At 43.1% G+C, this 72,089-nt stretch overlaps 2 protein-coding genes across 4 annotated transcripts in view; both read right to left on the bottom strand.

The window, feature by feature from the left end:
* The window catches only part of LOC124031185 (advillin-like), a 25,748-nt gene extending 10,646 nt beyond the window's left edge, over positions 1 to 15,102 (bottom strand). The window contains exons 1-4 of one of the 3 annotated variants that reach the window (XM_046342124.1): positions 14,928 to 15,102; positions 14,429 to 14,561; positions 14,249 to 14,323; positions 206 to 402 (exon numbers count right to left, since the gene is read on the bottom strand). In XM_046342124.1, the coding sequence (XP_046198080.1) occupies positions 206 to 402; positions 14,249 to 14,323; positions 14,429 to 14,488 (332 nt within the window). In that variant the 5' untranslated portion in view covers positions 14,489 to 14,561; positions 14,928 to 15,102. The remainder of the gene's footprint in view (positions 1 to 205; positions 403 to 14,248; positions 14,324 to 14,428; positions 14,562 to 14,927) is intronic. The other 2 variants (XM_046342125.1, XM_046342126.1) reach the window with 2 other exon arrangements.
* A 7,277-nt stretch (positions 15,103 to 22,379) lies between these two features.
* On the bottom strand, positions 22,380 to 54,176 carry LOC124031183 (carboxy-terminal domain RNA polymerase II polypeptide A small phosphatase 2-like). Its single transcript, XM_046342123.1, has 8 exons — positions 53,628 to 54,176; positions 39,743 to 39,894; positions 32,906 to 32,944; positions 31,521 to 31,622; positions 30,831 to 30,887; positions 26,753 to 26,845; positions 26,310 to 26,495; positions 22,380 to 26,055 (listed from the first exon to the last, which is right to left on the bottom strand). Exons 1-8 carry the CDS (start codon positions 53,686 to 53,688, stop codon positions 25,930 to 25,932), a joined length of 816 nt encoding a protein of 271 aa, XP_046198079.1. The 5' UTR covers positions 53,689 to 54,176; the 3' UTR covers positions 22,380 to 25,929.
* Between the last annotated feature and the right edge of the window lie 17,913 nt (positions 54,177 to 72,089).

Genomic DNA, 72,089 nt, shown 5'->3' with positions numbered 1-72,089 from the left:
ACCATCAAGTTCTGTTTTTTTTGTCTTATTTGTCATTTGTTTCACAAAAATAAATATTTTGCATTTTCAAAGTGGTAGGCATGTTGTGTAAGTCAAATGATACAAACCCCCCCAAAAATCTATTTTAATTCCAGGTGGCAAGGCAACAAAATAGGGAAAATTCCAAGGGCGGTGAATACTTTCACAAGCCACTGTATATACTTACATGACCCCTTGTTTAAAGTATCCCCGGAAGGCATCCGACTCATGGTTCTGGGCCTCACGGTGCTGGATGGGCCCTGATCCCAGGAACTCATCCAGCTGGATGGTGTAGACTGCGGCCGCACCCTGTTCATCCTGACTGGACTGGGAGCCGATCCAGTAGTGGATGTCATAGGAGAGAGAGCTACCCACTTTCTGGGTCTGAGATAGACAGGGGGAGATAAAGAGTGAGAGATCAATATGCCCCCCTAGACACAACTACAACAAAACAACCAACATAAACGGGTCACAAGTCCTGCAGCTCCGTTTCACGCTGGGTCTGTACATAGTCAATGATAGGCTTTGAGGGAACTACATCTGTAGGTACACCTATAGCTCATCTCTTGGCAGTAATACTGCAGACCACTTTATCACTGACCTTAACCCAGAGTTTCTCAGAGTGTTCACAGTTAGCCCACTGACACCCCTATCAGATCACAGCAAAATCACAATCTACTTGAAGAGAGCAAAACTCAACCATGAGGCATCGAAGCCGAAAAAAACTGCATGCTATTGAGAAATGCTATCGATGGTAGGAGGGTAGTGTAGATACCTACCAAAAAACAATTGGCCAAAAACAAAGCCAATCACCCCTAGAGAACTTCCTGGACAAAATGTTTCTCTGCAAATAGTGAAGGTGTAAACTTAGAAGTAGGAAGCCTGAACAATATATTTTACCTATCAGCTAACATATCACATTTTAATTCAGGCAGAAAACCTAAGAAAACGAACAGCAATGAGAAATGGTTTAATGAAGAGCTATCTATTCAAAATTGAGATGTATGGATAAACCACTTCTCCAACCTCTTCAGCAATATAACAGTTCTAACATTTCAAAAAAACTGTTTTCACTTTGTCATTATGGGGTATTGTATGTAGATTGATGAGAGACAAATCCAATTTAATCAATTCTAGAATAGGGCAAAGAATAAGAGCGTAAATCAGCTATTAAAGACTACCAGAACCCACTGGATTCTCCAATTACATTGGATGAGCTACAGGACAAATACAAACCCTCCAACCTGAAAAGGCCTGTGTTGTTAATGATATACTAAACAAAATTATAAAATATACAGACCACAAATTCAAATGGGCTATTCTTAAACTCTCCAACATTATTCTTAGATCTGGCGTATTCCCCAATATTTGGAACCAAAGTCTGATTACCACAAGCCACAAAAGTGGAGACAAATTTCACCCCAATAATTACTGTGGAATCTGTGTTAACAGCAATCACAGAAATCCTCTGCAGTATCAACAACAGCAGATACCAACATTTCCTCAGTGAAAACAATGTCCTGAGCAAATGTCAAATTGGCTTCTTACAACAACAAAAAAAACATATGACAGACCACGTACACAGTGCATTCGGAAAGTATTCAGACTCCTTGACTTTTCCACATTTTGTTACCTTGCAAATCTACGTACAATACCCCATAATGACAAAGTGAAAACATTTTTTTTATAAATGTTGAGAAAAAAAAAACAGAAATATCTTATGAACATAAATTCAGACCCTTTACTATGAGACTCGAAATTCAGCTTAGGTACATCCTGTTTCCATTGATCATCTATGAGATGTTTCTACAACTTGATTGGAGTCCACCTGTGGTAAATTCAATTGATTGGAAATTATTTGGAAAGGCACACACCTGTCTATATAAGGTTCCACAGTTGACAGTGCATGTCAGAGCAAAAACCAAGCCATGAGGTCGAAGGAATTGAATTTACCACAGGTGGACTACAATCAAGTTGTAGAAACATCTCAATGATGATCAATGGAAACAGGATGCACCTGAGCTCAATTTCGAGTCTCATAGCAAAGGGTCTGAATACTTACGTTATTTACATAACTGTTGTTTTTGTAAATACATTTGGAAACATTTCTAAAAAAAACGATTTTTCATTTTCATTAGGCGGCATGTGAAAGTTGAGCTCCTGGCCTAAACACATTGTGTAACGGGTGTCGTCGTCGGAAGAGGAGGAATCGGACCAAAGCGCAGCGTAGTGACCAAAGCGCAGCGTAGTGAGTGTTCATTACTTTTATTGAACTGAACACATAAACAGAAATAACAAAGTGAATACACGAAACCGAAACAGTCCTGTCAGGTGAAGACCACTAAACAGAAGAGAAAAAAAACTACGTGAAGACCACTAAACAGAAGAGAAAAAAAACTACCCACAAAACATAGGTGGGAAAAAGCTGCCGAAGTATGTTTCCCAATCAGAGACAATGATAGTCTGCTGTCCCTGATTGAGAACCATACCCGGCCAAAACAAAGAAATACAAAACATAGAAAAAATAACATAGAATGCCCACCCAAATCACAACCTGACCAAACCAAAATAGAGACATAAAAAGCTCTCTAAGGTCAGGGCGTGACACATTGCTTGACTTCGGCCAGAGCAGTACAGAGCGCCATACCGGCACTTCAAAGTTTAGGGGAACTGCGTACCACCTCCTCTATAAAACAAAGTAGTCTATCGCTGGGCCCAGATTCACACACAGGCAAAAAATGGTTGATCGAAATGGAATGAAGGCGAGATCTGCATTGAATAGCAATGGAGAGTGGGCATTCATTTCCTGATTTCGTTTTGTTCAAGTTTATTTGCTGCTAGTCTGTGAATCTGTGCTTAACAGTAAACTGTTTGAAAGTGCGCAGATTGAAAATGTGCCAGCCTGAATGCTGTTCCAAGTTGTCAAATTAGGGATTGTAAGGTCATGAAAAGGCATGGAAATTAGCTGAATAATTTTTGTTATGTAATTCATAAAGGCACATTTTAAAATGGGAATGACCCTTCAGTGCCTGTCTGTGTGTGCTGTTTGTGTGTGCTGTTTGTGTGCCAGTGCGAGTGGGCTGTTGCCTGAGGAAGAGCACGACATTTCAGCAGAAGGTATAAAATAATTACAGACAAGACTAACTAGATAGCCAATTCAAAACATAATTTCTACAAGTTATCTTGCTATAGCTAACTAAGCATTGTGTCGTTGTCACATTTCCACCACCACTGTGGAGCCTAAATAAATCTGCAATGTTGGAAAATTGGGATTCCTGTCATGCAGGTGAAAGAGGACCCAAAAGCGACTTGGCGAAAACAGAGTCTTTAATCCAGTAAAGTAAATACAAACAAAAAACACAACTTTCACTCGAAATGACGAGGACAAACTGGAGACTCGATCTTGAACAGCAGGTGAACAGCAGGTTGCCTCGGGAAGGCACTTGAACCAGACAGACTCAGACACCTGCTCACCACGCAGCATCTGAGGAAAACACGACACGACAGGGCGATACACAAACACAGCACGGTGAATTCTAGACAAGGAACCGACAGGACAGGAACGGAACACAAAGGAAGAAATAGGGACTCTAATCAGGGGAAAGGATCGGGAACAGGTGTGGGAAGACTAAATGATTGATTAGGGGAATAGGAACAGCTGGGAGCAGGAACGGAACGATAGAGAGAAGAGAGAGCGAGAGAGTGAGAGAGGGAGGGGGAGAGAGAGGGATAGAAAGAGGGAAAGAACCTAATAAGACCAGCAGAGGGAAACGAATAGAATGGGAAGCACAGGGACAAGACAAGATAATAAATGACAAAACATGACAGTACCCCCACTCACCGAGCGCCTCCTGGCGCACTCGAGGAGGAATCCTGGCGGCAACGGAGGAAATCATCAATGAGTGAACGGTCCAGCACGTCCCGAGACGGAACCCAACTCCTCTCCTCAGGACCGTAACCCTCCCAATCCACTAAGTATTGGTGACCCCGTCCCCGAGAACGCATGTCCATGATCTTATGTACCTTGTAAATAGGTGCGCTCTCGACAAGGACGGGAGGGGGGAGGGAAGACGAACGGGGTGCGAAGAAAGGGCTTAACACAGGAGACATGGAAGACAGGATGGACGCGACGAAGATGTCGCGGAAGAAGCAGTCGCACAGCGACAGGATTGACGACCTGGGAGACACGGAACGGACCAATGAACCGCGGAGTCAACTTACGAGAAGCTGTCGTAAGAGGAAGGTTGCGAGTGGAAAGCCACACTCTCTGGCCGCAACAATACCTTGGACTCTTAATCCTGCGTTTATTGGCGGCTCTCACAGTCTGTGCCCTGTAACGGCAAAGTGCAGACCTCACCCTCCTCCAGGTGCGCTCACAACGTTGGACAAACGCTTGAGCGGAGGGAACGCTGGACTCGGCAAGCTGGGATGAGAACAGAGGAGGCTGGTAACCCAGACTACTCTGAAACGGAGATAACCCGGTAGCAGACGAAGGAAGCGAATTGTGAGCGTATTCTGCCCAGGGGAGCTGTTCTGCCCAAGACGCAGGGTTTCTGAAAGAAAGGCTGCGTAGTATGCGACCAATCGTCTGATTGGCCCTCTCTGCTTGACCGTTAGACTGGGGATGAAACCCGGAAGAGAGACTGACGGACGCACCAATCAAACGACAGAACTCCCTCCAAAACTGTGACGTGAATTGCGGGCCTCTGTCTGAAACGGCGTCTAACGGGAGGCCATGAATTCTGAATACATTCTCGATAATGATTTGTGCCGTCTCCTTAGCGGAAGGAAGTTTAGCGAGGGGAATGAAATGTGCCGCCTTAGAGAACCTATCGACAACCGTAAGAATCACAGTCTTCCCCGCAGACAAAGGCAGACCGGTAATGAAGTCTAGGGCGATGTGAGACCATGGTCGAGAAGGAATGGGGAGCGGTCTGAGACGACCGGCAGGAGGAGAGTTACCCGACTTAGTCTGCGCGCAGTCCGAACAAGCAGCCACGAAACGGCGCGTGTCACGCTCCTGAGTCGGCCACCAAAAGCGCTGGCGAATAGACGCAAGAGTGCCTCGAACACCGGGATGACCAGCTAACTTGGCAGAGTGAGCCCACTGAAGAACAGCCAGACGAGTGGAAACAGGAACGAAAAGGAGGTTACTAGGACAAGCGCGCGGCGACGCAGTGTGCGTGAGTGCTTGCTTAACCTGTCTTTCAATTCCCCAGACTGTTAACCCGACAACACGCCCATAAGGAAGAATCCCCTCGGGATCAGTAGAAGCCACAGAAGAACTAAACAGACGGGATAAGGCATCAGGCTTGGTGTTCTTGCTACCCGGACGGTAAGAAATCACAAACTCGAAACGAGCGAAAAACAACGCCCAACGAGCTTGACGGGCATTAAGTCGTTTGGCAGAACGGATGTACTCAAGGTTCTTATGGTCTGTCCAAACGACAAAAGGAACGGTCGCCCTCCAACCACTGTCGCCATTCGCCTAGGGCTAAGCGGATGGCGAGCAGTTCACGGTTACCCACATCATAGTTGCGCTCAGATGGCGACAGGCGATGAGAAAAATAAGCGCAAGGATGAACCTTATCGTCAGACTGGAAGCGCTGGGATAGAATGGCTCCCACGCCTACCTCTGAAGCGCCAACCTCGACAATGAATTGTCTAGTGACGTCAGGAGTAACGAGGATAGGAGCGGACGTAAAACGTTCTTTTAGAAGATCAAAAGCTCCCTGGGCGGAACCGGACCACTTAAAACACGTCTTGACAGAAGTAAGAGCTGTGAGAGGGGCAGCAACTTGACCGAAATTACGAATGAAACGCCGATAGAAATTAGCGAAACCTAAAAAGCGCTGCAACTCGACACGTGACCTTGGAACGGGCCAATCACTGACAGCTTGGACCTTAGCGGAATCCATCTGAATGCCTTCAGCGGAAATAACGGAACCGAGAAAAGTAACGGAGGAGACATGAAAAGAGCACTTCTCAGACTTTACGTAGAGACAATTCTCTAAAAGGCGCTGTAGAACACGTCGAACGTGCTGAACATGAATCTCGAGTGACGGAGAAAAAATCAGGATATCGTCAAGATAGACAAAAACAAAGATGTTCAGCATGTCTCTCAGAACATCATTAACTAATGCCTGAAAAACAGCTGGCGCATTGGCGAGACCAAACGGCAGAACCCGGTACTCAAAATGCCCTAACGGAGTGTTAAACGCCGTTTTCCACTCGTCCCCCTCTCTGATGCGCACGAGATGGTAAGCGTTACGAAGGTCCAACTTAGTAAAGCACCTGGCTCCCTGCAGAATCTCGAAGGCTGATGACATAAGGGGAAGCGGATAACGATTCTTAACCGTTATGTCATTCAGCCTCGATAATCCACGCAGGGGCGCAGAGTACCGTCCTTCTTCTTAACAAAAAGAACCCCGCCCCGGCCGGAGAGGAAGAAGGCACTATGGTACCGGCGTCAAGAGACACAGACAAATAATCCTCGAGAGCCTTACGTTCGGGAGCCGACAGAGAGTATAGTCTACCCCGAGGAGGAGTGGTCCCCGGAAGGAGATCAATACTACAATCATACGACCGGTGAGGAGGAAGGGAGTTGGCTCGGGACCGACTGAAGACCGTGCGCAGATCATGATATTCCTCCGGCACTCCTGTCAAATCGCCAGGTTCCTCCTGAGAAGTAGGGACAGAAGAAACGGGAGGGATGGCAGACATTAAACACTTCACATGACAAGAAACGTTCCAGGATAGGATAGAATTACTAGACCAATTAATAGAAGGATTATGACATACTAGCCAGGGATGACCCAAAACAACAGGTGTAAACGGTGAACGAAAAATCTAAAAAGAAATAGTCTCACTGTGGTTACCAGATACTGTGAGGGTTAAAGGTAGTGTCTCAAATCTGATACTGGGAAGATGACTACCATCTAAGGCGAACATGGGCGTAGGCTTCTCTAACTCTCTGAAAGGAATGTCATGTTTCCGAACCCATGCTTCGTCCATGAAACAACCCTCAGCCCCAGAGTCTATCAAGGCACTACATGTAGCACCCGAACCGGTCCAGCGTAGATGGACCGACAAAGTAGTACAGGATCTTGATGGAGAGACTTGAGTAGTTGCGCTCACCTGTAGCCCTCCGCTTACAGATGAGCTCTGGCTTTTACTGGACATGAATTAACAAAATGTCCAGCAACTCCGCAATAGAGGCACAGGCGGTTGGTGATCCTCCGTTCCCTCTCCTTAGTCGAGATGCGAATCCCTCCCAGCTGCATGGGCTCAGACTCTGAGCCAGAGGAGGGAGATGGTTGCGATGCGGAGCAGGGAAACACCGTTGATGCGAGCTCTCTTCCACGAGCCCGGTGACGAAGATCTACCCGTCGTTCTATGCGGATGGCGAGAGCAATCAAAGAGTCCACATCTGAAGGAACCTCCCGGGAGAGAATCTCATCCTTAACCACTGCGTGGAGTCCCTCCAGAAAACGAGCGAGCAGCGCCGGCTCGTTCCACTCACTAGAGGCAGCAAGAGTGCGAAACTCAATAGAATAATCCGTTATGGACCGTTCACCTTGGCATAAGGAAGCCAGGGCCCTAGAAGCCTCCCTACCAAAAACTGAACGGTCAAAAACCCGAATCATCTCCTCTTTAAAGTTCTGGAACTTGTTAGAGCAATCAGCCCTTGCCTCCCAGATAGCTGTGCCCCATTCTCGAGCCCGGCCAGTAAGGAGTGAAATGACGTAAGCAACCCGAGCTCTCTCTCTAGAGTATGTGTTGGGTTGGAGAGAGAACACAATCTCACACTGCGTGAGAAAGGAGCGGCACTCAGTGGGCTGCCCGGAGTAGCAAGGTGGGTTATTAACCCTAGGTTCTGGAGGCTCGGCAGGCCAGGAAGTAACAGGTGGCACGAGACGTAGACTCTGGAACTGTCCAGAGAGGTCGGAAACCTGAGCGGCCAGGTTCTCCACGGCATGGCGAGCAGCAGACAATTCCTGCTCGTGTCTGCCGAGCATGGCTCCTTGGATCTCGACGGCAGTGTAACGAGCGTCTGAAGTCGCTGGGTCCATTCCTTAGTCGGTTCCTTCTGTCATGCAGGTGAAAGAGGACCCAAAAGCGACTTGGCGAAAACAGAGTCTTTAATCCAGTAAAGTAAATACAAACAAAAAACACAACTTTCACTCGAAATGACGAGGACAAACTGGAGACTCGATCTTGAACAGCAGGTGAACAGCAGGTTGCCTCGGGAAGGCACTTGAACCAGACAGACTCAGACACCTGCTCACCACGCAGCATCTGAGGAAAACACGACACGACAGGGCGATACACAAACACAGCACGGTGAATTCTAGACAAGGAACCGACAGGACAGGAACGGAACACAAAGGAAGAAATAGGGACTCTAATCAGGGGAAAGGATCGGGAACAGGTGTGGGAAGACTAAATGATTGATTAGGGGAATAGGAACAGCTGGGAGCAGGAACGGAACGATAGAGAGAAGAGAGAGCGAGAGAGTGAGAGAGGGAGGGGGAGAGAGAGGGATAGAAAGAGGGAAAGAACCTAATAAGACCAGCAGAGGGAAACGAATAGAATGGGAAGCACAGGGACAAGACAAGATAATAAATGACAAAACATGACAATTCCCCTCTACTAGACAGTAGCCATAATTTATGGCTAATGTTGAAACATATTCGAAGAATAGTCTAACAAATAACATGCTGTGCATAGATCTCCCCCAAAACATGAATATTATAGCCTTATATATAAATATGTCTAGTTAGATACCTGGCTTTGAAGTAGCTTACTTTATCCATTTGATCCCTGATTCATTGAATGAGGTAATCATTTTATAAAGACAAAAGCATTTTGTTGTAATGTTGCAATATTTTATATCAAGGGTGGTAACCATCCTCCAGGATAGCTACTGAGTGTGCAGGCTTTTGTTCAAGCCCTGGTCTAACCACATAGTAGTCAAAACAGGAGCTGCTCAACAGTGTAGACTTGGGTGTTTCAGGGCTGGATCAATAGCCAAGCCTCCTCACCCAGGAGCTCTCCAGATTGAGGGTTGACCACATGTTGATAACATGTGACAACTGGAGTTCTACTTAGTTGAAGGTTAAGTGCCTTGATCAAGGGCACAATGGCAGGAGATGGTAAGTCTACATGGGATCAGTCACAGCAGCCTTCCAGTGTCAATAATGCTTACTTTTCATGTACGCTATAATAATAGTCATGAAATCATAGAGAAGTAATGGAAAATTTGTATAAACCATTAACAGTGAATAATCAGGTCTCTGTAGCATAATGTAATTTGTGAATTTCGGTGAACATAGTCTAATGAACCAACTTGGAAAAAGACAGCTCCTGCACTTCTTTCATCCCAAGTCAAGCATTACTTAAACATCAACACCACAGGTAACTTCCACAAGGCTGTGAACAATCTAAGAGACAAGGCAAGAAGGGCTTTCTATGCCATCAAAAGGAACATAAAATTCGACATCCCAATTAGAGTCTGGATAAAAATACTTGAATCAGTTCTAGAACCCATTGTCCTCTGGTTGTGAGGTCTAGGAGTCCACTCACCAACCAAGAATTCACTAAATTTGAAAAAACACCCATTTTAGACGCTGCATGCAGAATTCTGCAAAAATATATTTAGTGTACAACACAAAACTCTGAATAATGCATGCAGAGCAGAATTAGGACTATATCCGGTAGTTATCCAAATCCAGAATAGAGGTGTTATATTGTACAACCACCTAAAACAAACCGATGCCCAAACATTCCACCACAAAGCCCTCACATACAGAGAGATGAACCTAGAGAAGAGTCCCCTCAGCCAGCAGGTTCTGGGGCTCTGTTCACAAACACAAACAGACCCCACGGAACTCCAGGACAGCAACACAATCAGACCCAACCAAATTATGAAAAAGCAAAAAGAGAACTATTTGACAAACTGGAAATTAATTAACCAAAAAACAGCAAATTGGAATGCTATCTGGCCCTAAACAGAGGGTAGACAGTGGCAGAACACGTGACCTCTGTGACTGACCCAAAATTAAAGAACATCCTTGACTATGTACAGGCTCAGTGAGCATAGCGAGAGTCCGCCATAGCTCCATAGCTCTCGAGAGAAGACAGGCTATGTGCACACTGGCCGCAAAATGTGGTGGAAACTGAGCTGAACTTCCTGCCAAATGCATGACCCCATTAGAGATACATATTTCTCACAGATCACACAGACCCACAAAGAATTTGAAATCAAATAATACAATAATAAACTCCCATATTTGTTTGGCAAAATACCACAATGTGCAATCGCAGCAGCAAGATGTGTTGTCCGTTGCCATGAGAAAAGGGCAACCAGTGGAGCAGAAACAACACTGTAAATACCACCAACACTTATCTGTTTATTTATCTTCCCTACTATTCCTACTACAACTATTTGCACATTGCTAAAACACTGTACATAGTTGATAATATTACACTTAAAATGTCTTTATCATTTTGAAACCTTTGTGAGTGCAATGTTTACTGTTAATTTCTAATAATTGTTTGTTGATGTTTTGTGTCTTCTCACTTTTGTTTATTGTTTACTTCCCTTGCTTTGTCAATGTAAACATGTTTCCCATGTAAATAAAGCCCCATTGAATTGAGAGAGCGAGAGAAATAGATCCAGTTCCTTTAGAAAGTATTTACACCACTTGACTTTTTCCACATTTTGTTGTGTTACAACCTGAAACTAAAATGGATTAAATTGAGATTTTGTGTCACTGGCCTACACACAATACCCCATAATGTTAAAGTTTAATTATGTTTTTACTAAAATGTATTCAACCCCTTTGTTATTGCAAGTCACATAATAAGTTGCATGGACTTACTCTATGTGCAATAATGGTGTTTAACATGATTTGTACCCCACACATACAATTATCTGTAAGGTCCCTCAGTCGAGCAGTGAATTTCAAACACAGATTCAACCACAAAGACCAGGGAGGTTTTCCAATGTCTCGCAAAGAAGGGCACCTATTGGTAGATGGATAAAAATACAAAAAAACAGACATTGAATATCCCTTTGAGCATGGCGAAGTTATTAATGACACTTTGGATGGTGTATCAATTTATCTAGTCACTAAAAATATACAGGTGTCCTTCCTAACTTAGTTGCCAGAGAGGAAGGAAACCACTCAGGGATTTCACCACTAGCCAATTGTGACAGTTACAGAGTTTAATGACTGTGATAGGAGAAAACTGAGGATGGATCAACAACATTGTAGTTATTCCACAACACTAACCTAAATGACAGAGTGAAAAGGAGTAGGCCTGTACAGAATAAAAAAATATTCCAAAACATGCATCCTGTTTGCAATAAGGCACGAAAGGCCCCCAAAAATTTGGCAAAGAAATTCACTTTATATCCTGAATACAAAGTGTTATGTTTGGGGCAAATCCAACATATGACTACTAGTACCACTCTTCATATTTTCAAGCATGGTGCTGGCTGCATCATGTTATGGGTATGCTTGTCATCTGCAAGGACTAGGAAGTTTTTTTTAGGATAAAAATAAAGAGAATTTAACTAAGCACAGGCAAAATCCTAGACTAACCCAGAAGGACTCACAGATTCTAACATGTATTGACTCAGGGAGTTTTATGTAGATCATTGACAAAAAAAATGACCATTAAATCCATTTGAATCACACCTTGTAACACAACAACATGTGGAAAAAGTCATGGGGTGTGAATACTTTCTGAAGGCACTGTAGATAGATTAACAGAGCGACAGATAGGGAGAGGGTGGAGATAGAAATAGATTTTTAAAAAGCATGGAGGGAGATTGAAAGAAGAGGACGTAGAGTCGGACAGACAAACAAACAAACCGACAGAGATAGAAAGAGGAAACATCACAAAGAGCATTTTGTGACTCACAGGCCTTCAAACCAGGACCAATGCTATATAGCCGTTAGCAAGCAAATACTGTCACCACTATGATAATCATGCAAAACAGACTACAAAGCAAACACACTGATTCCCTCCAGGGCATTAATTAACATGCAGTGCCTAGTGAAAGTTTACACACCCTATGTACAGTCTTCACATTTTGCTGCCTTAAAATTCAATCTAAATATTGATTAAATGTGTGTGCCGGGGGGTGGGGGTTCCCTACAGATCAACAGAACATTTTCAAAGTTTAAAGGAAGTTATAGAAAATGTAAAAAATAAACAAATATATCTGTATTGCGTATGTTTTCACAACCCAGAGTTAAGAAATCCCATAGGGCGGCGCACAATTGGCCCAGCGTTGTCTGGGTCTGGACTGGGTAGGCCGTCATTGTAAATAAGAATGCGTTCTTAACTGACTTGCCTCGTCAATATGTGGTTAAATAATACAAAATACAAAAAATCTTGGTGGAAGCACCTTTGGCAGCCATTATTACAGCTGTGAATCATTTAGAAAATGATTCTACCAACATATAGGACAACATATCCATTGTTTTTGTCAAAATTGCTCAATCACATTACATTTGATTGTGAATCATTGATGGACTGCAATATTCAAACCTTGTTTCAGATTTTTCAAGCAGATTTAAGTCAGGACTGAGACTGGGCCATTCAGGAACACTCAACACCACTTTGAAAGCCATTCTGGTGTGTCTTTGGCATTAACATTGGTGTAATTGTCTTGCTATAAAATAAAACTCTATCCCAGGGTATTCAGAAGGCTGAGGCTGGTTTTCCTCTAACTTTTTACCTGGGCTTTGTTCTTTTCATATTTAATTTGATCCTGACAAACTCCTCAGTTCCTGCCGATGACAAGCATACATATAACATGATGCTGCCACTACAATACTTGAAAATAGAGAGGGTTTCCCTCTGTAATGTATTGGATTTGACCCAAACCTGTAGTTTTTTATTTAATGTATTCACTGTGTTGTCTTGCAGTATTGCTTAACATCCTTGTTGCAAACAGAATGGATGATTTGGAGTGGATGTTTTACTTTATCACACAGGCTAGTATGGAGTGAATGCAATGTTGTGGATCCCTTTGTATTTTCAAGAATTGTGGTGACAGCATCATGTCATGGGTATGCTTGTCACTGGCAGGGACTGGGGAGTTTGCCAGGGTCAAAATAAATATGAACGGAGCAAATCCCGGGTAAAAAGTTGAGAGAAAAATCTACCGTAGTCTTCTGAAAACCTAACCTTGGGATAGGGTTTTATATTTCCGCAGGACAATTACACAAATGTTTATGTGAAGACATCAGAATATCATACCAAGAGGAGTTGAGTGTTCTTGAATGGTCCAGTCTCAGTCCCGATTTAAATCTATTTAAAAAATCAGAGACAAGGATTAAATATTGCTTTCCATCAATGATTCCCAAGCAAATTTACTGAGCTTGACCAGTTTTGACAAAAATGATGGATATATGTTGCGCTAAGAGTTGTGCAAAGTTGGTAGAATCGTATTGAAAACTATTCACAGCTGTAATGGCTGCCAAAGGTGCTTTCACCAAGTATTAACTCTAGCGTGTGAAGACATGCGCAATCAAGAAATCTTGGGTTTTTTTGTGTTCATTTGGAAATTATTCTATAGCTTTCTTTCACTTTGAAAATGTGGAGTAGGCCTCCCGAATGGCGCAGCGGTCTAAGGCACCGGGCTGTGTTGCAGCCAGCCGTGACCGGGAGACCCATGAGGCAGGGCACAATTGGCCCAGCATTGTCCAGATTAGGGGAGGGTTTGGCCGGCCGGGATGTATTTGTCCCATCTCGCTTTAGCGACTCCTGTGGTGGGCCGGGCACTTGCACGCTGACACGGTTGCCAGTTGTACAGTGTTTTCTCCGACATGTTGTTGCGGCTGGCTTCCGGCTTAAGCGAGCAGTGTGTCAAAAAGCAGGGTGGCTTGGCAGGGTCGTGTTTCGGAGGATGCGTGGCTCTCGACCTTCGCCTCTCCCGAGTTGGGAGTTGAAGTGATGAGACGAGACTGGAACTACCAATTCGATATCACAAAAAAGGGGTAAAAAGTACCACAAAAAAATGTGGAGAAGTTGTGTATATCTGTAGAGGGGAAAAAACTATTGAATCCCTTTTAGATTACATTTGAAGACAGACAAATGTGAAGAGGGGTGTGTAGACTTTCACTAGGCACTGCAAATCATAACTCCCTCATTCAACAAATTAATGTGCTGACATGACATCCCTGATGAGTATCATGGCTCCGAGACTCACAGAGAGTAGGATGTAGCAGTCGCCCTCGTAGAAGTTTCCATGTGATTTTTCAGGGACCTGCACCAGCTCCATTTTCTGTGATGACAAAGAAATGCAGACGTCTGTCTTTTTCACAACTGACTTTGTGAAATCCACACCCTGATCATTTTCAAAGAATACACTGACTGACAGCTGCCTTACCTCGATTCGCCAGATTATAATCCCAGGATTGTGGGATACTGCTCTGAATGTGTACTCCATGTTTCTCAGATACAGGCAATCTCAATCTATGAGGGAAAGATCCTTGGACGAAGAAGGAGTATTTCTGTAACCACTGAACCAAATTGCATTATCTGACACAGGAGGTTATTGAGATGGATATTAAAAATGACTTCAATATCAATTTCAGGATATATGGAGTTTTACTGCAGAACGAATGTATTTGCATCAAAAAATGGGTGTTGTCGGAAGAAGAGGGAGAAGCATTCAAAAGCACTGCGTTGCCATTGATATCCATTACTATACATTAGATTCAGTCAATGTCACAAAGTCCACAACATACTGTACCTTACTGTTCTGATGGTCAAAGCTGTGTACGCCTATATTGATCCAGCCATAAAACATCCTGATTATCTTCTCTCAATACACACCATGAAACTCAGAAATCACAGAGGGCAGATATGATCAAGTCAAACAGTACCTGGAGTTGCTGTTGCAGAGGTAGAAGACAAGGGTGTCCAGCTAGAAAGTTACTTGCTTGATTGTAGGAGTAAGTGTCTCTGTGTGTGTCTGGATGTTTCTTCTGTTGACTCAAGGTTGGACACAGCAGTACATCCCCAGGAGAGCACCAGAGGATTTAGGATTGTCACTGGAGCATCAAAGCATCCTTCTTCTCCTCTTCCTCCTCCTGGCCCTTGGACCCTGGGAGATTTGCCTGAGTTTGCATGTTCCAGGACCTCTCCTATCGCTCCATCCAATCGCTGATTCGAGAAAAGGAAAGATACACAAATCAGCAGGGAAATGAGAGAGCAGACACGACTCATATTCAAAAGACCACGGGCTTCAAGGACACATTAGTGATAGTGGAGATGGGAGGGAAGGGGGGGGAGAGGAGGTGGAGAAAGAAAGGGAGGGAGGGGGAGTAATAAATAACCCTCCCTTTGCCAGGGAAATGCATCTGGCTGTATGAGGAAGGAAGCCACAGAGCTATAGATGTTTTGATAAATGATGCACTGCACAATGGACTATTGATGCTGTAATGCAGCTGCTGCCTATAATGACTAGGCATTAGAAGGTCCTTCCCAGTAGAAGGTATACTGTAGAGAGGTCCTAAGAGTCATACCTAGTAGAGGCCTATACTGTAGAGAGGTCCTAAGAGTCATACCTAGTAGAGGCCTATACTGTAGGAGAGGTCCTAAGAGTCATACCTAGTAGAGGCCTATACTGTAGCAGAGGTCCTAAGAGTCATACCTAGTAGAGGCCTATACTGTAGGAGAGGTCCTAAGAGTCATACCTAGTAGAGGCCTATACTGTAGAGAGGTCCTAAGAGTCATACCTAGTAGAGGCCTATACTGTAGGAGAGGTCCTAAGAGTCATACCTAGTAGAGGCCTATACTGTAGGAGAGGTCCTAAGAGTCATACCTAGTAGAGGCCTATACTGTAGGAGAGGTCCTAAGAGTCATACCTAGTAGAGGCCTATACTGTAGGAGAGGTCCTAAGAACCATCTCCTGTAGAGAACTATACTGTAGGAGAGGTCCTTAGAGCCATCTCCAGTAAAGGCCTATCTGTAGGAGAGGTCCTGAGAGCCATCTCCAGTACTGGCCTATACTGTAGGAGAGGTCCTGAGAGCCATCCCCAGTACTGGCCTATACTGTAGGAGAGGTCCTGAGAGCCATCCCCAGTACTGGCCAATACTGTGGAGAGGTCCTGAGAGCCATCTCCAGTAGAGGCCAATACTGTGGAGAGGTCCTGCGTGCCATCTCCAGTAGAGGCCTATACTGTAGGAGAGGTCCTAAGAGCCATCTCCAGTAGAGGCCTATACTGTAGGAGAGGTCCTGAGAGCCATCCCCAGTACTGGCCTATACTGTAGGAGAGGTCCTGAGAGCCATCCCCAGTACTGGCCTATACTGTAGGAGAGGTCCTGAGAGCCATCTCCTGTAGAGGCCTATACTGTAGGAGAGGTCCTGAGAGCCATCTCCTGTAGAGGCCTATACTGTAGGAGAGGTCCTGAGAGCCATCCCCAGTACTGGCCTATACTGTGGGAGAGGTCCTGAGAGCCATCTCCTGTAGAGGCCTATACTGTAGGAGAGGTCCTAAGAGCCATCTCCAGTAGAGGCCTATACTGTAGGAGAGGTCCTGAGAGCCATCCCCAGTACTGGCCTATACTGTAGGAGAGGTCCTGAGAGCCATCCCCAGTACTGGCCTATACTGTAGGAGAGGTCCTGAGAGCCATCTCCTGTAGAGGCCTATACTGTAGGAGAGGTCCTGAGAGCCATCTCCTGTAGAGGCCTATACTGTAGGAGAGGTCCTGAGAGCCATCCCCAGTACTGGCCTATACTGTGGGAGAGGTCCTGAGAGCCATCTCCAGTAGAGGCCAATACTGTGGAGAGGTCCTGAGAGCCATCTCCAGTAGAGGCCAATACTGTGGAGAGGTCCTGAGAGCCATCTCCAGTAGAGGCCAATACTGTGGAGAGAATCTCACATGATGACACAGAGCTACGTGACACTCACTTTACACTTATTATGTTTCAAATGGCGTTATTGATTTTTAGAATGCTCTCACTGGATTTCCTTAAAGCCACATCTAGCTGCACTCTAGAAGTACAGGTAACTGCCAAAATAAAGGAAAAATCTAAATAATAAAGTGTACACTGAGTGCACAAAACATTAGGAACACCTTAATATTGAGTTGCACCCCCTTTTGCCATCACAACGGACTCGATTCGTCAGGACATGGACTCTACAAGGTGTCAAAAGCGTTTCACTGGGATGCTGGCCCACGTTGACTCCAATGCTTCCCACAGTAATGTCAAGATGGCTGGATGTCCTTTGACCATTCTTGATACACACAACAAACTTTTGTCTTGCCCATTCACCCTCTGAATGGCACATATACACAATCCATGTCTCAGTTGTCTCAAGGCTTAACAAGGCTCCCTTCATCTACACTGATTGAAGTGGATTTAACAAGTGACATAAAGAAGGGATCACAGCTTTCACCTGGAGGCACCTGTTCAGTCTATATCATGGAAAGAACTGTTTTGTACACTCAGGGTTTTTTAATAGGGCGTTGGGGTACCACGAGCCAGAACAGCTTCAATGCACCCTGGTATAGATTCTAGAGGTGTCTGGAACTCTGTCGGAGGGATGATGCACCATTCTTCCATGAGAAATTCCCTAATTTGGTGACTTGTTGATTGTGGTGGAAAACACTCTCAGGCACCACTCCAGAATCTCCCATACGTGTTCAATTGGGTTGAGATCTGGTGACTGAGACGGCCATGGCATATGGTTCACATCGTTTTCATGATCATCAAACCATTCAGTGACCGCTCATGCCCTGTAGTTGGCGCATTGTCATCCTATGGGGGCATAGCCATGGTAGCCAACATAGTGGCCTGTATAGCATTTTTAACCATGACCCTAAGCATGATGAGATGTTAATTGCCTAATTAACTCAGGAACCACACCTGTGTGGAATTCCCTACTTTCAATATACTTTGTATCACTCATTTACTCAAGTGTTTCCATTATTTTGGCAGTTAACTGTAGCTTTCCATGAAATCTGATGGTTCATGCCAGACATACATACCCACTGGGCAAAAACTGGTTGAATAAACGTTGTTTCCACAACATTTCAACAACAACAAAATATATTTTGCTGACATTATTTTATTCACCCAACTTTGAACCTAAATCCAATGACATGGTGAATTTTTTTGTTGATTTCACGTTAGTTGACAACTCAACCAAATGTAAATCAAAAACTAGACGTTTAACTAACGTCTGTGCCCAGTGGGGAGGCAGTCTGGAAGGTTTGTTCAAGAACTCAAAAGTGTATTTCTCGACCTAGTTGGAGACATAATGCAAATACCAGAGAGCCCTTAACAGCCTGAGAAGTTTGACAGGCAAATTACTTGTGTTGAAGTGTTGTGTTTGTGTTTGTGTTTGTGTTAAGGCCATCACAAACATGTAAACTCAGCAAAAAAAGAAACGTCCTCTCACTGTCAACTGGGTTTATTTTCAGCAAACCTAACGTGTAAATATTTGTATTAACATTCAACAACTGAGACATAAACTGAGCAAGTTCCACAGACATGTGACTAACAGAAATGGAATAATGTGTCCCTGAACAAAGGGGGGGGGGGGGGGGGGGGGGGGGGGGTAAAATCAAAGTAACAGTCAGTATCTGGTGTGGCCACCAGCTGTATTAAGTACTGCAGTGCATCTCCTCCTCATGGACTGCACCAGATTTGCCAGTTCTTGCTGTGAGATGTTACCCCACTCTTCCACCAAGGCACCTGCAAGTTCCTGGACATTTCTGGGGGGGGAATAGCCCTAGCCCTCACCCTCCGATCCAACAGGTCCCAGACATGCTCAATGGAATTGAGATCCGGGCTCTTCGCTGGTCATGGCAGACACTGATAATCCTGTCTTGCAGGAAATCACGCACAGAATGAGCCGTATGGCTGGTAGCATTGTCATGCTGGAAGGTCATGTCAGGATGAGCCTGCAGGAAGGGCACCACATGAGGGAGGATGATGTCTTCCCTGTAACGCACAACGTTGAGATTGCCTGCAATGACAACAAGCTCAGTCTGATGATGCTGTGACACACCGCCCCAGACCATGACGGACCCTCCACCCCCAAATCGATCCTGCTCCAGAGTACAGGCCTCGGTGTAACGCTCATTCATTTACATTACATTTAAGTCATTTAGCAGACGCTCTTATCCAGAGCGACTTACAAATTGGTGCATTCACCTTATGACATCCAGTGGAACAGCCACTTTACAATAGTGCATCTAAATATTTTAAGGGGGGTGAGAAGGATTACTTTATCCTATCCTAGGTATTCCTTAAAGAGGTGGGGTTTCAGGTGTCTCCGGAAGGTGGTGATTGACTCCGCTGTCCTGGCGTCGTGAGGAAGTTTGTTCCACCATTGGGGAGCCAGAGCAGCGAACAGTTTTGACTGGGCTGAGCGGGAACTGTACTTCCTCAGTGGTAGGGAGGCGAGCAGGCCAGAGGTGGATGAACGTAGTGCCCTTATTTGGGTGTAGGGCCTGATCAGAGCCTGGAGGTACTGAGGTGCCGTTCCCCTCACAGCTCCGTAGGCAAGCACCATGGTCTTGTAGCGGATGCGAGCTTCAACTGGAAGCCAGTGGAGAGAGCGGAGGAGCGGGGTGACGTGAGAGAACTTGGGAAGGTTGAACACTAGACGGGCTGCGGCGTTATGGATGAGTTGTAGGGGTTTAATGGCACAGGCAGGGAGCCCAGCCAACAGCGAGTTGCAGTAATCCAGACGGGAGATGACAAGTGCCTGGATTAGGACCTGCGCCGCTTCCTGTGTGAGGCAGGGTCGTACTCTGCGGATGTTGTAGAGCATGAACCTACAGGAACGGGCCACCGCCTTGATGTTAGTTGAGAACGACAGGGTGTTGTCCAGGATCACGCCAAGGTTCTTAGCACTCTGGGAGGAGGACACAATGGAGTTGTCAACCGTGATGGCGAGATCATGGAACGGGCAGTCCTTCCCCAGGAGGAAGAGCAGCTCCGTCTTGCCGAAGTTCAGCTTGAGGTGGTGATCCGTCATCCACACTGATATGTCTGCCAGACATGCAGAGATGCGATTCGCCACCTGGTCATCAGAAGGGGGAAAGGAGAAGATTAATTGTGTGTCGTCTGCATAGCAATGATAGGAGAGACCATGTGAGGTTATGACAGAGCCAAGTGACTTGGTGTATAGCGAGAATAGGAGAGGGCCTAGAACAGAGCCCTGGGGGACACCAGTGGTGAGAGCGCGTGGTGAGCATTCCTTCGACAATAAACGCAAATCCATCCATCACCCCTGGTGAGACAAAATCACGACTTGTCAGTGAAGAGCACTTTTTGCCAGTCTTGTCTGGTCCAGCGACGGTGGGTTTGTGACCATAGGCGACATTGTTGCCGGTGATGTCTGGTGAGGACCTGCATTTACAACAGGCCTACAAGCCCTCAGTCCAGCCTCTCTCAGTCTATTGCAGACAGTCTGAGCACTGATGGAGGGATTGTGCATTCCTGGTGTAACTCAGGCAGTTGTTGTTGCAATTCTGTACCTGTCCCGCAGGTGTGATGTTCGGATGTACCGGTCCTGTGCAGGTGTTGTTACACATGGTCTGCCACTGCGAGGACGATCAGCTGTCCGTCCTGTCTCCCTGTAACGCTGTCTTAGGCGTCTCATAGTACGAAAATGGCAATTTATTGCCCTGGCAACATCTGCAGTCCTCATGACTCCTTGCAGCATGCCTAAGGCACATTCTCACAGATGAGCAGGGACCCTGGGCATCCTTCTTTTGGTGTTTTTCAGAGTCAGTAGAAAGGCCTCTTTTAGTGTCCTAAATTTTCATAACTGTGACCTTAATTGCCTACCATCTGTAAACTGTTAGTGTTTTAACGACCGTTCCACAGGTGCATGTTCATTAATTGTTCATGGTTCATTGAACAAGCATGAGAAACAGTGTTTAAACCCTTTACAATGAAGATCTGTGAAGTTATTTGGATTTTTAACTAATTATCTTTGAAAGACAGGGTTGTGTAAAAGGAACGTTTCTGTTTTTGCTGAGTTTATTTTGTACAGAGCTTCATGATGTTGAATCTGGTCACAGTTGTGACTATTATACTACCTCACCCTTGATGAAAACAAATTCAGAGGAACATGGAACAACTACAAGCGATCTGTTCTCAGGGAAACCCCTGCAGAATGGAAATAATGCAAGATTAGTGAAACATAAAAGGATTAGTGAACAACCCAGAGAAGGAGCTACATTTCCTCATGCTGACCTCTGTGATTGGACAATCCTATGTGATCAGAATGACCCAATTTCATTATATAAGCCCCACATCTGCCCTAGCTATTGCCAAAGATTGTTATATTGACAAGATAGTCTAGTGACTGCTCTCTAACAATGGAAATACGTTAATCGCATTTACTTATAAAGCCCTTTATACATCAGCAGTTGTTGCAAATTGCTTAAACAGAAACCAAGCCTAAAACCCCAGAGAGCAAGCAATACATGTCCTCAAAGATGAAGGTAGGCGAGATCAGGTCTGACCATTCTAGCCAATGAGAGGACATATACGTGCTTCAACAACAGGGCATAGAGTTAGACTAGAGAGGACTCATCTTTGTATCTGTGCCATTATAGCGTCTGTGACAGCCTCAATGGCGCTGCCCGTACTATCTTTTTCATTGGCTGATTGACTTCGAAATCTTTGGAATCCCCACCCAGTTGACTACTTTAAAATGGAAAAGTCCATGCTAAATGGGTTATATCATGAGTCCTCTAACTTCATGATAAAGGGCACAACTGCAGAAATGCCACGTACGTCCACTTATATCATTGCATTTGTAACAACCTAACCATTCATTACGAAACTTATATTAAATCAAATAAGCCTCATGTAACAAATTAGCTATTATATTTTTTGTTTACCAAATTTGACATTCATTGCCCTCCATACAAAAATTCCACACTTCGTAGGCTTATTTAAGTGGACAGAGTTTGGGAGGACTAAAACCTCTCGCGTCACCACTCCCTCTGCTATTGCCCAAAATGTGACATGGCCACAGATTCTTAATTAACACAAGTTCATCACATATTATGATGTCATAATGTAATGAATGTCCCTACATGCCTTGGGAGCGTCCCAAATGAAACCCTATTCACTACATAGTGCACTACTTCTGACCACTGCCACTACGGGTCATGGTGCACTATATAGGGAAAACAGTGCAATTTGGGATGCCCACTCTGAATTTGACAAACTATATAGTTTGTGTAATGCAAATCTGTGTGATGAGGAATAATTCCTAATTATGATTAGGAAATCTGTGTGATGAGGAATTTGCTGCTCTCTGGAGATGTGGACACACATGCACTACAGTAGACACATGCACTAATCAATGTTTTTATTCCATCTTTGAAAAACAACTTTCAGAATTGCTAGTTTAACAAAAAAGCCCAACTATAATGCAGGAGTCTTACATTTGTTTGATAAAATAGCTGTAAAAACAGTATTTTGAACTCCAGATGTGCATGAGAGTAATATTTTATACTTTTTGCATTATACTGTATGTATTACTGCATAGTTTCTATGCAAAATTTGAAGTTTGTTCATTGTACACAATCTGACCCAACCCCACAATCAATCCAACAGCATCCAGTTAACAAAAAACTAAAATGGAGAAATTATTTTATCCAAACAGAAATCTCATCCATTAGAAGAATAATAGACTGGTCACCATCACAATCTATCCAATAGATTGATCTATATATACATAAAAACAACGCTGCATCAATCGATTGTACCCTCGGGCTCATGTCTCATTTTGTTCCGATTGTTTGGCATCTAAGAATCCATAGAGAAAGTAAGCCAACTGAACACTGAAAATAGATCTCCATATTTTGTAATGGTCAAAATATTTTAAATTGGAATAATTCATTTCCAAAACAAAAGAACAGCGAAAGCTTTTTAGAACTACATTTCTATCCATTCTTTGCTTTTAATATTTCAAAAATATTGTGACTTTTTATACATATGGCTTTCATATAAAAAAAAAAATAATTACAAAGAATTCTCTTGATAAGTCACCAAAACCTTTTTTTATTTTTACAGATGGACTGTTTAGGACAATCTATTTCAAATACATTTCTCTCCAGTTCTTTACATTCTTTCTTTCCAGGACTTTGAGAAAATAAAAACTGTTGTATGAGTAAGATAAAATAATAGTATGATAATTATCCTAGCATCATTCAGATGCTTAGCGATCATGAAATGATCATGAAATCTTGTATTTCTCAAACAGTAAACTATATTTGAATCAAACACAGGACATGTCTGTCGCTTCAGTTGAGGGCCATAAGCATGCCCTTCATGGGCGTTACATATTAACCCGCAATCAGGGATGAGCGTTTACTCCTTCCGAAACAGTGATCCAAAACATTACTAATTAGGGTTTGACACGTCACCTCTGATGTGAATGTCAATATATTTCATTACATGTAGTCATTTCATGTCAGCAGACATTATGACTGAATATACCAGGTATCATGTGGGCCTCTAACCTAATTACAATTACTGACAATTAAGTGATGCATGTTTAAAGCAACAAGACTGGTTCTTTCGACTAGAAGAAAGGAAAATGAAGCAGAAAACACTAATTGAAATTTGTGAATATTTGGTTCCCCCTTCAACCCACCTCCACAAAATAAGTGTTGAGCTTCCATAAAAATGAATGTCTAACCCCACTTTACCTCTAGTGTTTCAGACAAAACAAGAAGACAGTCAGGTCATGCTCTGTGCACCGTCTAGCACATCCCACCACCAGAAGAGACAACTTAACATCCCATACAGAAATACTAGAGTGCTATTTGGGACACAGCCAGAGATTAAAATGCTTACAAATATCTAAAGAACAGAAACTATAGATTGGGAGACATGGAGTAGGACTAAACAGACATATTCCTCTGACAGTATGGGTGTGGGGTCCACAACATCATAACACACGGCCCCTTCTTTCAATCCAAATGAAACAGCGGAGTAGGATTACTTGGTAAAGAGTTATGGATACTCCATTTCAGCCAAATACGAGAGACAGGGTAACAGTTTGAAAAATGTAAAATAAAAAATGGGGATGAAGACCCTTCGTGCTTTATTCCAAAGCTTCTATTGCAGAAAGAAACCTTAGGCACTTCATAGTGTAATAGTATGAGAAGGCGCTTTATCTTGTGAATAAAACCACAAAACAAATATCTTTGGGATGCAGTGACTAGTCTGGCTTGGGCATGTCTATGTGTGCTAAATTACAACTTGAGCAGTAGAACATTTCTTGCTAAATCCATCCAGTTTATGGCACCACAAAACCGCTGCCACCCCACAATGTGTACAACACCTGAGATATGGCAGTGAGTACCGTAGACCTTCTAGAACAGGCAATAACGCAAAGATCATTTATCAGACATACTTTTAAGTCTCAGTAATGTAGAAACATCTCACCAAAAATATAATACATTTTTAAATAATGACTTGGCAAAGTATGGAGAACGGACTAAAGGCGGGGGGCTAAACTAGTGTGCATTGTGTTCACTCTTAGCAGCTTATACAAGTCCCCCAAGCTAACCAAATAATATGGCACCCAGAAGGCTTGACACAAAATGTGAATCATTTTAAAACAAGGCCTTGGTTTATCCACTATGGCATCCTTTGAAGACTAAATACCAGCATAGAATCACTCCAAATTTGCAACACGAAGTCTCAATCAGTCTGTTCATTTAAATGTTTTTTTTTTAGTGTGCTAAAAGTTGAGGTGAATCAGCTCAAGTATCCTGTACCTGATACAGCTCAGGGTGAATCAGCATAGAGGCAGGGTTTGTTACACCACTGCATTTACACGACGGGTGTGACCCCTTGGATTGTAATGATCCCTATTGGCTGAGGATATCTTCAGCAAATGAGAATGGAGAATTTCATGTAACTACAACATACAGAGGCTGTTAATGTATGGCTGTTCTTCCTCAACATCCCAGACATTACAAAATTCATCATCTGTACTTCTAACCAACATATCCAACATTTAAAAGACATCTTAAAAATGTATAGAAAAGCGTAAAGATTGAAAAAGAACAACCATTTTCTACAAGGAACAAAGCTTTTTTTCCTTCTTTAAAAACACAACAAAAAAGATTTAATTATTTTGTTCTTATACAGAAGGCACAAAGATGGAGATCCCTTGCTCCCCATGTAAGGTCTGGTCAAATGAGGTCATATCATCTTATGTACTGTAATGTCTAGTTCTGTCATGACGGCCTTGGATCAGAAAGACCACCTGTTCAACTTTCAAAATGAATTTCCTGAAGTAATCAATCCATTCAGGAGAGAAAAGTCCTTAAAAACAGCCTTTATAGTGGCAGCTGTACTAAGATATTGAAATTAAATCACGATGTGGATTTAGCAGTTTCCTTGCAATGCTTTAGAGTCCTTCGTCAACGTGCTTCTACTGAGATTATTGTCGAAGCAGAGAGGTGATGTGCAGAGTCCATTGTTTTGTGTCACAATTAGTGCTATAAAATCAAAGTCTTGTTTTGGAGAAACAAAGACCTGGCCAGTCAGTGTGAATGATTGGATTAATAGTATGTGTTGGAGTTCCGATTTTAAAAGGAGAAAAGAGTGAGCCACTTCAAATTGTGTTTGTTGGATTGTTTCCAGAACAGTTTTGCAGCACCAGCTAACATACTGAGGAGGAAGAGGACAGTAGGAGCGGTGGACAGCCGTCCAAACACACAGTTCAGGGGCCAAACAAACACACTGCCGAGTGTGTCTAGGATACTAACACAGCACACAGAGTGCGTGTATGTAAGTAAGGTTTTTTTTTTCTTTCTGTCGGTTGATGGGTGTGGTCTGGCTGAGAGGGGGAGGCTCTGGCTTGTCAGAGGGGGCGTGTTGTGTCAGGGGGCTCGTAGCTGCTGCAGCTTGGCATAGACGTCGTCCGCCTCACTCAGCTCCTCAAAGACGGGTAGGAGGCTCAGCAGCTCAGTGTCCTCTAGGTCGTCAAACCAGGACACCACAGGCACCTGAGGACACACAATCAGAATAAAACATTTACATTTTAGAGGCTATTAATGAAGGAAAGACCCTTTCCTGCCACTCTGCAGTTGGGAAACATTGATTTCCACAGTTTAGACAAAACACACATTCAGAAAATAAAATTGGCATCATCAAATAGCTTAAAACAGGGAGATCACCTTAGTGATTCAACATTGGGACAGGCCAGTAAGTCCTTTGGAGTAAAGCTCAGTGAAAGATTGGGCTAGGCAGCAACACTCACAGCATTCTCAGGATGGAAGATGTAGGAGGCGGGGGAGTTGTCAAGGATAAGGGTCTTGTTGAGCTGGCGGCCCAGGCGGCTCAGGTCCTTGACGTAGCAGCCCTGGTGGAACACACAGGACTCCCGAAAGAGACGTGTCCCGAACACACCACACTGATCCAGCAGGTCTGTCACTGGGTCTGCATACTGCAGGGGAGACAGAGGAAGGAGAGAGAAGAGAAAGAGGACAGGACATAAAGATCGAAACAGAAAGGTAGAGAGGGCCAGGTACAGATGTAAGACAGAGAGTAGCATGTAAGGGGAGAGTGGTATGTTGGGTGGTAGACGACTGAACATAGAAAAAGTAGCAATTCCAGCTAACAGGCATATATCACCACCACCAGGGGGAGCAAATTGAATAAATACCAGTTAATTCTCTAAATCAACAGTAAAAGCAACGTTACCTTTGCAAGACTTGCAGTGAAGAGAACACACTCAAACAGCTCTCCCATCCTCTGGAGGAACTGGTCTACATGTGGCCTCTTCAGGACGTAAACCTGGGACACATCACAGCACGGCTATAAGCATCTGGCTAGGAGAATCAAGTACAGCTATCTAACAGCAACCATCTATGAACACTAGTCTATGTACTAACTGACTGAAGCAACTACACACACACACACACAACTCCAGTCCCTAAGGACCACAGTATCTACTGATCTTCAAATCTGATCAACCTTATTTACTGGCTAGTGATAAGTCTACTCACCTGGCTTAACAAGGCTAATGTTTTGGATAATTGAAAAGGCAACAGTGGGGGGGGGCAGAGGCTGGTGAGCACAAGTGAATCCATCTTTCATCCACTCAACAACTTGGTTCAACATTTCAGAAAATAATAGAATGTGAACATAAAAAACATAACTGAACATGAATGTTAAAATAAGGGTTAGAAATGATGCCTGCCTCCCGGTTTAGTCTGCCTGTTCTTTCCTTCTCATTCAGTCTGTGGGTTAGGGAAAGCGCTCCAGTATGTGTGGTTGTCCCAGAGGGCCATGTTGGAAGAGGTCAGCCGCCTCCTGAAACAAGTACTCGAGAATAGGCCGTGCTGGTGAGAACCAGCCTATCCTGGATTACTTGAACCAGGCTGAGGCCAGGGAGCTGTGGCCAGTGTCCCAGGATGAGGAGGCCGGAGTGGGGAGGGGGAGGCCTCGCTGACCCTTGGCTTAACTGTACTATACAGCTTCAAAATCTACTATATTCATCTTGACCATGGAAGAGAACACATTTATACAACAAATGTTCCATTTACACGACTTTTGATTTTATGCATTTAAAAAAAAATGTTTTTTTAAGTGCTACATTCAAGAAGCGGTAGCGCCACTCCAATGGGCTGCAAAGTATAAAAATAACAACAGTGAGTCCCTTAGCAATGTCCTTGTTTTTGAAAGAAAAGCTATTTTTTTGTCCATTAAAATAACATTAAATTGATTGGAAATACTGTGTAGACATTGTTAATGTTGTAAATGACTATTTTCAAACGGGATTTAAAAAAATGTAATATCTACATAAGCGTACAGAGGCCAATTATCAGCAACCATCACTCCTGTGTTCCAATGGCATGTTGTGTTAACTAATCCAAGTTTATCATTTTAAAAGGCTAATTGATCATTAGAAAACCCTTTTGAAATTATGAAAACTGTTGTGCTGATGAAAGAAAAAATAAAATTGGCCTTCTTTAGACTAGTTGAGAATCTGGAGCATCAGCATTTGTTGGTTCGACTACAGGGTCGAACTTTTCTTCTAAAAATCGTCAGTTTATTCTTGTTCTGAGAAATGAAGGCAATTCCATGCGAGAAACTGCCAAGAAACTGAAGATCCCGTGCAACGCTGGGTACTACTCCCTTCACAGAACAGCGCAAACTGGCCCTAACCAGAATAGAAAGAGGAGTGGGAGGCACCGGTGCACAACAGAGCAAGCGGACAAGTACATTAGAGTGTCTAGTTTGAGAAACAGACACCTCACAAGCCCTCAAATGGCAGCTTCATTAAATAGTAACACCAGTCTCAACGTAAACAGTGAAGAGATGACTCCGGGATGCTGGCCTTCTAGGCAGAGTTCCTCAGTCCAGTGTCTGTGTTATTTTGCCCATCTTTTCTTTTTATTGGCCAGTCTGAGATATGGCTTTTTCTTTGCAACTCTGCCTAGAAGGCCAGCATCCCGGAGTCGACTCTTCATTGTCCTCCATTGGAACACAGGAGTGATGGTTGCTGATAATGGGCCTCTGTATGACTATGCAGATATTCCATTAAAAAAAAGATCTGCCGTTTCCAGCTACAATAGTCATTTACAACATTAACAATGTCTACACTGTATTTCTGATCAATTTGAAGTTATTTTAATGGATAAATGTGCTTTTCTTTCAAAAACAAGGACATTTCTACGTGACCCCAAACTTTTGAACAGTAGTGTGTACACACACACAATGTTTGGACACCTAATCATTTAAGGATTTTTCTTTATTTTCACTATTTTTACTTTGTAGAATAATAGCGAAGACATCAAAACTATAAAATAACATGTAATCATGTAGTAAGCAAAAAAGTGTTAAACAAATTATTCAAAGTAGCCACCGTTTGCCTTGATGACAGCTTTGCACTCTCTTGGCATTCTCTGAACCAGCTTCACGGGGTAGTCACCTGGAATGCATTTCAATTAACAGGAGTGCCTTATTAATTTGTGGAATTTCTATCCTTCTTAATGCGTTTGAGCCAGTTGTGTTGTTACAAGGTAGGGGTGGTATACAGAAGATAGGGCTATTTGGTAAAAGACCAAAGGTCAGTCAACACGGTAAATTTCAAGAACTTTGAAAGTGCAGTCGCAAAAACCATCAAGCGCTATGATGAAACTGGCTCTCATAAGGACCGTCACACGAAAGGAAGACCCAGAGTTACCTCCGCTGCAGAGGATAAGTTCATGAGAGTTACAGTGGGGCAAAAAAGTATTTAGTCAGCCACCAATTGTGCAAGTTCTCCCACTTAAAGATGAGAGAGGCCTGTAATTTTCATCATAGGTACACTTCAACTATGACAGACAAAATGAGATTTTTTTCTCTCCAGAAAATCACATTGTAGGATTTTTAAAGAATTTATTTGCAAATTATGGTGGAAAATAAGCATTTGGTCACCTACAAACAAGCAAGATTTCTGGCTCTCACAGACCTGTAACTTCTTCTTTAAGAGGTGCCTCTGTCCTCCACTCGTTACCTGTATTAATGGCACCTGTTTGAACTTATTATCAGTATAAAAGACACCTGTCCACAACCTCAAAGAGTCACACTCCAAACTCCACTATGGCCAAGACCAAAGAGCTGTCAAAGGACACCAGAAACAAAAATTGTAGACCTGCACCAGGCTGGGAAGACTGAATCTGCAATAGGTAAGCAGCTTGGTTTGAAGAAATCAACTGTGGGAGCAAATATTAGGAAATGGAAGACATACAAGACCACTGATAATCTCACCCCGTGGGGTCAAAATGATCACAAGAACAGTGAGCAAAAAGCCTACCATCAGTAACACACTACACCGCCAGGGACTCAAATCCTGCAGTACCAGACGTGTCCCCCTGCTTAAGCCAGTACATGTCCAGGCCCGTCTGAAGTTTGCTAGAGAGCATTTGGATGATTGGGAGAATGTCATATGGTCAGAAGAAACTAAAATATAACTTCTTGGTAAAAACACAACTCGTCGTGTTTGGAGGACAAAGAATGCTGAGTTGCATCCAAAGAACACCATACCTACTGTGAAGCATAGGGGTGGAAACATCATGCTTTGTGGCTGTTTTTCTGCAAAGGGACCAGGACGACTGATCTGTGTAAAGGAAAGAATGAATGGGGCCATGTATCGTGAGATTTTGAGTGAAAACCTCCTTCCAACAGCAAGGGCTTTGAAGATAAAACGTGGCTGGGTCTTTCAGCATGACAATGATCCCAAACACACCACCCGGGCAAGAAGTGGCTTCGTAAGAAGCATTTCAAGGTCCTGGAGTGGCCTAGCCACTCTCCAGATCTCAACCCCATAGAAAGTCTTTGGAGGGAGTTGAAAGTCCGCGTTTCCCAGCAACAGCCCCAAAACATCACTGCTCTAGAGGAGATCTGCATGGAGGAATGGGCCAAAATACCAGCAACAGTGTGTGAAAACCTAGGGGTGACTTACAGAAACGTTTCACATATGTCATTGCCAACAAAGGGTATATAACAAAGTAGTGAGAAACTTTTGTTATTGACCAAATACTTATTTTCCACCATAATTTGCAAATTCATTTTAAAAAATCCTACAATGTGATTTTCTGGATTTTTCCCCTCATTTTGTCTGTCATAGTTGAAGTGCACCTATGATGAAAATGACAGGCCTCTCATCTTTTTAAGTGGGAGAACTTGCACAATTGGTGGCTGACTAAATAATTTTTTTGCCCCACTGTACGTACATACATACATACATACATCTATACACACGTGTGTTGATCTAAATGCCATTGTCAGTTACCTGGTGTGTTGTTCCTTCAATCTCCACAGGTACAATGAAGTCAGCATTACTGATGGGCTACAGCATTAGAGGAGAAGACAACCGTTTATCATCAGTTTTCAGAAAATATAATCAGTTGCAGTGACACACGCAAAAGACAAATGTATAGATTAACAAAAAAAGTTAGATATTATGATTAAGAGATGCATCTAAAAGCATTGCAAAGTTTTAAATGAGGAAAAAACTAACCCTCCCACCCTCTCAACTAACCCTCCCACCCTCTCAACTAACCCTCCCACAATCCAAATCATGCCTTGTTATGAGAAACATGGACAGCACTGATTTGTCTGCCAGTGACCATTGATTTGTTGATTGAATGTGTTAACAGCATCAGCAGCTCCCATTTCACAGCCAGTGTAAAGAGCTACCTGATCCAGCTAACAGCTGTCCATTAACACTTACAGTCTAATAGTGGGATATAGAAGTCAGACGGGACACAAACAAAGAGGACTAGCCGATCAAACAATTACAGCTTGCTGTTGCAAATGAGTAAAGTAAGAGCTATGGATCATGCTATTATATATAATCAACTGCCCTGGCCTGCATAGGATCAAAACAAGATGTCTTCGAATTCTTGATATGTGGTAAGATAATAGGTCAAACTATGTTTTCCAATAGCCCTGTTTCTTATTAACAGTGTATATATATTACCTTGAAGGAGCTGTGCACCAATGTCTCATCCAGGTCAATGACCACACAAATCTTGCCCTCATCCTGAGGGGTTACCTCAGGCAGTAGACTTGTCCCTGGAACCTGAGAGGAGCGGAACAGGGGAAGGGTAGGAAGAGAGTAGAGGATAAAGGAGTAGTAGACAGGGGGGGTAGAGTAGTAGAGGAGGACAGTTAGAAGAAGAGATGAGGGTAGAAGAATAGAAGAGGCGTAGAGGATGAGTAGACGAGGGTAGAAGAGTATAGGAGGAGTAGAGGATGATAGAAGAGTATAGGAGTAGAGGAAGGTAGAAGAGTAGAGGAGTAGAGGAAGGTAGAAGAGTAGAGGAGTAGAGGAAGGTAGAAGAGTAGAGGAGTAGAGGAGAGAGGATGATTAAAAGGATAAAAGAGTAAATGATTAGAGGAGGAGGGTAGAGGTAGAGGTAGGATAGATGTGGGTAGAGGCAGGGTAGAGGCAGGATAGAGGTGGGTAGAGGCAGGATAGAGGTGGGTAGAGGCGGGATAGAGATGGGTAGAGTAACTTTTCCCCTACAATTTAAATGAAAGATGACACACCCCACACTTAAAGCTGCAATACAGAACTTTTTGGGAGACCTGACCAAATTCACATAGAAAGGTCTGTCATTCTCATTGAAAGCATGTCTAAGAAGTGGTAGATCTGTAGTATGTGCACCATTTCTATGCTTCCCTTAAGTTTTGTTTTTTGCATAATTTACTTTCGGTTTTGTACACCAGCTTCAAACAGCTGAAAATACAATATTATTGGTTATGGAAAATATACTTCACAGCAGTTTATATGGTACAATGATTCTCTACACAATGACTGCTTGTTTTGTCACAAACTGAAATTAAGCAAACTATTCTAATTTTATCAACCAGGAAATGGCAGCGTGATTTCTGCATATTGCATCTTCAATGAAATATTCCAGAGGGAATCGATCATCTATTGACCTAGAACCTCTGGTGCGATTCTATACAGGAATCACATTTTTCCAGTTAGGAAAACCTTTTAGTTTGAGAATGACGGGTTCAATGTGAGTTCCAGAATAATAACCAATGACCTATCTACAGTAACAAATGGGCCATCTAAATATGTTCATGTATTTGGTCCTAGTGTATATAATTAGCCCATACACATTACAATTTCAGACACGTATCCTATTGCACAATGCACACTGTCCTGTAAAAGTGAATTAACTTCCTTTCCCACCCCAAATATAATAGCTTAACTGTAACATGTCTGAAGAAAATTGATCAAAACACAGAAATATCAGTTACAATACATTGCATCATACCAAATGTGACAGTTTAATCTAAGCCCATTGTCTCTAGTTCCCACAAAAAACAGTGATATTGTCCTTTACGTACTTGATGAAACTGGTAGCGAAGGTTTTGCAGTAGATCAAGCTAAACAGAGAGATGAAAAAGACAGTTAAAGGGCAATTTCACAATTTCTCTACTTCATATTCATCATCTCCAGTACCAACCCAACATGTGAAAATGGCATGTTTCTATATTTTGTAGTAAGACAGTGAGGAAGATAAGCGTTTCCAATGACAACAACCAATTAGTAAGCAGTGCCTACTCGTAATTGGTTAAAATCACAGATGATGTCATTGAAACAATTATCTTCCTCTCTTTCTTACTACAAAACAAAGAAACGCAGTTGTCATATGATGATGGGGTGGTGCTGGAGATGAATATGCATGAACTATACTGAACAAAAATATTAAAATGCAACAATTAAAAATAGTTTACCGAGTTACAGTTCATAAGGAATTCAGTCAATGGAAATAAATTAATAAGGACCTAATCTATGGATTTCACATGACTGGGAATACAGATATGAATCTGTTGGTCACAGATACCTTAAAAAAAAGTAAGGGTGTGAATCAGAAAACCAGTCAGTATCTGGTGTGACCACCATTTGCCTCATGCAGCGAGACCCATCTCCTTCGCATAGTTGATCAGGCTGTTGATTGTGGCCTGTGGAATGTTTTCACACTCCTACTCAATGGCTGTGTCGAAGTTGCTGGATATTGGTAGGGAACTGGAACACACGTTGATTCTGAGCATCCCAAACATGCTCAATGGGTGACATGTCTGGTGAGTATGCAGGCCATGGAAGAACTGGGACATTTTCAGCTTCCAGGAATTGTGTACAGCATGATCATGATCAACAATGGGCCTCAGGATCTCGTCATGGTGCATTCAAATTGCCATTGAATAAATGCAATTGTGTTCATTGTCCGTAGCTTTTGCCTGCCCATACCATAACGCTACCATGGGGCACTGTGTTCACAACGTTGACATCAACAAACCATTCGCCAACACGACGACATACACTTGGTCTGCGGTTGTGAGATCGGTTGGAAGTAATGCCAAATTCTCTAAAATGACGCTGGAGGCAGCTTATGGTAGAGAAATGAACATTCAATTCTCTGGCAACAGCGTATGCATGTGTATATATTTTTTTATTCTCCAGCGCTGGTCCAATAAAGTTGTTTATTGTCGAACACTTTTGCATGGAATTATTACTTTCTCTTAACCTTTTTATCTTCAACCTAGACAGCTGCTAACACTGGACAGACTTCCTAAAAGTAAGTTAGGCTGGCTGAGTACACTGAGTAATTTATAGAAAGACCTAGCATTAGTGTAGTAGACCAACTTCTGTCCAAGAGGTTGTGGATAGTAATGTCATTTTATATCAGAATTGGTCTTAAGTGGCATGTCCCATTAAAAGTTTTGATTTGAGGTAAGTCATTTGAGATAAATCGGAGTAAATAGAGAATAAAGGCTGGATGGAGATTTATATAACTTCTCCCTGACTGATAAATTTGACTTTATCTTTTACATTCTTGTCGCCTCAGATTGTATGCTGCTGTTTCTTAAATCTGCACTCACGTTGTTCAGTAGTCTAGACGCACCATGTAATTACAAGACAGATGGCTAATGGGGCCTAATATGACTCTGATTCATGATGGATCTATTAATGTAATTAACCGGCTAGAGTAGAACTGACCTGATTTATACGGTACAACACTAGTATTTGGTTAAGCATGGCTGTGTCCCCAATTGCACCATATTATTGATATAGTACACTAGTTTAGACCAGGGCCCATATGGCTCTAGTCAAAAGTAGTGCACTATATTGGGAATAGGATGCCTTTTGGAACATGTCCTATGTCGTCATTACCCTGCAGATTAATATCTGTGACTCTCTGAATTACAGTTCCACTTGGCTTAATTACTCATGTCCCCACATCATGTTAAGATGTCTGACTGCTCATGAACATCACAATAATTTACTCAATCCCCAGTTCAAAGTATTATGGATTTAATTGGGCCAAGATAGACGTTGGCGATAAAGACAATTTAATTATTCAAATGCAAGCGTTTTCTCGTAGTTGAAAGGCAGGTTTACCACCACACTTCACAGATCCACAGTATATTGATGACACTGTTTTAGTTAGCATGTTGGTGAATGGGCACTTAACTGTGAGCAATTTAGACTTAGGCTAACAGATTAAACTCTGCCATGTGTTAAGGGATCGGACCCCTTTTTTCAATTTTTGCTTAAAATGACATACCCAAATGTAACTGCCTGTAGCTCAGGACCTGACGCAAGGATATGCATATGCTTGATACCATTTGAAAGTTAACACTTTGAAGTTTGTAGAAATGTGCAATTAGTGTAGGACAGTGATAAATTCATGAACTTCTTTGAGGAAAAGATTATGATTATTAGAAAGCAAATTACGGACTCCTCTTTAAACCTGCGTATTCCTCCAAACCTCAGTTGTCCTGAGTCTGCACAACTCTGCCAGGACCTAGGATCAAGAGAGACGCTCAAGTGTTTTAGTACTATATCTCTTGACACAATGATGAAAATAATCATGGCCCCTAAACCTTCAAGCTGTATACTGGACCCTATTCCAACTAAACTACTGAAAGAGCTGCTTCCTGTGCTTGGCCCTCCTATGTTGAACATAATAAACGGCTCTCTATCCACTGGATGTGTACCAAACTCACTAAAAGTGGCAGTAATAAAGCCTCTCTTGAAAAAGCCAAACCTTGACCCAGAAAATATAAAAAACTATCGGCCTATATCGAATCTTCCATTCCTCTCAAAGATTTTAGCGAAGGCTGTTGCGCAGCAACTCACTGCCTTCCTGAAGACAAACAATGTATACGAAATGCTTCAGTCTGGTGGTAAATGACATTTTGATGGCATCGGACCGAGGCTCTGCATCTGTCCTCGTGCTCCTAGACCTTAGTGCTGCTTTTGATACCATCGATCACCACATTCTTTTGGAGAGATTGGAAACCCAAATTGGTCTACACGGACATGTTCTGGCCTGGTTTAGGTCTTATCTGTCGGAAAGATATCAGTTTGTCTCTGTGAATGGTTTGTCCTCTGACAAATCAACTGTACATTTCGGTGTTCCTCAAGGTTCTGTTTTAGGACCACTATTGTTTTCACTATATATTTTACCTCTTGGGGATGTTATTCGAAAACATAATGTAAACTTTCACTGCTATGCGGATGACACACAGCTGTACATTTCAATGAAACATGGTGAAGCACCAAAATTGCCCTCGCTAGAAGCATGTGTTTCAGACATAAGGAAGTGGATGGCTGCAAACTTTCTACTATTAAACTCGGACAAAACAGAGATGCTTGTTCTAGGTCCCAAGAAACAAAGAGATCTTCTGTTGAATCTGACAATTCATCTTAATGGTTGTACAGTCGTCTCAAATAAAACTGTGAAGGACCTCGGCGTTACTCTGGACCCTGATCTCTCTTTTGAAGAACATATCAAGACCATTTCGAGGACAGCTTTTTTCCATCTACGTAACATTGCAAAAATCAGAAACTTTCTGTCCAAAAATGATGCAGAAAAATTAATCCATGCTTTTGTCACTTCTAGGTTAGACTACTGCAATGCTCTATTTTCCGGCTACCCGGATAAAGCACTAAATAAACTTCAGTTAGTGCTAAATACGGCTGCTAGAATCCTGACTAGAACCAAAAAATTTGATCATATTACTCCAGTGCTAGCCTCTCTACACTGGCTTCCTGTCAAAGCAAGGGCTGATTTCAAGGTTTTACTGCTAACTTACAAAGCATTACATGGGCTTGCTCCTACCTACCTCTCTGATTTGGTCCTGCCGTACATACCTACACGTACGCTACGGTCACAAGACGCAGGCCTCCTAATTGTCCCTAGAATTTCTAAGCAAACAGCTGGAGGCAGGGCTTTCTCCTATAGAGCTCCATTTTTATGGAACGGTCTGCCTACCCATGTCAGAGACGCAAACTCGGTCTCAACCTTTTAAGTCTTTACTGAAGACTCATCTCTTCAGTGGGTCATATGATTGAGTGTAGTCTGGCCCAGGAGTGGGAAGGTGAACGGAAAGGCTCTGGAGCAACGAACCGCCCTTGCTGTCTCTGCCTGGCCGGTTCCCCTTTTTCCACTGGGATTCTCTGCCTCTAACCCTGTTACGGGGCTGAGTCACTGGCTTGCTGGGGCTCTCTCGTGCCGTCCCTGGGGGTGCATCACCTGGGTGGGTTGATTCACTGTTGTGGTCGGCCTGTCTGGGTTCCCCCCTTGGGTTGTACCGTGTCGGAGATCTTTGTGGGCTATACTCGGCCTTGTCTCAGGATGGTAAGTTGGTGGTTGAAGATTTCCCTCTAGTGGTGTGGGGGCTGTGCTTTGGCAAAGTGGGTGGGGTTATATCCTTCCTGTTTGGCCCTGTCCGGGGGTGTCCTCGGATGGGGCCACAGTGTCTCCTGACCCCTCCTGTCTCAGCCTCCAGTATTTATGCTGCAGTAGTTTATGTGTCGGGGGGCTAGGGTCAGTTTGTTTATCTGGAGTACTTCTCCTGTCCTATTCGGTGTCCTGTGTAAATCTAAGTGTGCGTTCTCTAATTCTCTCCTTCTCTCTTTCTTTCTCTCTCTCGGAGGACCTGAGCCCTAGGACCATGCCCCAGGACTACCTGACATGATGACTCCTTGCTGTCCCCAGTCCACCTGGCCATGCTGCTGCTCCAGTTTCAACTGGCCTGGGCCCTAGGACCATGTCCCAGGACTACCTGACATGAGGACTCCTTGCTGTCCCCAGTCCACCTGGCCATGCTCCTGCTCCAGTTTCAACTGTTCTGCCTTACTATTATTCAACCATGCTGGTCATTTATGAACATTTGAACATCTTGGCCACGTTCTGTTATAATCTCCACCCGGCACAGCCAGAAGAGGACTGGCCACCCCACATATGCTCTCTCTAATTCTCTCTTTCTTTCTCTCTCTCGGAGGACCTGAGCCCTAGGACCGTACCCCAGGACTACCTGACATGATGGCTCCTTGCTGTCCCCAGTCCACCTGACTGCTGCTGCTCCAGTTTCAACTGTTCTGCCTTATTATTATTTGACCATGCTGGTCATTTATGAACATTTGAACATCTTGGTCATGTTCTGTTATAATCTCTACCCGGCACAGCCAGAAGAGGACTGGCCACCCCACATAGCCCGGTTCCTCTCTAGGTTTCTTCCTAGGTTTTGGCCTTTCTAGGGAGTTTTTCCTAGCCACCGTGCTTTTACACCTGCATTGTTTGCTGTTTGGGGTTTTAGGCTGGGCTTCTGTACAGCACTTTGAGATATCAGCTGATGTACGAAGGGCTATATAAATAAATTTGATTTGATTTGATTTGAATATAACACATTATATCTGGTAAAAGATAATACAAACAAAAAAAACATGCAGTTTGGGGTCACTCTCTTTTCAATGGGTTTTCAGTTCCTATCGCTTCCACTAGATGTCAACAGTCTTTAGAAATTGGTTGATGTTTTTCCTTTGTGTAATGAAGAAGTAGGGCAGTTCAGAATGAGGATCGAGTGGAGTGTACTGTTTGTTAGAGGCGTGTGACCTGAAAGCTCGCTCCACTTTGTTTTTATCTGCTGTTGAATGCAGTTTATCCCTTCTTAAATTTGATTGATCATTTACGTAAAAAAATACTTAAAGTTGAATTAGGAAAGTTGTTTTAAATGTTTGGACAAAGATTACAGGTAACTTATTAGATATTTTGTAGTCATGTTGCGCGAGTTGGAACCAGTGTTTTTCTGGATCAAACGCGCCAAATAAATGGACATTTTGGATATATAACGATGGAATTAATCGAACAAAAGGACAATTTGTGATGTTTATGGGACATATTGGAGTGCCAACAGAAGAAGCTCGTCAAAGGTAAAGCATGAATTATATTGTTATTTCTGAGTTTCGTGTCGCGCCTGGCGGGTTGAATTATGATTGTCTGTGTTTGATGGGGTGCTGTCCTCAGATAATATCATGGTTTGCTTTCACCGTAAAGCCTTTTTGAAATCTGACACGTTGGCTGGATTACCAACAGGTGTAGCTTTAACTTGATGTATTGCATGTGTGATTTCATGAAAGTTAAATATTTATAGTAATTTAATTTGAATTTTACGCTCTGCCATGTCACCAGATGTTGTCAAACCGATCCCGTTAATGGGATTATATCAATAAGAATTAAGATCTTAATGAAAAATGTCCGGTCCATGTATGTGTGCATAGTATCAGCGAGGAAGAGACAAAACGAGATTTCACTTTTGCCAAAATCTGTCCTAAATAAGCCTAATACGTTTCTATGGACTCATTTTGTGCCTAAACTTGTTGCCTGCCTTCCCACCTTGGGCCGACTCCCGTTGTTAGGGTAGAAACATAAGCATCTTGTCATTATATACAGATCTCTAATAGTGTTTTCTGTCGGTCGGGTCATTTAACTGTTTTATTTAATGTAACCGTTTGTTGACCGCTTAATGAGGGTCTGTTAGTCATTTGCATCCCTAATTTATATTTTTGTTCAGTGAATATTACAATATAAAAATATTATTTTCCACTTTGATGGAGAACTAACACAATCATAGTGAATTTCAGCTAACTACTCAGAAAACACATTGCGTAACTGTTTTACTGTCATTCTATTCATAATTTTAAAGGAATAATCTACAGCCACTTTGCTACTTGATTTCCCCATTGCAGGTCACGGTTTCAATGCTAATGTAGAATCAGCAACAGTGCTGGTCTAACCCTGCCACATGGAATTAGTACGTTGTCTTAACCTGCATTCTTTCAACCTATGCAGCTCTGAACCACTGGGGTGGCTGGCTGACTGGCGGTTGTGTTACCTTGTCGATCGTCCCATTGTCCTCAGGAGGGAGTAGAGTATCCTGGGCAGGGGGTGGAGGCTGATGGGCATCCTGTGCTCGGAGGCAACAGAAAAGCGCTTTGAAGATATTCCGGCTCCGAGGCTTCTTTGGGGAAGATTGGTTCACCTGGCCTAGGGAGAGAATGAACAAATTAATATTAACACATGGAGAAATGTGTAAATAAACTCATGGAAGGAGAAACCCCATATGGGCCATCCCAAACCTAGACTAATAAGAGATAGTGTTGTTATATGGGAATAAAAGACAAATATGTAATCCCCTACAACCTCCCCCTTGCCCCTAAACAGACATCTCTAGGACTATATTAATTTGCACTCGTGAGTCTTCCAGTCAATCTTAAATCAGTAACAAACACCCACCCACAACACGTAGGCCTACAATAACTGACATCTCTAATTGGTACTAACCCGTTTGTCACCCTTTCTAATAACCAGTATAACCTTAGGGCTGGTTTCCCAGACACAGATTGAGCCTAGTCCTGGACTAAAAAGTTATTTCAAATAAGATTCTCCAATTAGCATGTTTTTTAAGTCCAGGAATACGACAAATCTGTGTCCAGGAAACCACCCTAGCCATAATGTGCCTTCCGTATCCCTCTCTAGAGGAGAATCCTGTTTCCACTAGAATAGAGCCATCAGGCCTGGTCTTTACCAGGGCTAATAGATCAGAGCAGAAAGGAAACTGATCCTGCTCTCTGTATGGGTCTATTTCAGCATAGCCACAGTTCACCGGGCCTGATAGAAGAGGAGGGAGTCGGCTCCATTTACACACTCAGGCATCAGAGGCATGAGAAGATATAAAAAGCCACAGACTGACTCCCAAAAAGCATCCTATAGCCTATGTAGTGCACTATGGGCCCTGGCCAACGGTAGAGCACTAAATAGGGAATAGGGGGCCATTTGGGACACAAACAGACTCAAGAGGAGGCTAGTCAACAAGCGCTGATAAACATATAAAAGGTGTAATATGTAGAAATCGCTCTGCCATTTCCTGGACGCTAAAACTCTAAGTTTGCCTTATTTCAGTTGGTGACAAAAAAAGCAATGCATAGTGAAGAGGATAATTGTACCATCTAAACCGCTGTGAAATGTATTGTCAATAAATAAAAATATTGTATTTTCAGCTGTTTGAAGTTTGTGTACAAAACTAAAAGTGGCAAAACTAAACCGGAAGCATAGAAATAGCGCACATAGAACAGATCTACTGCTTCTTAGACTTGCTTTCAATGAGAATGACATCTATAACTCACATTTCTATGTGAATTTGGTCAGGTCACCCAAAAAGTTCTATATTGCAGCTTTAATGACAGTTAATGTATTTTATTAGACAAATGACAACATTGCTATTAATAGTAACTACCAGGCGGTAGGGTTAGGCAGTATCCAGATTTTTATATCGTCATACCATCCTTCTCTCATGTCGGGATTTACGGTATTAACAGCTTAGTACACAAGGGTTACCAAAAAAAAAAGACCATTGGGCATCTTTTACCAGAATGCTAACAAAATTAGCACAAATAATACCGAATTTCTATGTAGGCTGCTAGCTAAATAAGCTAACAGGTGCAAACTAAAATAAACAAATTTCAAAGACAGGCAATCCAGCTAACAAAGGAATACATGTATAGGTAGGAGCTACGGAATGTCATTTTAGTTGAGTTTGGACATTTACAAGCGAATGTGAACAAGAGATTGTGGAAATTTTCTAAGTTTTAAAGCATGCTTTTCTGAAGGAAGAACAGTAGTGTGTACACACTGTGTGGAGTCTGGGAGTTCTTAGGGCAAAGGCCCTGCCAGCTCAGCTCCGAGAAGATGGGGGAGGAGCAGAGCAGAGAAAAATCCCAAGGAAATCAAGATGCGGTGGCAGCTGTACAGATCAAAGCCCTTTGGATGCGTTAAGTCTCAAACACGGCAGAAAGCTAACAATATGATGCCCTTACTAATTCAGCCATTTAATTAAATAACTAGCAAGTTAAACTTAGGGGTCACAAATGCAGAATTCTTTGTTTTGTTTTTTACACAGGACATAAAATATTAAAACGCTACAGAAATATCTTGATGCATTTTGTAAACGCAGATCTAAAATGCTTCTTATTGTAATTTCTGATTGGCATCAAACTCATTTTGTGCTTCAGTTGCACTTCCCCACTCTCATGAGAATTCACAAACAAGCATTCCATCAGCAGACAGCACCCTGCAAAAAAACACTTAATATACACTGCTCAAAAAAATAAAGGGAACACTTAAATAACACAATGTAACTCCAAGTCAATCACACTTCTGTGAAATCAAACTGTCCACTCAGGAAGCAACACTGATTGACAATAAAATTTCACATGCTGTTGTGCAAATGGAATAGACAACAGGTGGAAATTATAAGCAATTAGCGAGACACCCCCAAAAAAGGAGTGGTTCTGCAGGTGGTGACCACAGACCACTTCTCAGTTCCTATGCTTCCTTGGCTGATGTTTTGGTCACTTTTGAATGCTGGTGGTGCTTTCACTCTAGTGGTAGCATGAGACTGAGTCTACAATCCACACAAGTGGCTCAGGTAGTGCAGCTCATCCAGGATGGCATGTCAATGCGAGCTGTGGCAAGAAGGTTTGCTGTGTCTGTCAGCGTAGTGTCCAGAGCATGGAGGCGCTACCAGGAGACAGGCCAGCACATCAGGAGACGTGGAGGAGGCCGTAGGAGGGCATTAACCCAGCAGCAGGACCGCCAACTCTGCCTTTGTGCAAGGCCACAAATGTGCATGTGTCTGCTCAAACGGTCAGAAACAAACTCCATGAGGGTGGTATGAGGGCTCGACGTCCACAGGTGGGGGTCGTGCTTACAGCCCAACACCGTGCAGGACGTTTGGCATTTGCCAGAACACCAAGATTGGCAAATTCGCCACTGGCGCCCTGTGCTCTTCACAGATGAAAGCAGGTTCACACTGAGCACGTGACAGACGTGACAGAGTCTGGAGATGCCGTGGAGAACGTTCTGCTGCCTGCAACATCCTCCAGCATGACCGTTTTGGCGTTGGGTCAGTCATGGTGTGGGGTGGCATTTCTTTGGGGGGCCGCACAGCCCTCCATGTGCTCGCCAGAGGTAGCCTGACTGCCATTAGGTACCGAGATGAGATCCTCAGACCCCTTGTGAGACCATATGCTGGCGCGGTTGGCCCTGGGTTCCTCCTAATGCAAGACAATGCCAGACCTCATGTGGCTGGAGTGTGTCATCAGTTCCTGCAAGAGGAAGGCATTGATGCTATGGACTGGCCCGCCCGTTCCCCAGACCTGAATCCAATTGAGCACATCTGGGACATCATGTCTCGCTCCATCCACCAACGCCACGTTGCACCACAGACTGTCCAGGAGTTGGCGGATGCTTTAGTCCAGGTCTGGGAGGAGATCCCTCGGGAGACCATCCGCCACCTCATCAGGAGCATGCCCAGGCGTTGTAGGGAGGTCATACAGGCACGTGGAGGCCACACACTACTGAGCCTCATTTTGACTTGTTTTAAAGACATTACATCACAGTTGGATCAGCCTGTAGTGTGGTTTTCCACTTTAATTATGTGTGACTCCAAATCCAGACCTCCATGGGTTGATAAATTTGATTTCCATTGATAATTGTGTGATTTTGTTGTCAGCACATTCAACTATGTAAAGAAAAAAGTATTTAATATTTCATTCATTCAGATCTAGGATGTGTTATTTTAGTGTCCCCTTTATTTTTTGGAGCAGTGTCTAAAACACAACAACCCTTGTCACTACATAGCTGAACTCAACTGATCCCGCTTTCTCTGGTTGTGCCATTTACAAACAGGTCTGAGGAACTACAGTAAGCTTCATAATGTAAAATAATGTGACAGGTGAAATGAAGAACGTGGTCTGCTTTGTCTCCTAACGTATTGCACAAGTTGACTGCAGGTATTTACTTAAAGTAGCTACAAATATGAAAACGTATTGAAAAACCTTCGCATGGCTATTTCCATACCTGGTATACCACCCAAGCCTACCAGAAGGTGTAAGAAGAAAACCCCCCAAAATTGTCAGATTCCAGCCACCCAAGCCAGACTGTTCTCTCTGATACAGCATGGCAGGTGGTACCAGTGCACCAAGTCTGGAACCAACAGGACTCTGAACAGCTTCTATCCCCAAACCATAAGACTTTAAAACAAGACTGCTAAATAGCTAATCAAATAGCTACCTGATCTTTTGCACAAAGTATTACACTGACACCTCAACACACACACACTACATATGCACGCACGCACACATACACCACACACCCCCACTTTCACACTCACCACATACATTGCTGCTACTGTCTATATATCTTGTTGCCTAGTCACTTTACCCCTACCTACAGTACATAGCTACCTCAATTACCTCTGCACATTGACTCAGAACTGGTACTCCCTGTATATAGCCATGATATTTTTACTAATTATTTTTATTCCTTGTCACCATTTATATTTTATCTTAAACTCTGCATTGTTGGAAAAGGACCCTTAAGTAAGCATTTCACCTTTAGTCTACAAAGCATGTGACAAATAACATTTGATTTTGATTTGTTTTACTCTGCACCAAAAACAGGCTGGAATTGAAGAAGTTGTTGAGTATGCCAGCTCTCTGAGCACAGCTACTCCAGTTAGGGGAAGAGAAAGAGATGAGTAATTTGTCATTCAAATATATTTAACATCCTCCCTCCTGGATGAGGTGAACACGTGTACACACACTTTGATGTGAATGCCAAGCAGTTTGAGAATGGTCCTCTCACTTAAGAGTTAAATGATTACTGAAGTTTCAATAGGCCACATGGTTGGTATGAATGTAAACAGTGCAGGTGTGGTGTGAGGGAGGCAGTGGGGAGTCACAGCGAGGCGCTACTAGCCACTATCTTAATTGAAGACTACAATCTTGTTGCTTGCCCTCATTACGCACGTCACGTTTTTCTAAGTGGAACACTTAAGTGTAACATTTCAACACTTATAGAGATAGTAAGCACATGAAGCATGGAAATGTAGACTAAACATATTAGATAGGCTATTTAAAAAATAGGATAGATCCACCTGAAACAGGAGCTAGTTGATTTTAAACTCATGTCTGTGTTGAATTCTTTAGCCTACATATCACTCCCACTTTGTGATACAAATTCAGTTAATACTTTCCCCGTCCTTTATTGTAACCATTTCCTGTTCTCTGCCCAGTTCAGGTTAAAGATGCTACACCTAGAATTTCTCAGAATCCCACTCCCCACGCAAATCTAGGTTAATTGCAATACTAGCCTGCATTCAAAACAACCCCCCCCCCCACCCCCCATTTACACTTAACATTGCAGACTCACGCTTGAGCCTTTTACTTTCAGTTGTCCACCAGCTTCAGCTGTAAAAACTATATTTTTTTTGTAATTGAAAATATATTTCACAGCGATTAAGATGCAAGGATTCCCTACACGATTCAGTGCTTGTTTTCTCAGATTAAGCTAACTGAAATTGAGCGAACAGTGTAGAATTGGAGCAACCAGGAAATTACATAGCAATTTCTACATTGGTGCTTGACCCAATTTCCACTAGATAACACAGACGAGGTCAAAACAAGAGGTCGACCGATTATGATTTTTGGATACAGATTATGATTTTTTTTTATACCGATTATTGGGTGGCCTTTTAAAAAAAAAAGCCGATACCGATTAATCGGACAATTTTTATTTATAATAATGACAATTACAACAATACTGAATGAACACTAACTTAATATAATACATCAATAAAAACCCATTTAGCCTCAAAGAAATAATGAAGCATGTTCAATTTGGTTTAAATAATGCAAAAACAAAGTGTTGGAGAAGTAAAAGTGCAATATGTGCCATGTAAAAAAGCTAATGTTTGAGTTCCTTGCTCAGAACATGAGAACATATGAAAGTTGGTGGTTCCTTTTAACATGAGACTTCAATATTCCAAGGTAAGAGGTTTTAGGATGTAGTTAATATAGTATTTATAGGACTATTTATCTCTATACCATTTGTATTTCATATACCTTTGACTATTGGATGTTCTTATAGGCACTATAGTATTGCCAGTGTAACAGTCTAGCTCCATCCCTCTCCTCACCCCTACCTGGGCTCGAACCAGGAACACGTCGACAACAGCCACACTCAAAGAAGCGTTACCCATCGCCCCACAAAACCCGCGGCCCATGCAGAGCAAGAGGAATAACTCCTCCAAGTCTCAGAGCGAGTGACGTTTGAAATGCTATTAGCGTGCACCCCGCTAACTAGCTAGCCATTTCACATCGGTTACACCAGCCATTAGGCTGATAGGCTTGAAGTCATAAACAGAGCTGTGCTTGTGAAGAGCTGCTGGCAAAACGCACGAAAGTGCTGTTTGAATGAATGCTTACGAGCCTGCTGCTGCCTACCATCGCTCAGTCAGACTTAATTATAACATAACACACAGAAATACGAGCCTTTGGTCATTAATATGGTCGAATCCGGAAACTATAATTTCGAAAACAAAACGTTTATTATTTCAGTGAAATACGGAACCGTTCGGTATTTTATCTAACGGGTGGCATCCCTAAGTCTAAATATTCTTGTTACATTGCACAACCTTCAATGTAATAATAATTACGTAAAAGTCTGGCAAATTAGTTCGCAATGAGCCAGGCTGGCCAAACTGTTGCATATACACTGACTCTGCGTGCAATGAATGCAAAAGAAGTGACACAATTTCACCTGGTTAGTATTGCCTGCTAACCTGGATTTTGGTGTTTATGGTTAGGTACTGTCGTCCAACGATTGTGCTTTTTTCGCAAATGCTCTTTTGTTAAATCATCCCCCGGTGTTGCATCGATTATATGCAACGCAGGACAAGCTAGATAAACTAGTAATATCATCAACCATGTGTAGTTATAACTAGTTTTTATGATTGATTGATTGTTTTTTATAAGATAAGTTAGCAACCTACCTTGGCTTCTACTGCAGTCGCGTAACAGGCAGTCTCCTTGTGGAGTGCAATGAGAGGCAGGTGGTTATTGCGTTGGACTAGTTAACTGTAAGGTTGCAAGATTGGATCCCCCGAGCTGACAAGGTGAAAATCTGTCATTCTGCCCCTGAACAAGGCTGTTAACCCACCGTTCCTAGGCGGTCATTGAAAATATGAATGTGTTCTTAACTGACTTGCCTAGTTAAATAAAGGTATTTATAAAAAATAAAATAAAATAAAAACAAAAAAATCGGCACCCAAAAATAACAATTTCCGATTGTTATGAAAACTTGAAAATCGGCCATAATTAAAATCGGCCATTCCGATTAATCGGTCGACCTCTAGTCAAAACAGCTTTCCCATTTTGCCCAAATTAGTTGGCAAATATCACAGCCAATCACAACACTGACGGGTAAGTAACACTGAAACACAATCATTCCACTATTACTGCAGATATATTATGGACATTTTCTGAAATGACTGAATGTTAAAATTATTTTTTAAATCCTGTGTAGCATCTTTTAAGGCCTGCTTCACACTCAGTGTCTGAGATCCCCCTCGTAACTTATATCATACTTTTGGACAGCAGGCCTAGCCTATCAGTAGATTTGGATTTCCCAAATCTAAACTCATCAACCCAGTTTTATCCAACATATTCTCAACTACAGGCATGAGGCTGCTGCAAAGTACACTTCCTGTTCTACACTGGAACTGGGTTCAACTTCACAACTGAAACTCATCCTACTGTCCACATCCTGTCTGTTCCCTACAGTGCACATGACTACTGACAATGCTGTCATAAGCATGTTGTCTCCAATATTACCTTTTCATAGTGTTTGAGAATGTTGAATGGATACTTTTACAGCCATGAGTGACAAACAAAGCTTGGCGATATATCGAATTAATTCAAATGTATGTTTTTGCATGGTATTCCAAATGCCTGTATAGCAAGAATCCCCAAAATACGTTTTTTTAAATTATTTTTTTTAAATTAGTGTTTGTCTGCATATTCTCATGTTGTCTTTTTGGTCTGGTCTCCTTTGCTCCATTCTGTGCATTCTCTCTGACAAGCGGTTTTACTCAGTTTGGTCCAACAGAAAATCAGTCATATGGACACTGAAAGACATTATTTTACTGTAATAGAGTAGTTAACCATTCTAACGATACCCTTTGTCTCAACTCCTCAAATTGCGTACAGAGCAGACTACTAAAACAGGAGTATCAATGAAAATTGATTCTGGAAAATTCATGCTCAGTTTGTCTCTAGCTGTCTGGTCTGTTTTATAAATGTGCAACAAGCATAAAACAATTATATGGAATTGGCAACTCGTTCGCATTCTGAGAAATAAGGTGGGCCACTTGATTTCAGCATCTGAACAAAGTGAAAAGGCCAGCATACTGTTTAAACAGTTGGAGACGGACAGAAGGATGTGCTCATAACAACTCAACTGTTCTACCTTGTTAGCTAGCAAATAGATCCAAGTTGGCTAAACTTAAAATATAAAGATTAGCTGGCACATGGGCTTGTGCTTATGAGATTGTTTAGGAGACCTGGGTTAATTTTCTATGTCTGCTACAAAAAAGTAATGTGCATTATGAATGGTTCTGGTTAAATGTTCAACAAATATGGCATTTTCATAGACAGATTTTAAAGCCACATCAGTGAATATTGCAAAAAGCAGGTTAAACAGTCTTTATAATTAAAGTATTATTAGAAGGCTTATATGTAAAGCCTAGGTATAATTTCACAAGCCCTGAATTCATTAGACGATTGCTGACGGTTTGAAAGGCAGTGTATTTTACCCTTAATTGTACAACAAAGCTTAGAGCTTTTTATCCCGATAGATAGCTAGCTCGAAACCAGTAAAAGCATTCCAACAAAAACAGTGATCATGATGACCTCAGACCAAACATGGGAAGTTAGACAATCACAGTACCGTGCTCTCATCGCAAACTGAAAACAAGTCTGTCACCCAGAATGCTTCACACAGAGGAATCATATCATTCCACACAGCCTTGTCTTGAAGTGCAACTAACCCCCTAAGCCATACCCCAATAACAGAAGTCAAGGAATTTACTCCGACTCTGACATTTCTTATCCCCCCCCTGCTCAACATGCCATCCTCCAATGTAGCATCGTGGTATGCCTACATTGCTAAGAAACAAACTTCCCCCTCTTTGCCTGTGAGATGTAGGCCTATCTGTGCAGGACAACAAAGGAAGGACAGTTGACGATAACGCGCAATAACATCCACCCACAAGAGCTCAAGACAATCTGAAAAACAAACATGGAGTTTCCCATCTGGACCAGGCAGGACCTTTAATCCAGTTCAGAGACAGAGCATAAAAATAAAAAAATCACACAATGCCTTCATATCAGCTGCACCATCTCATTCCAGGCTTTTGAATGTTTATCCTTGTCTTATGGGTTCATTAAGACAGTGTAGTTACATGGTGGTATGTTTGTGTTATACTTTCAACATATGGGTAGGATAGTGGGTAGGGGTGAAGTTATCTGAAATGAACAAACATGCTTATCATATACAGCCATCATGACCATCTTTCCTGTCTGTGGCATTAACCAGATCTTATATTGACTGTCTGTATTGCTTAGCAAAATTAACAACAAAAGTTTTTGTTTAAAAAAAAGTAGGGTGTTAGGTGACGCGACAAACAATGGACGCTATGCAGAATTCTACAAAAAACAGTGAACAAATCTGTTTTCACTAAATGTCAATGTGTTCGCCAAAAAATACATAAATCTGAAAAAATGTGGCACTTGTTACTCATGTCTAAAAATCGTAATACTGTATGTTATGATATTTATAGGATATGAGCCCAAACGTAAATCAACTGCCATGCTAAGAACATTCAAATCTGAGTGTTCATTTGCTCTATGCGATGGGTATTCTTCAACCTAAAGTAAGATTGGTGTAACATTGTATTGCCAAAAAGTATGGGAAAGTCATGATAGCATATTTCACGGTAGAGGTCTGCGCGGGACTGATTTGTTCATTCTGCTATCGCTGGACCTGCAGCTTTTCATACCGCACCTGCTGGTTTTCTGTCCGACTCCCACCCTCTTCCGCAAGAACTGGTCCTTAACCCAACCGCAGTCCCGCAATTGTTATTTTAAGCTTATGTGAGGCAGCTTACTTGCCAGGCATGGTCCCATCAATTTTGCACCCGATATGCAATATCAAAATGCGCAAAATGAACCTTGGGAATAGGTTTTAAATTACCAGATTCTCACACGTCCCATTATTAGGCTATCGAACCAATATTTATTACGCATAAAAAACAGAAAGACGACCATTTCACAAACATATTCTTATCCCAAAGTTGTCTCAAGACTCCCTGCTCCCACCCGCAGCATGACAAATGGCGACTGCACAGCAAAGATCTCCGTCGAGTCCTGCGGAAATGCAGCCCGTTAATTTCACGAACATCTTTTGACTGAAATAAGGTAAAACTATTTCCTTTGCTTCTGCCATTCAAATATTTTGAGACACGAAAATGAAACGTAGCAGATTCCAAATTAGAGTTTTGTAACTACGTTTTGAGGCATGGGTTGTCAGGGATTGGTCCAAATTAACGTCGTAACCCCCGTTTCTATGACGAGTTCTAGCTTGCTAGCTGTGTGGGAGTGCCTGATGCCGTTCGCTTAGGCAACGAGTTGGGCGAGAAGCAGCGTGGCTGTAATTGTGCCAGCTGCGAATTTTGCGATTGACGATTTTATTCTTTCAATTAAAAACTAGCAGAATTCCGTGGCCACAGCCCTACAATTGATAAGAACATAGCAATACTAACCAAAAATAGAACCAACAGGTTGGGTTTATGTTTCTTGAGCTGAAATAAAAATATACATTTTCCATATGCGCAAAAAGCTTATCTCCCTCATATTTTTGTGCTAATTTGTTTACATCCCTTTTAGAGAGCATTTCTCCTTTACCAAGATAATCCATCCACCTAACAGGTGCGGCATATCTAGAAGCAGATTAAACAGCATAATCATTACACAGGTGCACCATGTGCTGGGGACAATAAAAGACCACTCTAAAATGTGCAGTTGTCTCAGACAACCCAATGCCACAGATGTCTCAAGTTTTCAGGGAGCGTGCAGTTGGCATGCTGACTGCAGGAATGTCCACCAGAGCTGTTGACAGAAAATCGAATGTTAATTTCTCTATGTCAGTATGTTCAACCGGCCTCACAACCACAGACAATGTGTAACCAACACCAACCCAGGACCTCCACATCAGGCTTATTCACCCTCCAGCATAGTCTATCACCAGCCACCCGGAAAGCTGATGACTGTGGGTTTGCACAACCGAATAATTTCTGCAAACTGTCAGAAACGTCTCAGGGAAGCGCATTTGCATGCTCACCAGGGTCTTGACCTGACTGCAGTTCAGGGTCATAACCAACTTCAGTGGGCAAATGCTCACCTTCGATGGCCAATGGCACGGTTTCAACTGCACCAGGCAGATGTGGGGACAAGAGGTTTGCTGATGTCAACGTTGTGAACAGAGGGCCCCGTGGTGGTGAGGTAATAATATGGGCAGGCATAAGCTACGGACAAGGAATAAAATTGCATTTTATCGATGGCAATTTGAATGCAGATACCGCCACGACCTCCTGAGGCCCACTGTCATGCCATTCATCCACGGCAATCACCTCATGTTTCAGTATGATAATGCACACCATCATGTCGCAAGGATCTGTACACAATTCCTGAATGCTGAAAATGTCCTAGTTCTTCCATGGCCTGCATACTCACCAGACATGTCTCATGATTGAGCAAGTTTGGGATGCTCTGGATTGACGTGTACGACAGTGTGTTCCAGTTCCCGCCAATATCCAGCAACTTCGTACAGCCATTCAAGAGGAATGGGAGAGCATTCCACAGGCCATAATCAACAGCCTGATCAACTCTATGCGAAGGAGACGTGTGGTGCTGCATGAGGCAAATGAAACACCAGATACTGACTGGTTTTCTGATAACTTTAAAAAATAAGTAGGGATGTGTATGTGACCAACAGATGCATTTAGGTATTCCCAATCACGTGAATTCCATAGATTAGCACCTAATGGATTTATTTCAATTGATAGATTTGCTTAAATGAACTAACTCAGTAAGTGTAAATACCAGTGAATTGAAATTGTGTCCCATCTATCCTTCTCTGTAACTGGCTAGCAGGCAACTCACTGTCTCTTCTGAGCCTAGGCTAATTATTTGCTCAAAATGGTGCAGTTCATCTTATCACAGAGTAACTCATCAAAACCAAAAATAACATTACAATGTAACTCAACTCAGTTTTAGGCTTACCTTAGAAGTAAGCTGTGATTTGACTAGTAGCCTTCTATGTTACACTTTATACTTAGTGAGAAGTGTGTGTCTGTGTTAGACTTTCCAGCATTACCACACACAGCCTGTGTTGGGGGCTGTGTGTATGCAGGTTGGGTGTATTATTTGGCACTTTAGGTCTAATCAGTTAAGCTACTGAATACAGCCTAACAGTTACTAATTGGTCAAAATAATCATTATTATTATTACTTAATCCCAATTGTATGCAAAAAAACATCAATATATGTTAGTATGACCAGCTTACTTTAAATGAGTGGGCTTAACATGCCCTATTTTTCAAATTCCTTACAAACTAATTACCATATTAAGTAACTCATTTGCATAAAATAGTATACAAATATTTGTATTTCTACTTCATAAATTGCTACAAACTCAGTCTTGCATAAAGATATGTCAATAATGACCACCCTAGCTTAAATTAGTCATAAATTACTGTAATACCACATTTTAATTGAATAAATTACTTTAATTTGGATCTGTGTTCTACATCAGCCCTGAAAATGTTATAATAATATAACGACCCTATCTTGAGACACTGAACAGAATGTGTTGAATTTAAGAATCCAGACAGGTGATTAGGTGCCATTAATGACAAGGGATTCATGTTGACATTTTCCAATAACTTGAAAATAAGATCTCAGCCATGGTAAATCCAATCATCAAGAAATAGTGTTCAAAGAAGCTGCTCTATAAAACATGGAATAGAAAGTAGAATACCAGAGGCAAAGTTTTATTTTGTCCCCTAACACCCTAATAAAAGGAGTCTACTTTGACAGATATTTGCATGACAGTCCATGAATGAAGACTGTAGTTACATCCATGCCAAAATATAAATTATTTATACAAACTGATATGACAAATTGCAAACAAAAGTATGCAATCTGACGGTCTGAACAAATAAAAACGATCAGGCACATTCCAGACATTACAGTACTTCTAGGCGGTCAACACTTGTGTTTCACAGCTTTTCAATTATACAAATATTTAAAATCTATGGAGTATCTGGCTGACAATATAGGCTAGAATCGATGGTTTGCATAATATTAGCCAACAAGACAGTAGTTTGTACGTTTGCGGTTAAAACAAACAAACAAAAACTATCCAGATGTTCGCTATCCCTGACTGATGTTATCGTCTGCGCATGAATAGCACTAACTCGCTACGTTCTATTATTTGACTCGCGCGCTGAATGTAAAATGGACACCCACACAGTGGGCAAATCTGATTCAGTACATCCAGCAGTTGGGATATATCCAGGCCATAACCCAAATGTCCGAAACACATTCAACAAGAACCTACATAAGTTGTTCAAATGACAAAACCAACTCTAACCTGTCCTTACATTAATTAATTAGACTGGCGTGTAGCTATTAGCATGCTACTAGCCTAGTAGCAGCCGCTTGCTTGCTAGCTACCAGTTGGCTAGCTAGTGTCCGAGTCAGCTTCAACAAGATTATATTTAAAAGTGATCACACCGCGCCAATAAACCCGAGGATTTACCTGTCTTGGACGGCAGTTGACTATCTTCTTTCTGCACTTGAGTGATAATAGAACTTTCCATCTAACAAATGCACAGCCCCTCAAAGTCCAATCCGTTCCCCCAATTCGCAGGTAGCTACTTTCAACATTCAGCTAGCTGGTTAGCAATTGCGCTTACCAACCCGTTGGTATCCTAAAATATTTAGATAAAAACGTTTTTTCTCGTGGCAATTGCAGCTTGCTGCCGCTATCTTTCCACGTTCAAGCTACCCAATTTGTATCGTGCATTTAACACGATGTATATTATTGTAACGCCAAGGTCCCCTCTGACAGCTAGCTAATACTAGGCAAGTCCTCGCTATTGCTCCAACATGGAGAATCCAGGATAAAAAAGCAAAACAACCGAGGGGAAATGGCAGGGGCCGGTTTCAAGTTCCCCTTACTACTGATAAACAACCCTGACGACCATAATCTCCAATAAGAAAGCGGAAAATATATTGGTAAAATAATTGATTACATTGGTCCAAAGTAAGAATAGGTGTGTCTGATTAGTAATGGATTGTTTTCGTTTATCGAATGCTTTGTTTTTTCTCTTCTGGGGATTTCAGGGGCGCCTTGAAACTGCTCGTCGTCGCGGATTGGATCTCGTAGAAGTGGGAGTACCACAGGCATTCTTCTCAACCCGCTTCGTCCTGAGCGCATTCCTGTGTGGTTAGTGCTATCTAGAACCCATTGGAACGTCCCTACTCTAAACCAACCCTTACCCCTAATCTTAACCATTTTAAATTCAATATTGGACGTCCCAAGGATTCCGAAATAGCAACGATTTCCTGTGTTCGCTCATGGCCTCATCAAATATACTGTATTATCGATATAGCATGCAAAACTGGTTTGATATCCTAAACTCATTTATTTAATTGCATATTTACATGCTAAATATTATTCCAAATGCTCTTTATTTATTTTACAGTAAATGTATGTATATGACGTATTCATATGTGGTTAAAACCTATTGACAAAATGATCACCAACTATCTGCAGCTACAGAGAACAAAGGAATAAATTACTACCATGTAAAACATGTGAACTAAAGACTATAAAGGCAGCATACTTTTTCGTTTTGACCGTGTGCATCACCAATCTTTTGGTTACAAACCACATTTTAGATTTATCATATAGGCTAAAATTAGCTACCTCTTTACATTTCAGAAATTTAGAAGAAGGGCGACTTACAGGAGTAATTTGGGTTAAGTGCCTTGCTCAAGGGCACATCAACAGATGTTTCAACTAGTCGGCTAGGCATTCGAAACAGCGACCTTTCGGTTACCAGCCCAACGCTCTTATGCGCTACTCTACCTGCTAGCCGTTAAGAATCCTAAAGCATAATTGAATCACTCAGACCGGGAGAGGCACGGATCACCAATGACCAGTAATTAAAAAGTATCATCAGTCATAACAGTAAAATAAAACAAATCCTATGCTGAGGCATTCAGTATTTTATACATTTCTTATCAACTAGTTATCTTGCCTTTGATTGAAGGCCTATATTATATTTTCAACCTAGAGTATGATTGTGGTAATCAAATCAAATGTATTTATATAGCCCTTCTTACATCAGCTGATATCTCAAAGTGCTGTACAGAAACCCAGCCTAAAACCCCAAACAGCAAGCAATGCAGGTGTAGAAGCACGGTGGCTAGGAAAAACTCCCTAGAAAGGCCAAAACCTAGGAAGAAACCTAGAGTGGAACCAGGCTATGTGGGGTGGCCAGTCCTCTTCTGGCTGTGCCGGGTGGAGATTATAACAGAACATGGCCAAGATGTTCAAATGTTCATAAATGACAAGCATGGTCGAATAATAATAAGGCAGAACAGTTGAAACTGGAGCAGCAGCACAGTCAGGTGGACTGGGGACAGCAAGGAGTCATCATGTCAGGTAGTCTTGGGGCATGATCCTAGGGCTCAGGTCAGTTGAAACTGGAGCAGCATCATGGCCAGGTGGACTGGGGACAGCAAGGAGTCATCATGTCAGGTAGTCCTGGGGCATGGTCCTAGGGCTCAGGTCCTCCGAGAGGGAACGAAAGAAGGAGAGAATTAGAGAACGCACACTTAAATTCACACAGGACACCGAATAGGACAGGAGAAGTACTCCAGATATAACAAACTGACCCTAGCCCCCCAACACAAATTACTGCAGCATAAATACTGGAGGCTGAGACAGGAGGGGTCAGGAGACACTGTGGCCCCATCCGAGGACACCCCCGGACAGGGCCAAACAGGAAGGATGTAACCCCACCCACTTTGCCAAAGCACAGCCCCCACACCACAAGAGGGATATCTTCAACCACCAACTTACCATCCTGAGACAAGGCTGAGTATAGCCCACAAAGATCTCCGCCACGGCACAACCCATGGGGGGGGCGCCAACCCAGACAGGATGACCACAACAGTGAATCAACCCACTCAGGTGACGCACGCCCTCCAGGGACGGCATGAGAGAGCCCCAGTAAGCCAGTGACTCAGCCCCTGTGATAGGGTTAGAGGCAGAGAATCCCAGTGGAAAGAGGGGAACCGGCCAGGCAGAGACAGCAAGGGCGGTTCGTTGCTCCAGAGCCTTTCCGTTCACCTTCCCACTCCTGGGCCAGACTACACTCAATCATATGACCCACTGAAGAGATGAGTCTTCAGTAAAGACTTAAAGGTTGAAACCGAGTTTGCGTCTCTGACATGGGTAGGCAGACCGTTCCATAAAAATGGAGCTCTATAGGAGAAAGCCCTGCCTCCAGATGTTTGCTTAGAAATTCTAGGGACAATTAGGAGGCCTGCGTCTTGTGACCATAGCGTACGTGTAGGTATGTACGGCAGGACCAAATCAGAGAGATAGGTAGGAGCAAGCCCATGTAATGCTTTGTAAGTTAGCAGTAAAACCTTGAAATCAGCCCTTGCTTTGACAGGAAGCCAGTGTAGAGAGGCTAGCACTGGAGTAATATGATCAAATTTTTTGGTTCTAGTCAGGATTCTAGCAGCCGTATTTAGCACTAACTGAAGTTTATTTAGTGCTTTATCCGGGTAGCCGGAAAGTAGAGCATTGCAGTAGTCTAACCTAGAAGTGACAAAAGCATGGATTAATTTTTCTGCATCATTTTTGGACAGAAAGTTTCTGATTTTTGCAATATAACGTAGATGGAAAAAAAGCTGTCCTCGAAATGGTCTTGATATGTTCTTCAAAAGAGAGATCAGGGTCCAGAGTAACGCCGAGGTCCTTCATAGTTTTATTTGAGACGACTGTACAACCATTAAGATTAATTGTCAGATTCAACAGAAGATATCTTTGTTTCTTGGGACCTAGAACAAGCATCTCTGTTTTGTCTGAGTTTAATAGTAGAGTTTGCAGCCATCCACTTCCTTATGTCTGAAACACATGCTTCTAGCGAGGGCAATTTTGGGGCTTCACCATGTTTCATTGAAATGTACAGCTGTGTGTCATCCGCATAGTTAATATTATGTTTTCGAATAACATCCCCAAGAGGTAAAATATATAGTGAAAACAATAGTGGTCCTAAAACGGAACCTTGAGGAACACCGAAATGTACAGTTGATTTGTCAGAGGACAAACCATTCACAGAGACAAACTGATATCTTTCCCGACAGATAAGATCTAAACCAGGCCAGAACATGTCCGTGTAGACCAATTTGGGTTTCCAATCTCTCCAAAAGAATGTGGTGATCGATGGTATCAAAAGCAGCACTAAGGTCTAGGAGCACGAGGACAGATGCAGAGCCTCGGTCCGATGCCATTAAAATGTCATTTACCACCTTCACAAGTGCCGTCTCAGTGCTATGATGGGGTCTAAAACCAGACTGAAGCATTTCGTATACATTGTGTCTTCAGGAAGGCAGTGAGTTGCTGCGCAACATTTCAGTTCCAATTTTCTGGAAGCTTGCTTCAGAGCTCGGGTATTTTCTGTGTACCAGGGAGCTAGTTTCTTATGAGAAATGTTTTTAGTTTTTAGGGGTGCAACTGCATCTAGGGTATTGCGCAAGGTTAAATTGAGATCCTCAGTTAGGTAGGTTAACTGATTTTTGTCCTCTGGCGTCCTTGGGTAGGCAGAGGGAGTCTGGAAGGGCATCAAGGAATCTTTGTGTTGTCTGTGAATTTATAGCACGACTTTTGATGCTCCTTGGTTGGGGTCTGAGCAGATTATTTGTTGCAATTGCAAACGTAATAAAATGGTGGTCCGATAGTCCAGGATTATGAGGAAAAACATTAAGATCCACAACATTTATTCCATGGGACAAAACTAGGTCCAGCGTATGACTGTGACAGTGAGTGGGTCCAGAGACATGTTGGACAAAACCCACTGAGTCGATGATGGCTCCGAAAGCCTTTTGGAGTGGGTCTGTGGACTGGTAATGAGAGTATATAACATATTATAACACTTTATTTGAAAATATCTGCAAATAAACTGATTATAAACATTATGTACATTATTATGCAATCTTAGGTACATTATTATGAATGAGTGTTTAAATTTGACATGAATAACTTTAAAAAAGTAAATACAGTGCATTCAGAAAGTATTCCCCCTGGACTTTTTCCATGTCTTTGTTTTGTTACAGCCTTATTCTAAAATGGATTAAATAAATAAAAATCCTCAATCTACACACAATACCCCATAATGACAAAGGGAAAACAGGTCGTTAGAAATTTTAGCAAATGTATTAAAATAAAAAAACAGACACCTTATTTACAAAGGTATTTAGACACTTTGCTATGAGACTAGAAGTTGAGCTCAGGTACATCATGTTTCCATTGATCATCCTTGAGATGTTTCTACAACTTGATTGGTGTCCACCTGTGGACATGATTTGGAAATGCACACACCTGTCTATATAAGGTTCCATGGTTGACAGTGCATGTCAGAGCAAAAACCAAGCCATGAGGTCAAAGGAATTGTCAATAGAGCTCCAATACAGGACTGTGTCAAGGCACAGATCTGGGGAAGGGTCCAAAAACATTTCTGCAGCATTGAACGTCCATTCTTAAATGGAAGAAGTTTGGAACCACCAAGACTCCTCCTAGAGCTCTCCACCCAGCCAAACTGAGTAATCAGGGGAGAAGGGCCTTGGTCAGGGAGCTCTAGAGTTCCTCTGTGGAGATGAGAGAATCTTCCAGAAGAACAACCGTCTCTGAAGCACTCCACCAATCAGGCTTTTGTGGTCGAGTGGTCAGGCGGAAGCCAGTCTTCAGTAAAAGGCAAATGACAGTCCGCTTGGAGTTTGCCAAAAGGTACCTAAAGACTCTCAGACCATGAGAAACAAGATTCTCTGGTCTGATGAAACCAAGATTCAACTCTTTGGCCTGAATGCCAAGTGTCACATCTGGAGGAAACCTGGCACCATCCCTATGGTGAAGCACAGTGGTAGCAGCATCATGCTGTGGGGATGTTTTTCAACGACAGGGACTTGGGAGACTAGTCAGGATCGAGGGAAAGATGAACAGAGCAAAGTACAGAGAATCTTGATGAAACCTGCTCCAGAGCGCTCAGGACCTCAGACTGGGGCGAAGGTTCACCTTTCAACAGGAAAACGACCTTAAGCACACAGCCAAGACAACGCAGGAGCAGCTTCCTTCAGATCCTCTTGTGGTATTATGTATGCATGTAATGAGACCTCAAAGTCCAATATAATAACATGTCCTAGCTACTCGGTAGCTCATCATATAAGACGCTTCTAGCCCCTTCTTAATGGTATCTGTTGCTTTTATACATGTCTTACTGCTCGAAAGTCACCTTTATTCTCGCTCAAAAAACTCCCGTGGCTTATTTTTCAAATGGGTCATGTTTCGTTTCTAAATGTCTGCTTATGAGTGAAGGTTTCCCGTGAGAGAGTAACGGTTAATGTGATTGGATGTTAATTATTTGACTAGGCTACCTGTATTTGACATTGTGTTGTTATTTCGCTGAACACTAGATAATTGTATTTTATTTTGGCAGTGAAACAAGGCTACTCAGGTGAGAAAAAAACTCACTTGTTGAAAAATATAAATATACTGTTGGAAAATGTGAAGAAAAAATACATTTTTTAAAAGTGAATCACATTTTTATTTGGCGTACCCTCGACAGCATTGCGCGTACCAGTTTGGAAATACCTGGTCTGGAGGATTAAGAAATGTAGAATATCTGTTATATTGGCAATCACAGAATCTTTGCAACACCACCTGCAAAACAATGCAACACCAGGCAGAAATGTAATTAATCTATAATGAGAGTATGTTTGCACATGGGTCTGTTGGATTGTTTAAATGTTTACTAATTGTACTAAGCGATTAAGATATTGAAAGTGTTCACCAGCTGATAAAACACAGCTGGAAAATAAATGTATCAAATTAAAACAGAAAACAACATGCATAACAGAAATGTCAGGAAAAAGTTTAAACAAACAGCAAGTAAAGAACACAGGAAGTGTGGTTTTTTATAAGATAAAAAGCTCATGAAAAAACAGCAGTGTGAATAGGCTGCAGATAAGAGCTAGACATTAATTATATGAATTTGATTGTGATATACAAAAAAAATACATTGCAGCGAATAATAAATAGGCCAACATGTCTATAGTTGACACCAGGATGAAAGATGTTTTCTATATGTTGTTTCATCTGGGCCTCTGAGGACAAATGTAATGGACTAAACTTTCACATGTAACGTCTCTCTCTGACAACATACTCTTCCAACAACCTGTGCCTGATCAGCAATACAGTGTGCTGTGCATTGTGCGAGGTACTGCTTGGCCTTGAACTATAGATTAGCCTATACATTGACCTATAGGGAGAGAGACTGAAGAAAGCACACGTGCAGGCAGGAATGAGGTAACAGGGAAACCGAAGGTTGTGATACTGGATGCCCATTGGTTGAATGTGAGGAATTTATGGAAAACCTATACAGAGGTCACGTGATCCTCAGGGTCTGGCAGGAATGAGGGGGCTGGATAGAGGGAGACAGGATAAGCAAAGAACACCAGAACTCACAAGGGTGGGGCAGGCTGACACACATAACGAAGCTAACTAAAACAGTGGTGTAGAAATACTACACAAAATACTACACAAAGCTGTGGCAGGATGGACACATATGTGTAGTTGGCATATCAGGGTAATCGCCCACTGTACTCCATGCTTCCATTTATCTCTCAACCACATCGTAGACCACAAGCTGAACATATTTAAGACAAGAAGTGAAGGCACCTCCTGTACCATGTGATTTGCAGGAAGATGCCTGTTCCCCCTACTCCTTCCCATCTTGCCCCATCTTGCCCCGAGGTGGCCTCAACCATAGGGCCGTTTCCAGGAAAAGGGTCCTAGAAGGCAAACTGTGCCGCCTGGGCTGAGCAAAACAGGGGGATATGAAAGAGGGAACATGATAGAGAATGTGAGAGTGAGGAGAGAGAGACAGCCCACAAGAGAGGTGTAGTGAAAAGAGGTGATGAAACAAGAGAAGCAAACAAAATTGCCCAAATGGAGAGAAGGAAATAAAAGGTGTGAATACCCTCCCATCTTACATACCTCCCAAAACAATCTCACTGCCCAGCAGTGCAGACTGCTCACTTTGGGATAATTGGCATTTCATTGAAACAAACCATCTGTAAAGTACACAAGTCGCTGTACCTGTAAAATGGTATAGAGCAGGTAGTACGTGCAATGCCGTCGGCGGTACGCCAAATAAAAACGTGATTCTCATTTGAAAAATATATAAACTCAGCAACAAAAAAAACATTCCTTTTCTGGACCCTGTCTTTCAAAGATAATTCGTAAAAATCCAAATAACTTCACAGATCTTCATTGTAAAGGGTTTAATCACTGTTTCCCATGCTTGTTCAATGAACCATAAACAATTAATGAACATGCACCTGTGGAACGGTCATTAAGACAATAACAGCTTACAGACGGTAGGCAATTAACTTCTTGGTGACCGGGGAGCATTTTTGAGTAGCTTGGATGAATAAGGTGCCCAGAGTAAACTGCCTGCTACTCTGTCCCAGATGCTAATAAGTGTACCTATCGTGAAAATTACTGGTCTCTCTCATCTTTTTAAGTGGAAGAACTTGCACAATTGGTGGCTGACTAAATACTTTTTTGCCCTATTATTATTAGTAATATTGGATAGAAAACACTCTGAAGTTTCTAAAACTGTTTGAATGATGTCTGTGAGTATAACAGAACTCATATGGCAGGTGAAAACCTGAGACAAATCCAACCAGGCAGTGGGAAATATTTGTAGTTTCATTTAAGTGATTGCCTATCTAATATGCTGTGTCTATGGGAACAGATTGCACTTCCCAAGGCTTCCAGCAGATGTCAACAGTCTTTAGAAAATTGTTTGAGGCTTCTTTTGTGGAAAGGTGTCGAATAAGAGCTGTTTCAACAAGTGGACTAGGCTGAGGCCAATCAGTTGTTTACTGCGCGGTCACACGGGCGCGCCGTTCCTTCTTTTTCCTCTGTAATGAATACGCTATTGTCCGGTTGGAATATTATTGAAGATGTGTTATAAAAAAGACCCTAAAGATAGATTGTAAACATCGTTTGACATGTTTATACAAACTGTAATGGAACTCTTGACTTTTCGTCTGGATTTTGCACTCGCGCATTGTGCCTTTGGAATAGTGAACTAAACGCGCGAACAAAACGGAGGTATTTGGACATAAATATGGACGTAATCGAACAAAACAAACATTTCTTGTGGGAGTCCTGGGAGTGCATTCCAACGAAGATCAGCAAACGTAAGTAAAGATTTATAATGCTATTTATGACTTTTGTTGACTCCACAATTTGGCGGCTATGGCTTGCTTTTGTGGCTGAACGCTGTTCTCAGATTATTGAATATTGTGCTTTTTGCCGTAAAGCTTTTTAAAAATATGACACAGCGGTTGCATAAAGAACAGGTTTATCATTAATTTTATGTAAAACATGTATCTTTCATAAAAGTTTATGATGAGTATTTCTGTTATTTGATGTGGCCCTCTGCGATTTCTCTGGATGTTTTGGAGGCATTTCTGAACATGGCGCCAATGTAAACTGAGGTTTTTGGATATAAATATGAACTTGCTCGAACGAAACATACATGTATTGTGTAACATTGAGTCCTAAGAGTGTCATCTGATAGAGATCGTCAAAGGTTAGTGATTAATTTTTGTGTGACACCTCTCTTTGGTTGGAAAATGGCTGAATGCTTTCTGTGACTAGTTGCTGACCTAACATAATGATATATTCTGCTTTCATAGGAAAGCCTTTTTGAAATCTGACACTGTGGCTGGATTAACCAGAAGTGTATCTTTAAAATGGTGTAAAATACTTGTATGGTTGAGGAATTATAATTATGAAATTTCTGTTGTTTTGAATTCGGCGCCCTGCAATTTCACTGGCTGTTGGCGAAGTGGGATGCTAGCGTCCCAGATGATCGCAGAGAGGTTAAGGTTACAGTTATGAAAACTTAGGACACTCAAGAGACCCTTCTACTGACTCTGAAAAACACCAAAAGAAAGATGCCCAGGGTCCCTGCTCATCTGCGTGAAAGTGCCTTAGGCATGCTGCAAGGAGGCATGACGACTGCAGATGTGGCCAGGGCAATAAATTACAATATCCGTACTGCGAGACGCCTAAGACAGCGCTACAGGGAGACAGGACGGACAGCTGATCAGCCTCGCTATGGCAGACCATGTTTTACAACAACTGCACAAGATCGGTACTGTCATGTTTGTCATTCATTGTCATGTCTTGTCCCTGTGCTCCCCATGCTATTCGTTTCCCTCTGCTGGTCTTGTTTGGTTCTTTCCCTCCTTCTATCCCTCTCTCTCCCCCTCCCTCTCTCACTCTCTCGCTCTCTCTTCTCTCTGTCGTTCCGTTCCTGCTCCCAGCTGTTCCTATTCCCCTAATCATCACTTAGTCTTCCCACACCTGTTCCCGATCCTTTCCCCTGATTAGAGTCCCTATTTATTCCTTTGTGATCCGTTCCTGTCCCGTCGGTTCCTTGTATTGTATTCACCATGCTGTGATTGCGTTTCGCCCTGTCCTGTCGTGTTTTTGCCGTGATTGTGTATCACCCTGTCCTGTCGTGTTTTGTGCCTTCATCAGATGCTGCGTGTGAGCAGGTGTCTCAGTCGACTACGGCCTGCGCCTACCCGAAGCGACCTGCAGTCTGTGGCCGCTTCTCCAGTTGTTTCCCCTCTACAAGTCTAGAGGATTTCTGTTATTCCGTTTTGGACTTTAATAAACTCTGTTTCTGTTAAGTCGCTTTTGGGTCCTCTTTCACCTGCATGATAGAAGGAACCGACCAAGGAATGGACCCAGCGACTTCAGACGCTCGTTACACTGCCGTCGAGATCCAAGGAGCCATGCTCGGCAGACACGAGCAGGAATTGTCTGCTGCTCGCCATGCCGTGGAGAACCTGGCTGCTCAGGTTTCCGACCTCTCTGGACAGTTCCAGAGTCTACGTCTCGTGCCACCTGTTACTTCCTGGCCTGCCGAGCCTCCAGAACCTAGGGTTAATAACCCACCTTGCTACTCCGGGCAGCCCACTGAGTGCCGCTCCTTTCTCACGCAGTGTGAGATTGTGTTCTCTCTCCAACCCAACACATACTCTAGAGAGAGAGCTCGGGTTGCTTACGTCATTTCACTCCTTACTGGCCGGGCTCGAGAATGGGGCACAGCTATCTGGGAGGCAAGGGCTGATTGCTCTAACGTATTCCAGAACTTTAAAGAGGAGATGATTCGGGTTTTTGACCGTTCAGTTTTTGGTGGGGAGGCTTCTAGGGCCCTGGCTTCCTTATGCCAAGGTGAACGGTCCATAACGGATTATTCCATTGAGTTTCGCACTCTTGCTGCCTCTAGTGAGTGGAACGAGCCGGCGCTGCTCGCTCGTTTTCTGGAGGGACTCCACGCAGTGGTTAAGGATGAGATTCTCTCCCGGGAGGTTCCTTCAGATGTGGACTCTTTGATTGCTCTCGCCATCCGCATAGAACGACGGGTAGATCTTCGTCACCGGGCTCGTGGAAGAGAGCTCGCATCAACGGTGTTTCCCTGCTCCGCATCGCAACCATCTCCCCCCTCTGGCTTTGAGACTGAGCCCATGCAGCTGGGAGGGATTCGCATCTCGAATAAGGAGAGGGAACGGAGGATCACCAACCGCCTGTGCCTCTATTGCGGAGTTGCTGGACATTTTGTTAATTCTTGTCCAGTAAAAGCCAGAGCTCATCTGTAAGCGGAGGGCTACAGGTGAGCGCAACTACTCAAGTCTCTCCATCAAAGTCCTGTACTACTTTGTCGGTCCACCTACGCTGGACCGGTTCGGGTGCTACATGTAGTGCCTTGATAGACTCTGGGGCTGAGGGTTGTTTCATGGACGAAGCATGGGTTCGGAAACATGACATTCCTTTCAGAGAGTTAGATAAGCCTACGCCCATGTTCGCCTTAGATGGTAGTCATCTTCCCAGTATCAGATTTGAGACACTACCTTTAACCCTCACAGTATCTGGTAACCACAGTGAGACTATTTCTTTTTTGATTTTCCGTTCACCGTTTACACCTGTTGTTTTGGGTCATCCCTGGCTAGTATGTCATAATCCTTCTATTAATTGGTCTAGTAATTCTATCCTATCCTGGAACGTTTCTTGTCATGTGAAGTGTTTAATGTCTGCCATCCCTCCCGTTTCTTCTGTCCCTACTTCTCAGGAGGAACCTGGCGATTTGACAGGAGTGCCGGAGGAATATCATGATCTGCGCACGGTCTTCAGTCGGTCCCGAGCCAACTCCCTTCCTCCTCACCGGTCGTATGATTGTAGTATTGATCTCCTTCCGGGGACCACTCCTCCTCGAGGTAGACTATACTCTCTGTCGGCTCCCGAACGTAAGGCTCTCGAGGATTATTTGTCTGTGTCTCTTGACGCCGGTACCATAGTGCCTTCTTCCTCTCCGGCCGGGGCGGGGTTCTTTTTTGTTAAGAAGAAGGACGGTACTCTGCGCCCCTGCGTGGATTATCGAGGGCTGAATGACATAACGGTTAAGAATCGTTATCCGCTTCCCCTTATGTCATCAGCCTTCGAGATTCTGCAGGGAGCCAGGTGCTTTACTAAGTTGGACCTTCGTAACGCTTACCATCTCGTGCGCATCAGAGAGGGGGACGAGTGGAAAACGGCGTTTAACACTCCGTTAGGGCATTTTGAGTACCGGGTTCTGCCGTTCGGTCTCGCCAATGCGCCAGCTGTTTTTCAGGCATTAGTTAATGATGTTCTGAGAGACATGCTGAACATTTTTGTTTTTGTCTATCTTGACGATATCCTGATTTTTTCTCCGTCACTCGAGATTCATGTTCAGCACGTTCGACGTGTTCTACAGCGCCTTTTAGAGAATTGTCTCTACGTAAAGGCTGAGAAGTGCTCTTTTCATGTCTCCTCCGTTACTTTTCTCGGTTCCGTTATTTCCGCTGAAGGCATTCAGATGGATTCCGCTAAGGTCCAAGCTGTCAGTGATTGGCCCGTTCCAAGGTCACGTGTCGAGTTGCAGCGCTTTTTAGGTTTCGCTAATTTCTATCGGCGTTTCATTCGTAATTTCGGTCAAGTTGCTGCCCCTCTCACAGCTCTTACTTCTGTCAAGACGTGTTTTAAGTGGTCCGGTTCCGCCCAGGGAGCTTTTGATCTTCTAAAAGAACGTTTTACGTCCGCTCCTATCCTCGTTACTCCTGACGTCACTAGACAATTCATTGTCGAGGTTGACGCTTCAGAGGTAGGCGTGGGAGCCATTCTATCCCAGCGCTTCCAGTCTGACGATAAGGTTCATCCTTGCGCTTATTTTTCTCATCGCCTGTCGCCATCTGAGCGCAACTATGATGTGGGTAACCGTGAACTGCTCGCCATCCGCTTAGCCCTAGGCGAATGGCGACAGTGGTTGGGGGGCGACCGTTCCTTTTGTCGTTTGGACAGACCATAAGAACCTTGAGTACATCCGTTCTGCCAAACGACTTAATGCCCGTCAAGCTCGTTGGGCGTTGTTTTTCGCTCGTTTCGAGTTTGTGATTTCTTACCGTCCGGGTAGCAAGAACACCAAGCCTGATGCCTTATCCCGTCTGTTTAGTTCTTCTGTGGCTTCTACTGATCCCGAGGGGATTCTTCCTTATGGGCGTGTTGTCGGGTTAACAGTCTGGGGAATTGAAAGACAGGTTAAGCAAGCACTCACGCACACTGCGTCGCCGCGCGCTTGTCCTAGTAACCTCCTTTTCGTTCCTGTTTCCACTCGTCTGGCTGTTCTTCAGTGGGCTCACTCTGCCAAGTTAGCGGGTCATCCCGGTGTTCGAGGCACTCTTGCGTCTATTCGCCAGCGCTTTTGGTGGCCGACTCAGGAGCGTGACACGCGCCGTTTCGTGGCTGCTTGTTCGGACTGCGCGCAGACTAAGTCGGGTAACTCTCCTCCTGCCGGTCGTCTCAGACCGCTCCCCATTCCTTCTCGACCATGGTCTCACATTGCCTTAGACTTCATTACCGGTCTGCCTTTGTCTGCGGGGAAGACTGTGATTCTGACGGTTGTCGATAGGTTCTCTAAGGCGGCACATTTCATTCCCCTCGCTAAACTTCCTTCCGCTAAGGAGACGGCACAAATCATTATTGAGAATGTATTCAGAATTCATGGCCTCCCGTTAGACGCCGTTTCAGACAGAGGCCCGCAATTCACGTCACAGTTTTGGAGGGAGTTCTGTCGTTTGATTGGTGCGTCCGTCAGTCTCTCTTCCGGGTTTCATCCCCAGTCTAACGGTCAAGCAGAGAGGGCCAATCAGACGATTGGTCGCATACTACGCAGCCTTTCTTTCAGAAACCCTGCGTCTTGGGCAGAACAGCTCCCCTGGGCAGAATACGCTCACAATTCGCTTCCTTCGTCTGCTACCGGGTTATCTCCGTTTCAGAGTAGTCTGGGTTACCAGCCTCCTCTGTTCTCATCCCAGCTTGCCGAGTCCAGCGTTCCCTCCGCTCAAGCGTTTGTCCAACGTTGTGAGCGCACCTGGAGGAGGGTGAGGTCTGCACTTTGCCGTTACAGGGCACAGACGGTGAGAGCCGCCAATAAACGCAGGATTAAGAGTCCAAGGTATTGTTGCGGCCAGAGAGTGTGGCTTTCCACTCGCAACCTTCCTCTTACGACAGCTTCTCGTAAGTTGACTCCGCGGTTCATTGGTCCGTTCCGTGTCTCCCAGGTCGTCAATCCTGTCGCTGTGCGACTGCTTCTTCCGCGACATCTTCGTCGCGTCCATCCTGTCTTCCATGTCTCCTGTGTTAAGCCCTTTCTTCGCACCCCCGTTCGTCTTCCCTCCCCCCTCCCGTCCTTGTCGAGAGCGCACCTATTTACAAGGTACATAAGATTATGGACATGCGTTCTCGGGACGGGGTCACCAATACCTAGTGGATTGGGAGGGTTACGGTCCTGAGGAGAGGAGTTGGGTTCCGTCTCGGGACGTGCTGGACCGTTCGCTCATCGATGATTTCCTCCGTTGCCGCCAGGATTCCTCCTCGAGTGCGCCAGGAGGCGCTCGGTGAGTGGGGGGGTACTGTCATGTTTGTCATTCATTGTCATGTCTTGTCCCTGTGCTCCCCATGCTATTCGTTTCCCTCTGCTGGTCTTGTTTGGTTCTTTCCCTCCTTCTATCCCTCTCTCTCCCCCTCCCTCTCTCACTCTCTCGCTCTCTCTTCTCTCTGTCGTTCCGTTCCTGCTCCCAGCTGTTCCTATTCCCCTAATCATCACTTAGTCTTCCCACACCTGTTCCCGATCCTTTCCCCTGATTAGAGTCCCTATTTATTCCTTTGTGATCCGTTCCTGTCCCGTCGGTTCCTTGTATTGTATTCACCATGCTGTGATTGCGTTTCGCCCTGTCCTGTCGTGTTTTTGCCGTGATTGTGTATCACCCTGTCCTGTCGTGTTTTGTGCCTTCATCAGATGCTGCGTGTGAGCAGGTGTCTCAGTCGACTACGGCCTGCGCCTACCCGAAGCGACCTGCAGTCTGTGGCCGCTTCTCCAGTTGTTTCCCCTCTACAAGTCTAGAGGATTTCTGTTATTCCGTTTTGGACTTTAATAAACTCTGTTTCTGTTAAGTCGCTTTTGGGTCCTCTTTCACCTGCATGACAGGTACATCCGAACATCACACCTGCGGGACAGATACAGGATGGCAACAACAATGGCCCGAGTTACACCAGGAACTGCACAATCCCTCCATCAGTGCTCAGACTGTCTGCAATAGGCTGAGAGAGGCTGGACAGAGGGCTTGTAGGCCTGTTGTAAGGCAGGTCCTCACCAGACATTACCGGCAACAATGTTGCATTCGGGCATAAATCCACCGTCGCTGGACCAGACAGGACTGGCAAAAAGTGCTCTTTACTGACGAGTCACGGTTTTGTCTCACCGGGGGTGATGGTCAGATTTGCGTTTATCGTCAAAGGAATAAGCGTTACATCAAGGCCGGTACTCAGGATCGATTTGGAGGTGGAGGGTCCGTCATGGTCTGGGGCGGTGTGTCACAGCATCATTGGACTGAGCTTGTTGTCATTGCAGGCAATCTTAACGCTGTGCGTTACAGGGAAGACATCCTCCTCCCTCATGTGGTACCCTTCCTGCAGGCTCATCCTGACATGACCCTCCAGCATGACAATGCCACCAACTGCTCGATCTGTGCGTGATTTCCTGCAAGACAAGAATGTCAGTGTTTCTGTTAGTCAAGTCTGTGGAACTTGTTCAGTTTGTCTGTTGTTGAATGTTATGTTCATACAAATATTTACAGGTTAAGTTTGCTGAAAATAAACGCAGTTGAGGCTTTGAGTAAGAAGTTGGAGCTCTTCTCTGTCTGCATTAACAAGGACAACACACAGATCTTTCCATCATTGTATGATTTTGTGTGTGCAAATTAACTCAAGCTTACAGACAACGTCAAATGTGATATAGCAAAGCACCTGAGTGAGTTGCGTGTGCAAGACAATGATGATGCCTTTTTGCAACCACATACCTATGTGAGAGTGGATTCTCAGCCCTCACTAGCATGAAAACTAAATACAGGGACAGATTGTGTGTAGAGAAAGACAGACTTTCTCCAATACAACCCAACATTGCAGAGTTATGTGCATCCTTTCAAGCACACCCTTCTCATTAAACCGTGGTGAGTTATTCACAATTTTGATGTACAAGTAAGGTTATGTAATATGGCTAAATAAAGTACAAAAATATTGATTATTATTTGTGCCCTGGTCCTATAAGAACTCGTTGTCGCTTCCCACGATCCGGGTTGTGACAAACTCACACTCATTCTTATGTTTAATAAATGTATCGTAGTGTGTGTGTGGCAGGTTTACAATGGTGGCAAAAAAAACATTTGGGAGTGCGCTGACCCTGGTGATAGAGGGGGGGTTCGCAGCTGGAGGTTGAATGTTTGAAGGAGTACGGGACTATTAAAAGTTTCGGAACCACTGGTATAGAGCATTATGTTTGAGGAAGAATGTAAAAAGTATGTATAAATGATGTGGCTTATTTGATCGAATACATGTTTCGTAATGATTAGGTTCTTACACGTGTACTGATTGATATAAGTAGGAGTCGTGATAGCCCTGTGTCGATGCCAGATCTAATTGCCTAACGAATCTGAATGACCGTTGCACCGATCTGCGCCACAAATAAACGTTTTGGTGCGTCTCTCCCACAACTCCTCTCAATAGTTGACGTGGAACCCCGTATTATTCAACAGCGTTTCAAGAAATATATTACCTTCAACGGTGTTATCTTGTGATCAAACCATCAATGTTTTGTGATTATTGGTGTCGTAAAATGTTAGTTAACGGGTTAGCAAGTAGAATGTTTGACATTTCTGTGGCAATACTATCAGCTTTTTGATAAGCGGTTTAGCAAAATATTTTTGGCATACGGTCCTCGCCCAGTTATTGCCCACCTTACTATTTTGTTAAATGACAAAATATATCCGTTTCATTTTGTTCAAAAAATAGACACCAACCTCGTATCCGAAGTGTTTACTAGATAATTGACTAGTTGGTTAGTCTTCCGGTTTAAAAAAATAAATAAAATTAGTTGCTCGTCAACTTTTCGTTGCGTAGCCTGGTGCGCCCTCCTGCGGACTCTTAAAAATGGTTCTTCACCAACATCTTCAGTGTTTTATGCAAATAATCTCTCACTTTGTTTTACAGATTAATTTGATATTGTGAGAAAGTAGATACCAGTTTAATAGGGAGCACAGCATGTGGTGTCTACTTTTACAGTGCCTTGCGAAAGTATTCGGCCCCCTTGAACTTTGCGACCTTTTGCCACATTTCAGGCTTCAAACATAAAGATATAAAACTGTATTTTTTGGTGAAGAATCAACAACAAGTGGGACACAATCATGAAGTGGAATGACATTTATTGGATATTTCAAACTTTAAAAAAAAATCAAAAACTGAAACATTGGGCTTGCAAAATTATTCAGCCCCTTTACTTTCAGTGCAGCAAACTCTCTCCAGAAGTTCAGTGAGGATCTCTGAATGATCCAATGTTGACCTAAATGACTAATGATGATAAATACAATCCACCTGTGTGTAATCAAGTCTCCGTATAAATGCACCTGCACTGTGATAGTCTCAGAGGTCCGTTAAAAGCGCAGAGAGCATCATGAAGAACAAGGAACACACCAGGCAGGTCCGAGATACTGTTGTGAAGAAGTTTAAAGCCGGATTTGGATACAAAAAGATTTCCCAAGCTTTAAACATCCCAAGGAGCACTGTGCAAGCGATAATATTGAAATGGAAGGAGTATTACATTTACATTTAAGTCATTTAGCAGACGCTCTTATCCAGAGCGACTTACAAATTGGTGCAATCACCTTATGACATCCAGTGGGACAGTCACTTAACAATAGTGCATCTAAAACTTAGGGGGGGTGGGGTGAGAGGGATTACTTAACCTATCCTAGGTATTCCTTAAAGAGGTGGGGTTTCAGGTGTCTCCGGAAGGTGGTGATTGACTCCGCTGTCCTGGCGTCGTGAGGGAGTTTGTTCCACCATTGGGGGGCCAGGGCAGCGAACAGTTTTGACTGGGCTGAGCGGGAGTATCAGACCACTGCAAATCTACCAAGACCTGGCCGTCCCTCTAAACTTTCAGCTCATACAAGGAGAAGACTGATCAGAGATGCAGCCAAGAGGCCCATGATCACTCTGGATGAACTGCAGAGATCTACAGCTGAGGTGGGACACTCTGTCGATAGGACTACAATCAGTCGTATATTGCATAAATATGGCCTTTATGGAAGAGTGGCAAGAAGAAAGCTATTTCTTAAAGATATCCATAAAAAGTGTAACTTAAAGTTTGCCACAAGCCACCTGGGAGACACACCAAACATGTGGAAGAAGGTGCTCTGGTCAGATGAAACCAAAATTGAACTTTTTGGCAACAATGCAAAACGTTATGTTTGGCGTAAAAGCAACACAGCT

Source organism: Oncorhynchus gorbuscha, linkage group LG03, assembly GCF_021184085.1.
Source record: "Oncorhynchus gorbuscha isolate QuinsamMale2020 ecotype Even-year linkage group LG03, OgorEven_v1.0, whole genome shotgun sequence".
NCBI classification, from domain to species: domain Eukaryota; kingdom Metazoa; phylum Chordata; class Actinopteri; order Salmoniformes; family Salmonidae; genus Oncorhynchus; species Oncorhynchus gorbuscha.
The sequence above is the reverse complement of the archived record's forward strand: the minus strand, read 5'-3'. Positions and strand labels throughout refer to the sequence as shown.

What these genes read in the sequence shown, in the direction of transcription:
- LOC124031183 (XM_046342123.1), bottom strand. Translation starts at nt 53,688, where the DNA reads ATGGAAAGTTCTATTATCACTCAAGTGCAGAAAGAAGATAGTCAACTG. An exon ending in TCAACTGCCGTCCAAGACAG is followed by an intron (nt 39,895 to 53,627) that starts GTAAATCCTCGG and finishes TTCTCTCCCTAG; the next exon opens with GCCAGGTGAACCAATCTTCC. An exon ending in TCTTCCATCCTGAGAATGCT is followed by an intron (nt 26,056 to 26,309) that starts GTGAGTGTTGCT and finishes GTGTGTCCTCAG; the next exon opens with GTGCCTGTGGTGTCCTGGTT.